The 66,049-nt window shown below is 44.2% G+C and overlaps 2 protein-coding genes across 2 annotated transcripts; one reads left to right on the forward strand and one right to left on the reverse strand.

Moving 5' to 3' along the window:
- The first annotated feature begins 11,553 nt into the window (after positions 1-11,553).
- On the forward strand, positions 11,554-30,898 carry OVOL2 (ovo like zinc finger 2). Its single transcript, XM_066595779.1, has 4 exons — positions 11,554-11,822; positions 14,493-14,746; positions 24,585-24,771; positions 30,461-30,898. The coding sequence occupies exons 1-4, from the start codon at positions 11,723-11,725 to the stop codon at positions 30,769-30,771; spliced, it is 852 nt and encodes a 283-aa protein (XP_066451876.1). The 5' UTR covers positions 11,554-11,722; the 3' UTR covers positions 30,772-30,898.
- Positions 30,899-37,006: 6,108 nt separating this feature from the next.
- Positions 37,007-43,482, reverse strand: MGME1 (mitochondrial genome maintenance exonuclease 1). Its single transcript, XM_066595780.1, has 4 exons — positions 42,824-43,482; positions 42,424-42,646; positions 39,975-40,107; positions 37,007-37,527 (listed from the first exon to the last, which is right to left on the reverse strand). The coding sequence occupies exons 1-4, from the start codon at positions 43,365-43,367 to the stop codon at positions 37,384-37,386; spliced, it is 1,044 nt and encodes a 347-aa protein (XP_066451877.1). The 5' UTR covers positions 43,368-43,482; the 3' UTR covers positions 37,007-37,383.
- Positions 43,483-66,049: the final 22,567 nt, after the last annotated feature.

Here is a 66,049-nt window from a genome sequence, read left to right on the forward strand (position 1 = left end):
CATATATCATTTGAAAAAAATTTGAAGCATTTTGCGTTGACTCCTGTATTGCATTCCCTCTTCTATGTGAATCAACCTGGTCAGGCTGATTCTCATCCACGCAAGAAGGTGGCTCATTCAATGGAAACATTACAGTTGGCAACCACTGGTGTTAGGAATAAGGATATAGATAAGAGAGTACAATACAAAGACCTTCCCTGTCCCATATCTTTATATCAATATATCCATCGCTCATAAAGCTCTGCCCCCTGATATTGTCCGGCATTATAAGCCCAAAGTTAATTTTAAGAAGGGATCTGCTGTAAATTGAGCAGATTACATATTAGAACACTACGGCCCCGTTCACACAGATGTATTTGCACACGCAATATGCTGATAATAGAACCCATTGATTTCAGTGGGTTCATACACATTTCCATATCTTGCATGCGCATTTCGGCTGTGCAAAAAAAGAACATGTTCTATTCCTCTGCACATTGGTGCATCAAAGGTCCCCATGGAAGTCAACAGGGGGTGCGCAAATGCGCATGGAATATGCAAACGTGTTCATGCAGCAGATACATCGTTGGCTCGTTCAACCGAAAAATCGTTCAGTCATTCACATTCGCTGCATAAGTGAGAATGACCGAACGACTGCTGTTTAAACCGAATGATTAGCGAACGAGCCAATGATGAATTTTATGCCTGCATAACATGGACTATGAACGCAAAGAAAGCAATCGTTGGCTGCGTTTACACTGAATGATTATCGTTCTTTTTCGCTTGTTTGAACGATTTTTTGAATGAATCGTTCCGCGTAAAAGAGCCTTAACTGTACAACGAATGACTTAAACAGGCACCACCCAAACTGTGCATATTCATGGTATTGAACTCTCTTCACTTGGTTTATTGCTTTACTGTTTCACAGTTTTACAGGTAACCTCATAGAACAAATGCAGAACTCCATACTTTAAACATTGTACAGTTAGGCTGGGCACCCATAGTAGGCCATCAGGTTTTTTACACCATAATTCTGGAGGGGGACTCATGCCATAGTTTTCTATGGTTTTCTATAGTTTTCATGCCATCTGGCACAACCGTTTTGATGTTGTATGTCTACTAGAGATGAGCGAACGTGTCCGTTACGGACACATCCGCACCCGGACACCGGCTTTAGCGAACACTGCAGTGTTCGCGCGTAAGTGTCCGGGTGCCGCCGGGGGGCGGGGAGATGCGCGGCGGCGCGGGCGGCAGTAGCGGGGAACAGGGGGGAGCCCTCTCTCTCTCCCTCTCCCCCCCACTCCCCGCCGCACCCCCCCGCGCTGCCACGGCGGCCCCCGAACTTTTTCGCCCGAACACCGAGGTGTTCGCAAAGTTCGGTGTTCGGGCGAAAAAGGGGCGGGGCCGAACGTGTTCGCTCATCTCTAATGTCTACCTGTGCTAGACAGAAAAACATTGCCTGCAGCAGACTATGGACACCGGACTCCAGCACAAGGTGAACAAAAAAGTCATCGGTAATTTGGTTAAGGCATTAAACAAGCGACCAGACAAAAAAACTATATATGTGCACCCAGGCCTCAGCAATAAAATCAGCAGTATGTCTGGAGGAGGAGGGAGGACGCATACAATGAAAAGAACCCCCTGCCTATAGTGAAGTATGGTGGTGGCTTGGTGATACTCTGGGGCTGCTTTGCTTCTTCTGGCACTGGAAACCTGCAGTGTGTGGAGGGCAAAATTAATTCAATCAAGTATCAGGAAATTTTAGGAGATAACGTTATGCCTGCCGTGAGGCAGTGGAAGCTTGGGCTTCATTGGATTTTCCAACAGGATAATGGTCCCAAGAATACCTCAAAGTCCACCAAGGCTTGGTTTCAGAAGTCCTGAAAGATTCTGGAGTGGCCACCATAGTTATCTTACTGGAACCCCATAGAAAGTCTTTAGTGGGGTTTGAAGAAGGTGGTTGCAGCACAGAAACTCAAGCATAGTAGTGAACTAGAGGCCATGGCCCATGAGGAATGGGCCATGATTCCTCAGGAACGCTGTCAGAAGCTGCTGGCTATATACCTATAATGTTGGCAGCAGGTCATGTGTGGCAGCATATGAAGGCCATGTGACTCTGAACTGTGGCGATTCAGGCTCTCTCTAAAAGCAATGCTTCTATGTAAGAAAAAGTAAGTGAACCCTAAATAGTGTGGATTTGGCCATACTTTCACTTGTGGAACAGCTGTTAAATTCAACCCTTGTATTTTATGATAACACTGTGAACTTGTAGCTATTTATTTAAAAAATCCGCTCCACATGGCTTGCACTGTAAGCCCTATGGAATTTCCACAGTGATTCTGCAGCGGATCCTGTCCCTGTGAAGGTGGCCTTAGAACTGTTGAACACAACAGGCAATCTTGAAAAGGACCTACAGAAGACTACAAATTGCAAAAACCTCCATTCATGTGTCCACTATTAGGACGGGTGCATTTGCGCGTGTATTTGCGGCAGCAAAATCTGTGTGATGAATGCGCAGTTAATAGAACCCATAGATATCAATGGGTTCCTTCACGTTTGTTTTTTTCCACACGCATTTCGAACGTTGAAGAAAAACACGACATGCTTTATTTTGGTGCGCAAATGCGCATCAAAGGCCCCCATCTGCGGGGTTAAACGATAACACCTGGGCCTACTAAGTCAGATGACCTGACTACTAAGTAGGCTGCCCCGCCTATTCAAACATGGCGCTGCCGGGACCGCCCCAGTATTAGTGGTCCTAGCAGCGCAAAAAAGTACAGTAAAAAGCGTTGATATGGGCACTACAGCCCATGATCATGTGCCCTGCATAGCACATATACGTCATGCCTTAGTGAGCGTATATGCACTTGTGCCTGTGTGCGGACACCCTTAGGCTGGGTTCACACGGGGCGGATTTTCGTCGAAAATCTCGCGGTTTGGCTGCAGCAAAAACCGCGAGATTTCCGCCGGGAGAACCGCCGCGGTTTAAGCCGCAGCGGCTTTGAAGCGGCCCGGCTGCGCTGTGGCCGGCGCTCCCATAGAGGAGAGCGCGGCCACAGCGAAGAATGGACATGCTGCTTCTTTTGAAACCGCGGCTGCGGCCGCCGCAGCCGCGGTTTCAACCGGATTTACCGCAGCGGATTAGCTGTCCCGTGTGGACGAGATTTCTGAGAAATCTCATCCACATGGCTGGCTAATCCCGGGATTAGCGGCCGTGGGCAGTTTTGCCGCGGGCGGATCTGCTGCGGCAAAACCGCGGCAAATCCGCCCTGTGTGACCCTAGCCTTAGAAACACACTGAACAAGAATAGCATTCATGGAAAGATATCATGAGGGAAGCTGCTGCCGTAGAAAAGAAAAAATATTGCAGCTCATCCCAAATTTGCCTGAGACCACCTAATGGGTAAATGTGTTAAGAAAAAAGTGAAATTTTTTAGCTTAGATACATATTGTTATGTTTAGGGGTAAGAGAACAAAGAACACCAACACCGAAGCCTCATCCAAACTGAAAGGCATGGTGGAGGGAGCGGTGGCTAATTTGCTGCCTCAGGGCCTGGAGGTCTTGTGATCGTTGAACAATGAATTCTACACTGACCTCAAGCTGAAAAGATTCCGCCATAATGGTGGGCACTAAGGCCTCACGTCCACGGGCCTGCATGGTTTTCCCGTACAGAAGCCTGCAGCGGATTCCACCCAGCCCGCAGACATTAGGCCAGAAAATACATTTTACTCACCTGTCTACACGCTGCGGGTCTCTTCTCCATTGCAGACAGATCTTCTTTCTTCTGTCCAGCGGATGTGCTCGGGGCGCCGGCAGCGTGTCGGGCGCATGTGCAGTGCCATGTTTTTTTTAAAACTCCTGCGTCTGACCCACAGGTCCAGACGTTTTTCATTGGCTTCAATGGAAGCTGCGGGAGAACTGCACAAAAATGGGGCATGCCGCTGCTGTTTTCCTGTGCTTGCGATTCGCACGCCGGGGGAAAATGACATCTGCAGGTATTTAATTACCAGTGGGTGCCCAATGATTCCCTATGGGCGGAGATCAAGTATGTGGGTCTCCTTTAACAAATGTATTTTCCTTGTGGACATTGGGCCTAAGTGGTAAGACATGGCTTTATCTAAAGCAGTTGCCTTTCCTGGCTACTACCTGTGTCTCCCAATACTCAGATTCCCCCAGGACTTAGAACCCTTTTACATAGGCGGATAAATCAATAGTATTTCCACATTCAGCGGAAATCTGAACAATTATTTTTTGGTGTGAATGTATGCCCAGACTGAACAACGAACGAGAATTCGTTTACTTCTCATTCGTCGATCAGTTCTACATGCAGAAAACAGAATGACGGATGATTCCGTGTGAACAGGCAGTTGCTCACTTATGAACAACTGCCTGTTTAGGGCGCCTACCCACTGGCGATTTTTTTTCCTGCGATGCTGAATTGCGTTTTGCGTTTTTTCTGAAGAGCAATTAGCATAGAATGTGTTCTTGTCCATTTGGGGTTTTTTTTCGTTTCGTTGCAATTTTTCACATAGGAACTGTCAGTTGCATATGTCTCTTTATTTTTCTCTTAATGCACCCATGATTGTCAATGGAAATTAACGAAAAACGCCGCAAAAAGGCGCGAAAAACACCGCAAAAAAGGCGCGGAGAACGCTCAAAAAACGCTGCGTTTTTCACGTACGAAAATCGGCAACGCCAGTGGGTAGGCGCCCTTACTGTGAATGGGGGCGAGTTACTGGAACAATCCCCAGCCCGCTCTGACTACATTCACTGAGTGATGCTCATTCCTCTGTAAAGGCACAGGAATGATTATCGCTGGGACGAACTGCTGGGCATTTGCGCCTGATAAGTTGTCCTTCTGTGTAAAAGGGCCCTTACAGTAGAGCTGAACAGTGTAACAATTAAACATCACAATAAATATATATGTGAAACAATTATAAACAAAGTTAAAACTCAAATGCAAATAGAGATTCGCTATTGGATAAAAAGTGCAGAAGTTGATGGTAACTGGATTAAAGGGGTAAAGTATTGATGGTCTAGCCTCAGGATAGGTCATCGATAATAAACTGGTGGGGGTCTGCTGAATTACACCCTCACCAATAACCTGTTCTCTGGGCTGGTGTGTTGGTACACTGAGCTGATTTCAGCAGAAAGTAGACAGCTCTGTTCCCAGTGCTGTGGTCAAGCTTGGTACTGCAGGCATTGAAGTGAATAGGAGCTTTGTATCTAATGCCAAACTAGGCCACCGGAGTGGAAATGGAGCTGTATGCTTCCTGCAGTAATCAGCTCAGTGCATGAGTGCAATGGCCTAGAGAACAGTAGATCAGAAGGTGTTCTAGATGGCAGACACCCACCAATCTACTATTGATGGCCTATCCTGAGGATAAACCATATATAGTTTACAACTGGACAACCCCTTTAATTTTAAATCTGAGTGCACCCACACAATTGTATGTGTTAGTCCTTGGTGTTATAGATCCAGCGTATATGTAGTGGCCCAGTACATACTTTCCTGCCCCCCCCCCCCCCTATATAATGTCATACATGTAATATCTTGTTTTGATGCACTGTGCAGAAGTGTCTTGTCATTCTGTTGGTTGTATTGTAGAGCTGCAGTGTGTGATGTGTTAATGTCTGCCTGTAAATGTAACAATTCTTTCCTGTCGCATGGTATGAGAGAAGGTATAAATGTAAGTACTTGAGAGCAGGAAAGGAGTTCCATCTTGGGTTCCTTCTTCTAGGGCTGCTAGAGGAAACACAGAAACACATGAGGGCACCTTCAACCCTTGTGTGTTGAAGATGGAGGAGGAAGAGAGGTTTTTCCCGAATGTGTGTCTTCAGCATGAATTGTAAGTGAGCCCCAGAGAGAGAGTGAGCAAGAGCAGTTGTAAGCAAGTGTGCATCAAGGCCCAGTGCAGAGGTACTGAATTATCTGTTTTACACTCCCAAGCGTCCTGAAGTCTGGGACCTCCTGGGGGAGGTACTCTATAGTCATTATTCACACTGAAGCGTCCGGAAGCCTGAATCCCGCTGAGTGGAGGTACATGTCTTTAATTAAGCATGTATGAGTTGGTCTGAAGTCTGGGTCACTGTGTGGAGGTACTACTGTCAAGTTTATTGAATTGCCTGCACTGTCTCTTCTTCAAAGTGTGCCTTGTATCGCTGAAGGTTTCCAGTAAAGTTATTTCCAGGCCCTGACCGTTCCTAGGGACCTGAGGTACTTAAACCGTCTGTGGCTCATTTATTTTCCCCGCCGATGTTCATGTCGGGGGGGTACTTGGATGGTGGCGACACCCGTGACAAATCCCTCTACACCTGTTACCCTGTTTATTGGGCATCCCCATGCCGGGCGTGTCCGGAAGAGGCCCAGCGCTGCCCTGGCCTTGGCTACGTCTGTCCTCTGGGAAGGAGCGTAGTAAGTGCCGCTGTGACAAGCCAGCATCTTGCCCCCCTCAGCATATGTCATGTGTCCGAGGTCACCACATGGGACGCTGCATATACAGCTCCATAAGGGATTATAGCAAATAAAATTTGGCATCTTCCGGAAGATGCCCAACTTAGTGAAATTCAGGTTGGGCTAATACATCATGTGCATTCCGTCACTATCTCTATTTATATGCTTTTTTAAAATGTCCATTGTGATTGTAATAGATAGGAAAAAAAATCACAGGAAGCGGCCAAATACTTACTGATATACTAATACAAGAGGGTCGGTATGAACACCACATCCCAAACATGCAGACAGCCAGACTGCTATATGGAGGAGTAGACAGCACATGTGCACGGTACTAATGGACAGCCACTCATACACCTTCCTTATATTGATGGGGGCAGCTCCTTAGTACTATTCTTGCACAAAAAGAGGGCATATACAGGGTGTCAGGCCACATAGTACGTGTAGTACATCATGCAGGCTTACAACCTACTAATGACACCATATTTTAATCCAGCGGGCGGCTCTGCACCCCAAAAGTGAACCAAACACTCATTTCCACTGAATAATGAGGAAAAATTCACTCCACGCTCTTCTGAATGGGACAACACTTTCATTAAAGTGTAATCATTAAACCCATATACAGGTTTACATCCTTTATTGGTAGATATGCCACGCATATCGGCACCACAACATGTGCCATTTTCAAGCATTAGATGATCTATACAACAAATATACACATGCATTGCACAGTATACTCACAAATCGGCGTCCGTCACGTGTACCTCGCTAGAGCACCATGACGTGACCGATGCATGGAACGCTACGTGTATTCCATACTTTAAACCAACTTCATTAGTACAGTCCCTTTGGACTGTACTTATTTAACACATTTGTGGTGCAATATTTATTTCACTATGTATACCTAGCAGAAAAAAAATGACATATTAATTCAAAAATCACAGAAGATTGTCATATTTACTGATAGAAAGAAAAGGGCAGGTATAGACACCACATCCCTCAGCAGGCAGTTCATCGGTATTTTGCTCCTGTGCAATGCTCCTCTATATAGCAATCTGCGGATCTGCATGCCAAGGGATGTGATGTCTATAAAGTGGAAGTGATATAGTCTGTATGGTTGCATGTTGTGTATAAAGGATCTATAACATGGAGGACTGACACATATTCCTGCTATATTGAGGATGGGGACACTAACTGACTGACTGTGGTTTATGGAATTACCACCTGGAGCACAACAGAATAAACCTTTTCAGTGACTGATGGTAACTGGATGAAGAATATGATCAAACTGGCAATGGAGACTGGAACTGATGGTATGGTAATTAAATAATGATCAGAGGATTGCTGTCCCTATGCTAGCTCTCTCTACATTTTCCCTAATCTGTAACTGACACTGTCCCTTAACACAAAACACCACTATCCCAAAGTAGTCCGGAGTTGTCCCTGCTCGTGGCCCTTCCTAAAACACTATCCCTGAGACAGACTAGAACCACAATAAGCAATGCTGAAATATGAAACCAAAGTAGAAGAAACAAACAAGGGATCCATAAAATAAGCCACTTGCTAGGAAACACAGACTGGACTAGATATAACCTAGGAAAAAGACCATACTGACTAGAACAAAGCAGAATGGAGTAGAACAAGGTACTTAGAACTAGAACAAGGGATACTGGATTAGACACATACAGTTACTGCTACCAACAGCACCACACTGTTGAAGCCAAGAATAGTCAAAGAGAGGTTACTCAATGAAGAAACATCTCCCTAAACAAAGCTTAGGCTGCTTTAAAATGGAAGGTTGATCCTCTAATACCCATGTGTGAAACTCAACCAGCTATCATTTGTTTTCTTCCACCTCTGCATGATATGACTGTTTCTTGAGTCATAGACAGAGGTTATTGCTATAATACGATATAATATAGCAATAACCTCTGTCCGTGACTCAAGAAGAAGTCCTACCATGCACAGGTGGAAGAAAAGAAATGCACAGGTGGAATCCACAAAAAAATAGAGAATGCTGCAATTTTTTTTTCCGCAAGTGGAAGACCACAGATGCTGTCCGCTCATGTGAGTGGACATGCAGATGCTCTATTGGTTTGAATTTGGGGGAATGCCGTGCATCATCCGTGCGTGAGATGATCGTGGATTCCGTAATTCAAACTATCTTGTGTGCAGGCGGCCAATCCGTTGCGGCAAAGCCGGGCAGGAACGGACATGCGGCGTGGAATTCAATTCCATGGCATGTCAATTCTTTTTTTTCCTGCTGCAGCCCTACTCCTCTCTATACGGAGAGAAAGCCGGAGCAAAATGTTGGTGGCCGAACCGCTCCAAAACCCGCTTCTCATTCATCGTTCAGTTCTACAAGCAGAACACAGAATGACGGATCATTCCGTGTGAACAGGCAGTCGCTCACTTATAAGCAACTGCCTGTTTACTGTGAATGGGGGCGAGTGAGCTGGAACAATCCCCAGCCCGCTCTGACTACATTCATTGAGTGATGCTCATTCCTCTGTAAAGGCACAGGAATGATTACAGTGGAAGCAGACTTCCTATTGTAGCAAAATATCTTTGCATGTAAATGGATTAAAGATGAGCATTTAGATGTTAGATTATTTGGTGGAATCAGGGTGTCTACGGTAACATTTATTAATGATACTCCCAATATAACTGAAAAATTAATCACATTCCATTCCATATACAGAGGCTAGAATCGTGCAGAGATCATTGATTTATTTCAAAAGATATTATACCGAGACATCCATTCCTACAGGACTTGGGTCTTCCTTCAGCAATAGGGGCGACAACTTGTTTTTCCTCTCCTTTGGATATAAGTGTGATTTTAGTGGGAATTTTTGGGGTATATCTGCAAAAATCCTGTTTGAGTGCTACCCTCCGTTTCTTTTTGTACTATATATGTTTCTTCGCCATTTGGGTTGAGAGCTGTCAGCACTCCAGGATTCTGCGGGACCCTCTGTCTGCTGCAATTGATAATTATTTGAGGCTTATATGGATACTACTGTGACACCATCTGGTGCCACACACCTGGTGGGTACTATATGTGCTGTTATAGCACAATCATCCTTCTGGTGCCTAGTGTGGGGCTTATCTTTTAATCTTGCATCCTTCAAGAATGGCATTGCTACATCTGTATAACGAAAAACAAATAGAATGCTTGTCAAACGGAGTCTGATTTACTAATGACAAATTGGATCTGTTACCATGCAGTTTTTGACACCTGTCATGGAACCCCTTAATGTACTGACAATAGTATAGCGAAAAATGCTGTGGGAAAGCTCCCTAATTGAAGCTCAGAAAATTCCGCTGAAATCAATGGAAAGTGAAACTGAACCGTTTTTTTTTGTCAGTTTTAGCCGCTCTTCTAATGTAAAGTAAATTGGGCTAAGCAGCACATGTCAAAAAGACTTGGGTATACTATTAAATCGCTGACTGAACATGAGTCAACAGTGTGATGCAGCAGTGAAAAAGGCAAACAATTCTGGGATGTAATAAGAGAAGCATAGAGTCTAGATCACGTGAGGTAATTATCCCCCTCTACTCCTCCTTGATCAGACCTCATCTGGAATACTGTGTCCAGTTCTGGGCACCACAAGTTAAAAAAAAGACATCAACTAAATGGAGCAAGTTTAGAGATGAGTTACCAAGATGGTGAGCGGTCTGCAAATCATGTCCTATGAGGAACGGTTAAAGGATCTGGGATTGTTTAGCTTGCAAAAAACAAGGCTGAGAGGAGACTTAATAGCTGTCTACAAATATCTGAAGGGCTGTCACAGTGCAGAGGGATCAGCCCTATTCGCATTTGCACAAGGAAAGACTAGAAGCAACGGGATAAAACTGAAAGGGAGGAGATTAGATACTAGAAAAAACTTTCTGACATTAAGACCTTTTTGACACAGGTGTTGCGATTTTTGGCCACCAAATCACGGCTATCTCCAGTGTATATACGCCGCGGCCCGTAATTCTGTGGGCCGGGGGAAGAGATCTTAGTGTTGCCTCCCCCTCCCTTTTGCTGGCTGATAGCTGCAATAGAAGCTCCCATAGAAGCCCATGGGAGCTGCTGGCAAGGGGAGGGAGAGGGACTTTAGCAGCATTTGCTATGCTAAATTCCCTCCCTCTTTCCTTTTCTGGTGGCTTCCATAGGAGTCTATGGGAATGGCCGGCGTATTCACGCAAAAGATGGGACAAGTCCTATCTTTTCCTGGCTGTGTGTGAAAGCAGCTGACTGGAATGTGCACCATATGTTCTAGCTTTTCCAGCCGGACAGTTTTACACGTCTGAACAGATGCATTGAAATGCAATGCTTTAAATGGTAACGATTTACAGACAGTGTTTTGTTGCGGCACAATAGCCACAATAAAACGCTTGTGTCTAAGAGGCCTGAGTGTGATCAATGAGTGGAACAGGTTGCCATGGAAGGTGGTGAGTTCTCCTTCAATGGAAGTGTTCAAACAGAGGCTGGACAGACATCTGTCCGGGATGATTTAGTAAATCCTGTACTGAGCAGGGGGTTGGACCCGATGACCCTGGAGTTCCCTTCCAACTCTACCATTCTATGAAAACAAAAACGCTGATGTGACCAAGCCTTTCATAGTCGTTGGCCTTGCTGGGATCTGTGGTGTTTCTGTTATGTTGTATTTGGTTGGTATAATCTACCAGAACCCTGTGTGCCCTTCAACAGCATCGGGAACAGAACCTACCTGACGCCAAGTGGCACTAATGGGTGATTTGATGGCAGTGTCTATGGTACATGATGAGGACACAGAAGGTTGTAGACAGAAGTCTCTTCTTACTGCCATTACTTATAGTGTATGATTGTCTATAACATGATTACATAATGTTACATTGAATAGACTAGTAGCCACTTCCACACTCCTTCTAGCCACTCTTCAGAAGCCTTCCTCACCTGCCCCTCTCCTACTAGTGCAGCCCACCGCAGGTAATCCCAGTGTCTGCAGGATGAATGGGCTGTGGGGCTTTGTTACATTCCTGCAGACACTCGGCGGCCGCTCCATGAGGAAGGGCAGGGACTGAGCTGCTCCAACCGGTCGGACAGGTAAGCACTTTGTTGACACCGTTATATTTGCAGCACGCATGCGCACTGCCGCAGTTCCTGGTGCGGTTCGCTATTGCTCCCTTTTCTCGGAAGTTTTTGGAGAGTGGATGCAGGTAACGGAGGACACCTGAGCGCCGCCAGAGAGGGGAGTCCGGCACTGCCAGGTGGAGGTGAGACGTGCCCTCCTGCTAGATCTCTCCAGGGATCACCCGATCACCATGCCCAGAGCCTTCCTGGTGAAGAGGAGGACCCCGCCGCCGGTGCTCCGCAGCTGGGACGAGCAGCCCGACGAGGAGAGAGCGGACACCTACATCCCAGGTGAGGGAGAGAGGGACAGAAGACACCCCATATGTACCCCTCATATACATAGTCCTCATATATATACACCCCATATACACCCACCCTCTTCATGGACACATTGTTATAATTCCTGCATTTATAAACTTACTTCTTTTATGCTCTTCTATATGTACTCCCATACACTTCTCTCATCCTACTGCCTTCATACAAATCATATACATATCCCCCTAATCTGTACAGACTTCATACATACACCTCTTATATACTTGCCCCTCCTATACATCTCTAATCTGCATAGCCTTCATACATACACCTCCCTTATACATACCTGTCTAATCCATTCTGCTATCATACATACACCTCTTATATACTTGCCCCTCCTATACATCTCTAATCTGCATAGCCTTCATACATACACCTCCCTTATACATACCTGTCTAATCCATTCTGCTATCATACATACACCTCTTATATACGTGCCCCTCCTATACATCTCTAATCTGCATAGCCTTCATACATACACCTCCCTTATACATACCTGTCTAATTCATTCTGTTATCATACATACACCTCCTATACATCTCTAATCTGCTTGGCTTCATACATACACCTCCCTTATACATACCTGTCTAATCCATTCTGCTATCATACATACACCTCTTATATACGTGCCCCTCCTATACATCTCTAATCTGCATAGCCTTCATACATACACCTCCATTATACATACCTGTCTAATCCATTCTGCTATCATACATACACCTCCTATACATCTCTAATCTGCATAGCCTTCATACATACACCTCCATTATACATACCTGTCTAATCCATTCTGCTATCATACATAGACCCTCTTCATGGACACATTGCAATTCCTAGATTTATAAATTTACTTTCTTTATACTCCATCTATATACACTCACACTTCTCTAATCCATACTGCCTTCATACAGGTCATATACATATGCCTCTAATCTGTGCAGTTTTCATACATGCACCTCTGATATATTTAGCTCTGTTATAACTACCCCTATAATGGGGTCATTCTTCATACACCTCTAATCCAGGCTGCCTTCACACACTTCTCTAATCTCTGCAATATTTATATATACATACCTCTCTAATCCAGAGTTTTCATACAGATACTTCTCATATACCTACCACGTCTCTTCAAATAGCTGTTCAAGCCATGCTGCTATCATACATACACCTTTCGTACATACTTCCCTCATCTGTATAGCCTTCATACATACATTTCTTCTACACACCCATCTAACAATCCATGCTATTTTACAAACCTCTCTCTCTCTTATACACTCCTATATATAATTATATCCTCTACTCTGTATAGCTTCATACACTTCTCTAATCTGCACAGTTTTCATATATACATGCCTCTCTAATCCATACAGCCTTCATACATACACTTCTCATATGCCTATCACATCACTTATACATATTTGTCTAATCCATGCTGATGTAATTTTACTTCTACATTTCTTATATATTATATACCCCTCTATTCTGTACAGCCTTCATACGTGCACCTCCCTTGCACATACTTGTCTAAACCATGCTAGCATACATACACCTCTCATATACATACCCCTCTAATCTATACAGTTTTCAAACATTTTCATACCTCTACTTCTCTTATATATACATCTCTAATCTATACTGCCTTCATACACTTCTCTAATCCACAGTCTTCATATACTTTTCATATACATACCTCTCTGCACATCTATCATATTTCTCTAATCCATACTGTCTTCAGACATAACTATTCATTGACATATCTCTCTAGTTTGTGAAACCTTCATATATACAACCTTCTTTTACATACACCTCTTATACATACCTCTCTAATCCATACAGCCTTCATACATAGAGCTTTCATACATATCTCTCAAATCTCAACAACCTTTAGTTTATACTGCCTTCATACATACTTTTCATATACATCCCGCTGCTCCCATATAAGTATCGATCTCCTCTATACAGCCTTCATACATAGCCCTCCTTCATAAATACTTATAATAATATGTCTATCCATTCTTTCTTCCTCTGTCATGTTCATACACTTCATACAAATACTTGGCAGGTGGTCATCTTTTAAATCCCACTCTATTGTATATGTGACTATATACACTCGTGTTGGACCTGTGTGAGCTCCATTGTGAAGTTTCCAGGACCTGAGCTGTTTGCACAAGTGGCGCAGATGCCATGCTGGGTGATCTTCTAGTGTTTGTCTTTGGGACAATGGGAGCAATTCAAGGCTGCAGGGAATGACTGGTCCAAGGCTGAGGGGGGCTTTGGTTGAGATTGGGGGGCTCATAGACTGAGTTTAGCTCTTATCTGCTCTATGTTTGTCTTTCTTCTCTCGCAATCTAACGGAAAGTCCGTGCCATCACTGCAGCTCCTATGTGTTTGCTTTATGCCATTGACTTGTTAATGAGAGACTTACATTGTGACTACACCCTGAGTACAAACAGTGCAGCCCTCACCTGCCGCCTCCTCCTCCCTCACCTCCTCCCTTTTTAGTGATTGTTGCTCTGGGGAAAAGGGATCAGCTTTACATATTTGCCTTTCATTTAACTTTCGGAAAAAAAAAAAAAAAGCCACACTTTGCCCAGAACCCTCCAGGTGATGCTATCTGCTCACATCCACCCTTGTGTTTGTCTCCAGACAGCATTGACTGCATCTTCAAGTATGAGACTGAAGACAGCCTGAGTAACAGCAGCAGCAATGGAGACCCTGTAGGGGACAGTCCTGAGAGGGGCAGCAGTGACTCCAGCCTCTATAATGGGAGTCAGACCACCCCCAGCAGTGCTGACCAATGTGAAGACGAGCCGTCCCCTGCAGCAAAAGGAAGTAGTAAAGAGAATGCTGAGGAACAAGCTCTGGATCTCAAGAAGTCATCCGTCAGAACCAAAATTAAGGTATTTTTAACTATGTAAAAGCAGACTGCGAGAATATTCGCCGTCCTCTTTGTATCCAAAGCAAGACATTTAGAATTAACTAGATATTTACTGTAAATCAATATCTGAAAATTCTCATATTCGGGCATGTTTGCATTGTGAGATATGTGACATAAAGTAGTAATTATGGGTGGAAGGGCTTGTGCAATCCTAAGGAGTAAAACTAGGGCTACATGGAGATTTTGGGCTGCAACATGTGCTGTGCGACCAAAACAGCTGCGTAGTGTAGCACATCGCACTGCCATTGATGTGAATGGTGTCGTAGTGCGCATTGGGGGTCGCTGCGACCACGGTTAGATTTTTTTGGACTATCATTACGACTGCATTGAGTCCTAGGCAAAGACTTGTGTCTGATAACAGGCAGCAATAGATTGCAGTTAACCAGTTAACTGCAGTAGGATATAGGGTTCTTTCATATGATCAGAAAATGCCTGCCATTCGCACCTAAAGACGCCGCTTAATCTGCTGCTGCACGTTTCCGCTCCATAACCTACATGTATACATGCGGATTTCCATGCAGAAATTTCTGCGTCTTTAGGTGCCGATTCACTTGTGTGAAAGCACCCATGCAGTGCTTAAGATTTATTAGACAGGCCAGGGATTCATGATCTACAATCATTTGTATTGTTGCCTTGTTTGTGGGAAACTTTATTTTTTTTTTTAAAGTTTGAAACTAATTTGCAAACACTAAATTTTGGGGTGGAGGGGAGATCGTACTTCTATTGCTGTGTTTGCAAGATGATGCCACATTGACGGGATGCGGAGCACTTCATGCATGTCTTTTAGGGACTTTAAACGCTAATGTTTTTTGCTTTCCCGTTGTGCTGATCCGTGGTGGGAACAGCAAAGCGGGAAGAAAACCTTCACATTTTCAAGCCCATAGAAATGTATTGAAGCGGAAGGTCCTCAGTTGTATTTTTGTATTTTCCGTATCCATTCTTTTTTTTTTTTTTTTTACACTGGATCAAAAGTGCAGATTCAGTAATGGAATAGAAACGCTATGTTTTCTCCTTAGGTAGAGCACCTAGACGGTGAGTGAGGAGACTCAAAAGGCCATTTATGCTCCTCAGGGTTACCGTATTTTCCGGACTATAAGGCGCACATAAAATGCTGAGAATTTCTCAGAAATAGAAAGTGCGCCTTATAATCCGGTGCGCCTTATATATGAACCCGACAGTAAAGAAAGGGGTTCATACAGGATCCTTTACCTCTATCGTGGGCGGCATACCACAGCACACACCATGCTCCTCCCCCCCCCCCCCCCCGTGCGCCTATGAATTTATTCTTCACTTGGGTTTTTACAGTACAGGTGCTCCCCGACTTGCGAACAGGTTCCGTTCCGGGAGCCCGTTCGCAAGTCCGTTTTGTTCGCAAGTCAAACAAGTAGTAGTATGGAGCGGGATCGCGGGTGGATCCTGCTCCATACAACGTCGGGTGCCGGCTGTTCTTACAGCGGGCACCCGGCGGCAGCAGTTCCGACGAGCCGCGCCGCTTGTCAGAACTGTTAACACTTTAAATACCGCTCTGACAGCGGTATTTAAAGTGTTAACAGTTCTAACGAGCGGCGCGGCTCATCAGAACTGCTGCCGCCGGGTGCCCGCTGTAAGAACAGCCTGCAACCAATGTTCAGGGGGCCCGTACAGCGTCCCACGATGAGATCGCGGGACGCTGTGCGGTTGCTAGGCAGCCGGGGACCTCCTGAAAGGCCCCAGGGCTGTCTATGCAGAGTGCCCATCTAGCGCACGACTTGCTAGGCGCTCTGCATAGACAGCCCTAGGGCCTTTCAGAAGGCCCCTGGCTGCCTAGCAACCGCGATCTGACCGGACAGGCTTCTATCAGGCTTGATAGAAGCCTCTCCGGCCCCTGCACAGCACTAATGTGCTGCGCCTTATAATCCAGTGCGCCTTATATATGAAACAAGATTGCTTATAATGCGCTCATAGAAAGTGCGCCTCATAATCCGGTGCGCCTTATAGTCCGGAAAATACGGTATTACCCAGAGGGGCCTTAATGGCCATGGTCTCTTGAGTCTCCTCTGCTAGTGGATCAAAAGTGCAGATTTCTTCCTAGCAAAGCTAGACTCCTACTGTACACTGCTGATGGGCAAATACCCTGAAACAGCTGTCTGTACATGGAGTCTGTCTTTGCTTTTAATTCCCAGTCATTGTAACAAGACTTGTATAAAGAGTCTAATAGGTGGCACTGTGGAGGTATTATTCCATCTCCCTTATTTGGAAACGGAATACAGATGGATCTTTATTGCATTGTACTCAATGGATGGAAGATATTTCAATTTATTTTTTGGTGGTGGTAGGGGGAGAGGAGGGGTTGGGTGTCTGTGGCAGGAGCAGCTTTTCAGTAAATATGGCTCAGTGATTAGCACTGCAGTCTTGCAATGATAGGGTCCTAGGTTCAAATCTCATTATGGGCCGTTGGTCAGATTTGAACCTGCAACTCTAGCACTGCAAGGTAGCAGTGCTAACAACTGAGCCACCATGCTTGGTCTTTCATTGCTGGAGAAATAGAAAAGCCAAAAAAATAAACACAACAACATAAAAAGCCAATAGAGGCATCACCCCTGGTAAGATTGAAACCTACAACTCCAGCACTGCAAGGTAAGGGCTTATGCACATGGCCGTTGGTGTTTTTATGTGCATCCGCCAGCGCAGTAAAAACACATGAACGGGCGCACAATGCTAACGTTTGTGCGCCCATTCAGACAGCCAGAGCCCGGCGCATATATGCCGAGCTCGCAATGCTGTTGGGTGGGGAAAGACAGTTTAGCTCTGCTAAACTGTTCTCCCCTTTCCCTCCCCCTCGCCGGCTCTCTGCAAGGGAAGTGGGCGGGAGCTAGTGTGCTAAGCTCCCGCCCCTTGTCGCAGCCAGGACGTCCCCTCCCATTGCAAACAGTCACGCTGCTAAATTCCCTCCTACCTCCCTTTTCCGGCAACTGTCATAGGCTCCCGTAGGATTCTATGCAGCCCTCGCATAAACACGGCCGATATATGCCTGTGTGAATCTAGCCTAGCAGTACAGAGGACTGAGCCACCACATTTTGTAACACTGGGGTCCTTAGTTCACGTCTGACCATAGACAACATTTACATGGAAGCTGTATGTTTGCACTGTGTTTATTCTCTTTCGTTTGAAGCATGGTGGCCCAGTCCTTAACACAGCTGCCTTGCGGTGCTGGAGTTGTAGGTTCCAATCCGACCAAGGGTGATGGCTCTATCAGTTTTTATGTTCTTTGTGTTTAGTCTTTTTTCTCTTTTTCTCTGGCAATGAAAAAACAAGTGTGGTGGCTCAGTTGTTGGCACTGCTGCCTTGCAGTGCCAAAGTTGTAGTTTCAAATCTGACCAAGAATGATGGCTGTATGGAGTTTATCAAAGTTGATGTTGTCCTTGATGAGATTTGAACCTAGGACCCCAGCAAGGCAAGGCAACAGTGCTAACCACTGAGCCACATCCATTGAAGAGGCGCCACCATGCTGAAAAATGGATGTAAGCAGTTTCCATTTCACCTCGGATTTCTGTTTTCCATTCCACTCGAAAAAACACTAGTGTGAACCTTTTCTGCTGTTCATCCTAGGAGCAACAAAGAAAACTGGAAAGTGCTGGAACCATACAGCAACGGTCGGACCCCACTAGTGATGGGGGTCCGTTCAGCTATAATATGCAATAATGTTTTATTAGCAATCCGGAAGATACTGGACCAATCGACCAATGGAAATGTTCCATTAGTTGTACAGGGACTGTATAAAATATTTTCTTGGATACTTGACAGTTGTTGAGGGATCAGGTAGATGGGAAGCGTCATGTGCACCAATGCAGATTTTCAACAGCAGCAATCTTCTACTTTGCCGATATCATGTAGTGGATGCAAGCTTATATTTATGGCTTTCAAGGTTTTCGTTTGCAGTCCTCTAATAGGAAACTTCATTGTTCACTTTCAGTAGTTAAAAAAATCTGTCTTGGCCATGTGATGGACACAGAGGTACGTATGTGTGCAAAACCGCAGTAGTTAGTGGATAAATGCATACACCGCGTGGCACGTTATGGCCAATGTAAATGCACTTTGTTTATCCGCTGGAAGTAAAGAATGACGATTCATCATCTTCAATAATAACAAACAGAAACCTTTAGGCTGGGCTCACACAAACATGAGTGATGGCGTGCCGCGCCAAGTCTATCCCTATACTCTATCTTCACGTTTATGCGTGCCAACATAGTACATGCCGTGACTTTTATGTGCAAAAAAACGCCCACAGATGTGAGTGAACCAATGCAAAGCAATGGGCTGTTAAAATCAAGTGTTGCGCGCAGGAAAAGTGAGTGCGCAATGGCAATATATGATGGTATAGTCTATAGAGAGATATGAAATGCACTCCATTCCTGACTCTGCTTTTAAGAGTGCAGCATGGTATGGAATTTTTATCTTGAGATTCTCTACAGGTCTTTAAAAAAAATTGCACCAAACATGATTTTGGCATTTTTGCAGCAAAAACTCCAGCATGAAGAGGTTTGCTGTAGGCCAACAGGGAACACACTGGGGGAGATTTATTAAGACTGACGCTTCATATGCCAGTCGTAATATCATCCCCGCGCCTAATATGTGGAGCACGTTTATTCATATGTTCTATGCGCCATACAAATAGCTAGAGTAGGTTTCCGCCATAATTTGTGCTACTTTCTGCCTCAGTGTAGAGTTCTGTATATGGGAAACTGGACTAATAATTCGTAAAAAAAAAAAAATTGAAAATACTTTTTGGATTTAAATGTACAAACCGCGGGTAATTGGTATTAGTTCTTTAATTATGGCTAGTGCTTTTACAGGTAATGATACGTTAAAGGGGCGTTCTCATCTCAGGTTTTCATAAGCACGATGGTCAACCACTGCTATGGCTACTGGCGACCTGGCCCGGAGCCTATAGAACGAACCAAGCGCTTATTGCACCACTGCTTCCGTAGATCTTACTAAACTGAACGAGAGCTATGAAAATGGCGCAGTGTACTCCACCGTTTTCATAGCTCCTATTAACTTCAATGGGAGCTACAGAAACAGCACTGCACTAAGCACATAGTTCTTTCCGACTACAAGTCAGAAGAGAGCTGCCGGGTTTTCTCATCTCGGGCCTTGAAGAATACCCCTTTTATATGCAATTTTTAACATATAATACGCAGTTGTAGCTTTTGGATAAGGGTTCTTTTAGACAAATCGATTTTCGTTTGAGCGAGTGATGTCACCGCTAGCTCATTTACACTCGTGCATCCCGTTTATACAGCAGATACAATGTTGGCTCGTTTAAACGAGAAATCGTTCAATCGTTCGCATTCACTGTATAAGTGACTCAGAAGGACCGAATGAGCGCTGTTTAAACCGTACGATAGGCAGACGAGCCAGCGATTATTTTTATGCCTGCAGAAAATGAATGATGAGCGAAAACTATTGTTCGTTAGCGCGTTTAGACCAAATGATCATAGCTAAAAGCAACTTAGGGCTAGTTCATACGAGCTGCACTAAAAAATTGTGACAAACTCTGCCGAAAATAGGATGAACGAAAAACAGCTGTGATCAAGTCACAGCAATTTTTCACGATTTTATCAAACGGTTGGTGACTGTGAAAAAACGCCTCAGCCCCGAAATCCCTCGGTTGGCAGAAGGCTTTTAAATGCCTCAACCAGAGGCACCTGTCAGTGTTAAGCAGCGCTCGCCACTGCTATACTCCCTCCCCTTCCCTTTTTCGGATGGCTCCCATTGGAGTCTATGGAGCCTCCTGCGTTGGTCCGTCTAAAGATAGGACATGTCCTACCTTTTAGTGCAAGAAATTTCGCTGTTGAAATAACACGCTTATATCCCAATTTTTGCGGTGCTTTTTGACGCATCCAAAAATCGTTTGTCTGAAAGAAACCATAGGAAATTATTGGTTCTAATGGACGCAATTTATTTATTTTTTTTGTGACGCGCCTGTGAAATAACGCTTGTGTGACAGAGGCCTGGGACTGAAGAGCACAATGATGCGGCTGTATTATACAAGGTGCGGTTGGTTGGCGGTCACATCTGAGTGGGCACATGTCCTTAGGGGAATTGCTTTGGATTGTAGTTTTGCGTCGGGGTCTTTGATCAGTGACAGACGAAGTTTTCTTTCTAATTACAGATAAATTACAAGGAAGTATCGTATGGTCTGCGCCTCCCAGTGAGGCTTCTTGTTATTTCCTCAGCAATCAATGATATTAACAAAATCGCTGAACTAAGGAATCTATAGCGGGACAGAGACAAAAGATAGCTGTTGGCCAAACAAACCCGTCAGCCCCGACAGCTCAGTAAACATTTGCTCAGCGCTGCTGAATATATATATTTTTTTTCAATATGGAGATACGCACTTGTGAAGACGACAGCACTGCCTATTATGGGGGGGATTGGATCAGGGAGGTTGAAATCTGACCTGAGATAAGAGGGGGTTTCTGTCTACCTTAAGGGTGTATTCACACGGGCAAGTGTAGTGTAGATCAGTGAAAATCACGCTCATTTAGCAGCGATTTCCTTTTCTTTTCCAGGCATTTATTATGCGTTTGACATTGAAAATTAACAATTTGCGTCGATATACGTGCATTTAAAAAAAAATGCATGCGATTCCAATAGTTAGAACGGTAAAAAAGTGCATCGCAATGGCGTGGCATGGCATGCAAGTGCAATGTGGTTTAAATTTTTTTGCATTTACTGCCATGGCAGCTATTTTTGAACAAGAATCACAATTTTTCTATCTCTGACTGCAAGAAAAATCACTCCTATAAATTAACTCATTAAAAGTAATGGGTTCTTTACATTACAAGTTTTGTCCTTCTTGCAATCAGACAGAACTCGCATGGATGAATACATCCTCAAGTGAACCTTTCATGTAAAAACGCATAAAAAAACCACTCTTGGTAATGTGCTGTGTATTACTGTGCCACCCAGGAGATGCTGAACAGATTATTACAGTTTTGTGGGAAGATACTAATTCTAACTTGTATTATAGTTACATCCCTGCCCATTTGAGTCTTAGGGGTCCAGTGGGTGGTCCTAGTCAGTGCATACAGAGGAGATAGCTGTCAATCACTGATAAGACCGCCCAGTGGACTCCTGAACTCGGTGTGAGCAAGAAGTGAAAATTAATAAAGTACAAGTCAAGGTGCATTCACACCTTGTTTTGGTCTTCGAGTCTGGTCTCCGCCTTAATCACCAAAACTTCAAATGGAACCATAGACCTTAGCTGGTGAAATGGAGACCAAAGTTGCGACCTTTGAACTCCGCTTGTCAAGATGTCCATTCATTTCAGTTAATTTTGGAAATAGGATAGTGTAGTAGACTATGCTATCCTGTCCTGCAAAAATGCTGTCAATGAACGAAAACCTACTAAAACGGCGACCAAAGTTTGCAACTTTGATCTCCGTTTCAGTAGTGACAGCCTATAATTTTGTCAGAATGCTGTATTTGGTATTGTAGATGGAACCTCCGGATGGAAACCATAGATAGGTTCATTGATGCATTGTGATCTTAGGGCCTATTTATGCTTCATGTCCATGGGCGGAACGGATTCCACATGCTGGAACCCGTAGTGGAATCCGCCCCTGCCTGTGTCACAGGACAACTCGGGTTCTCTACTAACCCGTCTGGGTCTTCATTTTCTTCTCTGCGGGCGTGCTACAATAGAACCCGTCCGTGCGGGACCCGCAGCAAAATGGAGCATGCTGTGATTTGTTTTCCAAACCAGAAGGTCCACAAATCAAATCCGCATGCTTTAATTTAGCTGCAGACGCCCATGTCTCCCTAAGGGCGGCTGGAATTGCGGATCGTCCGTAAATCAAATCCGCCCGTGGACATGAGGACTTAGAGCAAGCATTTTTATATTTGCATAAATGAGTAGATCAGGCAAGGAACGAAAGTTTGCCTACTTTTCAGTTGATCTTTTGCCAATTCAATGGGTGGAATATCGGGAAAAGCAATGTTCATGCCTGATAATTGGCCTGTGTAAATGTACCCTAATCAGTCACTGATGAGAAAACGTGTGCACATGAACAACCAGTGACGTAATACTAGATTATAGCAGAAGGCTGGTCAGATTGTATCAGCTTGGCCGCAGGTCACTAATGTAATGGGTGGAGAGCGAGCGTCAGATGGGACATGAAGAGAGAACATGTAGCTGTGCCTGCAGGAAGTGACTTTCAATAGCTCCATCAAGATAGAGAAAGGTCTTAAAGCTCTCTTACCTGGACCAATGATCATACGAACGTTGCTTCCTGATTTTTGCAGCGTGTAAACATCCCAGACATCCTACGGTTTATGTGCACATAAAAGTGAGAGAGAGCGGGGCTATGGCGGATTAACCCATAGCAGCGGGAGAGAGAGAGCGGGGCTATGGCGGATTAACCCATAGCAGCGGGAGAGAGAGAGCGGGGCTATGGGTTAATCCCCCATAGCCCCGCTCTCTATCTCCCTGCTATGGGAAAATCACGAAGCCCTACGGGGCTTCTTCTCTCTCTCCTCCTGGAGCAGCTGCCTGTTCAGGTGATTTTTAGCACAGTATAGGCGCAATTTTTTTCACACACCTATACTGCGCTAAAATGAAACTCGACTGAATGAGGCTTAAGGCTGCATTCACATGGGCGAGCCCAATATCAAGCCGAGCAACTCTGCCTGATATCGCACTTGCCAACGTGCATTTTTCATGCCAAAGTGAGGTGTTTTACCTTAAAAAAAAAAATATCTTATCACTTTGATGAAATTGCGATCCTCCGATGCGAGTTTTACGTGCGTCATGTGTTTCCACTGATTTCAATGGGAAACATCGCTTCGTACTCACTTGAACATCGTACAGCATGTGAGTGCCATGCGATGTCTTTTAACATTCCATTAAAAACAATGGGTGAGTTGTTTCGAGGGAGCGCCAAAAGATAATTTCAAAACAGCCAATTTCACTGTTTAAAATCTGCAGCATTTCCGGTATGGTGGTTGCATAAAAACAATCGTTATGCATATGGACATCATACTGGCCCCACCCGTTCTAATAGGGTACATTTAATGCTAACGTCTGTCAGAATAAAGGGACAATAATTAGGAAATCCAGTTTTCAAGAAAGTGACGCTCTAGTCAGATGCAAACTTTGACCAAGGCCTGGAGGGGGTACAGAGTAATATTACCTGCAGCTACCCCTTTGCAGCTTTCTCCCCTGGATCTGCTGGTTCCTGGACACTCTTCGGCCTTTGATGGTGGCATTGTTCCTTTGAGGCACACTCACTCTGAATTGGTGATCTGAAATACTTCATGCTGCTTTCTAATTGGCCAGTGCTGCACATGTGAGCAACGCTGGCCAATCAGAGCTACATGTAGTATCTCAGACTACTTATGTACAACCAGTACAGAGTGTACAATGAGGGTAGATAGAGAACTGGTGTGGTCATCTTGGAAGAAGGGCCCTGAGAGCAGCAGAAAGAGAAAGCCATGTCCTGGATTGGAAAAAAACACCCCTTTAAGAGCACCGAAGACTTTCCAAAAAATATATATTTTTTTTACATGAACATGGGTGTTTAGCGCTGCTAACGCTTCATATTTATCAAAGTCTAAAGATGGTATTTTGACTTGTCAGAGTAGAAACATGTAGAACAGGTCAGACCTGGCCTAAAGCTTCTACGTAGTTGTGGAGGTATTTACTCTGTGAAGAATATGCCTCAAACCTCGCACACGCTAATGTTGATACATGTGCCATGTTGTGTCTCTCTGGGTGTATTTGTTCTAACCGTGAGATGTATCATTCATTTTCTTAGGTCACCAATGGGACACTCAGCGAAGAAATTTATAGCTGTGACATCTGTGCTAAAGGCTTCCGTTTGCAGCGCATGCTCAATCGGCACCTCAAGTGTCATAACCAGGTTAAAAGACACCTCTGTACATTCTGCGGTAAAGGATTCAATGATACGTTCGATCTGAAAAGACACGTGAGGACTCATACAGGTACGCGTGCTTTACTTTACTGTGTCTGCTGCCCTCTGCAGGTCACCATAGGAAAACGTGTAAAAAAAACAACTAATAAATGAATTGAACTAGGGTCTAATGCACACGGCAGACTGTGCGGTGGTTGCATACAGGATTCCTATGGCTGCAGGTGCCATGCTGACTCCACGTGGACTCATTCTCTTCTTAAAGCAGTGTAGAATAACAAATTTTTGTTGGATTTCATATGTGAATTTTGGGTGCAGAACGGCCCCTTAGGCTTTTGTGAAGTTAAGGTTTGGACATCAATGGGGGAAACGGCATTATTAATTACATATAAAAACTAGACTGAAAGCTTTTTCTAGAAGCTGCACTAGGAACACTTCCTACAACCCAACCACAATGCAAAGTGAATGACTTCCTAACCAAACACTTGAGGTGTTTGCCTACAGAATATTGCACCACTCAGCTGTTATGTCAGACGATGGGGGATTATGAATCTCCATTTACACAGAGATAGTGGGGCTTTGAAACTACAAATGCATATCATTGGTGTTTTCATAGCACTTTTTCACTGTGACCTTGATATAAATTACGTTTAAAGCTGTTGTCTGGTTTAGAAAATCCATTTTCATATACCCCATTAAGAAATTGTGAGATAATAGAGGGCAGGGGTCCTCTGTTCAGGATCCTCCTATCTTGACCAGAGTGGAGAACAGTTACAAAAACTGTTCTGGAGGACCCATCGTGTGCTGCATTACACAGAGAACCTATTGATTTGAATAGATACCATGTAATACTACTTTTTTCCTGTGGTGGCGCTATAGGGAAACTGAACACTTACTACTTCACAAATTACAGCTGATCGCTGGGAGTCGCTTTGTGATCAGCATATTGTCACGGTATCCTTCTAACCAGTACGGATTGTCTAATGTGATGAATACTTTAAATTGAGACAGTTTTGTGAACACTTCTAATTTTCTATTTTTTTGTGGGGGGGAAAAAAACCTAGTTGGACATTACGGGGTTACAATCAGAGGGAGCACCATCCTTGCCTTGTAAGATGTGCATTACTTACTCTGACTTTGCCGGCCTCACATGACCGGATTTCAATTGCGGAATCCACGATCATTACCGTGAGGACAATCCACGGTATTCCGCACCCATCAAAAAATAGAGCATTTGCATATACAAACAGATGAACAGGTAGCGATTGTGATTTCCATGAGCGGATTTAAAATCTCAGCATGTTCTATTTTTCTACGTAATCCTTACGGACAGCTTCCATTGAAGTCAATGGAAGCAGTATGACCCACGGTCCAGCCGCAATTGTCATCACCTTGCATCGTGCGGAATAAAACAAATATTTAAAAAAATCTGTAGTGTGCATGACCAACAGAGAGCGTCCGCGGTCATCAGCAATACAGAAAAGCGAAGGCATGCGTAGTTGCCAGCCAGGGTCATAGCCGGATTCCACTGCAGGCTCCCGCATATGGAATCCGGATCACCGATGTGAAACCGGCCTTTGAAAGAACCCGCTTTGATTATGTCATACTGTACAGGGTGATACTAAAAGAATGGTGCAAAAGTAAATCTAAATTCTTCATACAACATCCAGAATGACCTGAAAAGATAGAACTCTTCACGTTTGTAATGCACCTTACAAATGTTCAACACGGGCGCCATTGGTGGCATTAGATGACCCAACACAACACATCTGCAGTGAAATCGATAGCAGAGAATATGCCGGGACACACATGGGCAGAACCGGACTATTGATTTGACATCTGCCGTGTCGCCAAGGGAGCCCACATTAAGCATCTATAACAGAGGTACTCCACAGGTAGACTGGGGTCTGAATGTGGACCTCAGCCTCCAACTGTCCGGACCTCTGTTGTCCAGACCAGAACAAAGAACCGCTGCCAGGTCCCTTTTCCCCTCAACTAAATCCTTTCAAGTGTGATGGCTGGTCATACTGACAGGACCTGACTCTGTAGCGTAGCTTCACTCCTCCTCCTGCGCTGGACTCTTAGTGATCTTGAGAACAGGAGCCGCTGGTTATTTTTACCCCTCATTACCTGACCCTGATAGACCTTCACCTGATGGCAGAGTACCCCTGACCTACAAGGTACATTAAATACTTGAAGAGTTTTTTTAACTTTTCATGTGATTCTCGCAAAAATCGCGAAGAACAAACTCCTGATTCATTTTTAACATTAGGAAGTCCCATTGACATATTAAAAAACGCAAGTGGATAGGAGCCCTAAGAATAAGTCATTTTTACTTTTGCACCTTTTTTTTTTTTTTTTATCGCCTTGTACTATAATCCCAGATAACAGGAAAGCACCATATTATATGTGTGTGATATCAGTCATTAAGTTAATAGGTGCAGTTCATTCTCCACCCAGAAGATAAAATTATGATTCATGTACATTGTTTTCATTGGACATGCCCAAGACCGATGGTCGATTCAATGTAGTGCAATTGAAACCATGCACTTTTTTTACATCTACAAATACCAACGTTCTTAAAATAGGGAAAAATGAAGTGCAATTGTGTTTTTGTCTTTGTTTCAATTCACGCCACTTAAAAGGTTTTCAGTACAGTACATACCCTGTTTCCCTGAAAATAAGACATAGCATGATTTTTCAGGCTTTTTGAGGATGCTTGAAATATAAGCCCTACTCCAAAATTAAGCCCTGCTAACAGTTAATTAAAAAGGTCACTTTAAATAGCATCCAGGCAGCTATTCATGTAAAAAAGTTAAACCTTATTGAACAAAAATTAATATAAGACACAGTCTTATTTTCAGGGAAACACGGCAGTAAATTAAATATTAGCATTAAAAATATATAACTAGTCCCACAATAAACAAGCCTTCATACAACAATAAATAAAAATGTTGTGGCTCTTGGGCTGACCTGAAAAACTATATTTTACAAGCTTTTAGAACTTGGTAGAGGGCAAAGGATTTGGTTAAGTGAATCACTCCTCTAAACACAGTTCAGACAAGTCAGTGAGTAATTTAGCTGATTTTCCCCAAATGTGGCCTATTCAATTAGTCAGCAGTGGAACCCATGAGTCACAGCCTGACGGGGATCAATAGACTGCACCTAGATTCTTGGTTTCTAATAAATTGCAGGGGGAGGGGATGAACCGACTTCAAGGCAAAAAATACCCTAGAAGATAAAGGTGATACTGATATACACTGGCATGCCAAAAGTCATTGACAGGAACTAATATTATGGAGGACTCCCTCTAGCCAGCGCAGTGCAGCAACTCAACATGGCATCGATTCCACAAGTAGATGGAAGACGTCTGGAGGGAAGTTGATCCGTACCACAGCTCTGTGATACTTGTAGGTGCAGGATCTCTGGTGGACCTCTCCGCCTCATCCAATAAATGCTTGATTGGGCTCATGTCAGGCGAACATGCAGGTCAGACCGTTCATAAGAACTGTTCAGAATACTCCTCGAACCAATTCTGAACTTGGGCCCGATGGCACAGTGAACTATCCTTCTGGAATATCCCATCATTGTAAGGGTACATTAAGTCCATTAAGGGCTGCAAATGGTCACCAAGCAGTGAAACATAGCTGCCATAGGTCAATGATGTGTTTAGGTGGACCCAACCCATGTCATGAGAACACAACCCACCCCAATATGAAACCACCACCAGCCTGCACAGTGCCTTCCTGACAACTGGGGTCCATGGCTTCATAGTGTCTGCTCCGCACACGAACCCTACTATTAGTCTGAAACAATTGGTACCGTAACTCATCGGACCACGTTTCATTTTGCTAGACCTCTGTGGTCCAGTAAGCAACCGCACAAGCCCAGCTGAGGCACTGTGGTGTCAACAGAGGCACTCTGGGGGGTCCTGTGCTCCCATATCCCATGGAAGCTAAATAATGCTGCACTGATCTGCAGGATATACATGTGGGACCTCCTGCTTTGGATGTGATTTCTGTTCACACGGACAAATCTAATCAGACGTTGGTTGCAATCATTAAGCACCCCAGGTGGTAGTGCCTTCTATGATATATTTCCGATACACACATGATTTTTGTGGATCAAGGAATGTTACATATCCACAAATCTTTGGAAATGGAGTATCTAATTCGTCTGGCAGCTTACTGTATTATCGCACCTCGTACAAACTTTAATAATTCACATCGCCTTACCATGAGCATGCTGACCAGTGTTCAACCTCACACACAAGGTAACACCTCAGAACTTATACAGCTGTGGGCATTCCCAAACTGTCACCTGAGCCAACAACGCATCATAATCAATTTATATACTGCTATCCCATGACTTTTGGCATGTCAGTGTATTAAAAATGATTATAGATTTGTGGTGCCATGTTATAATAAAGAGAATATATTCCCTACATTGTTTTTACTAATAAAAAGCAGATGGTGAAAGATTTTCCATTTTTATTTTCCATGCAAGCTTATGGAGGCTGTTGCCTTGTCTGAGCTGCAGCAGTTAACAGCATTAAGGCTGGGTTCGCACAGGGCGTATTCCCGCCGGAAATCCCGCGGTTTGGCCGCAGCAAAAACCGCGAGATTTACTCCGGGAGAACCGCCGCGGAGAAAGCTGCGGCGGCTTTGAAGCAGCTTGGCCGCTCGCTTTTCCGTTGCGGCCGGCGCTCCCATAGAGGAGAGCACGGCCACGACGAAAGTAAACAATAAACAGACATGCTGCATCTTTTGAAACCGCGGCTGCGGCCGCCGCAGCCGCGGTTTCAGCCGGACTTACCGCAGCGGATTGACCGTCCCGTGTGGACGAGATTTCTGAGAAATCTCGTCCACATGGCTGGCTAATCCCGAGATTAGCGGCCGCGGGCGGTTTTGCCGCGGCTGAATTCCACGCGGCAAATCCGCCCTGTGTGAACCCAGCCTAATGGGGCTTTGCCACTAGGATGGAACCCCATCCCTTAGCTGGGCCCTGCGTAAAATAAAAAACGAGTATATACTCGCCTCTTCTGGAGTCCTGAGACACAGCTTACAGTCACTGACAGTATTTTACAGTGACTTCTGGTTAGTCCGACAGCAGAAGCATGTGACTGTTGCAGCCAATCAGAGGCCTTAGTGGCACATGCCCCAAACTTTTGGCAGGACCACGTGCTTCTGCCGTCCGACTACCCAGAAGTCACTGCCGAATACCGGTGGCGACTGTCAACTGCGTCCCAGTGAATATACTCTCCTTTTTTTTATTTTACACAAGGCCCAACTGAAGGACATTGTTTTGTCCTAATAACAAATCCCCTTTAAGAGGTATGATTTTCAGCAACCTCGTGAGCTATAGACACAATGGACAGGAGGGGACATATTTACTTCTATGGAAGCGTGTTCTAGGCATGCTATGATTTGAAATTGTTGTACAGGGAGGAGGAGGAGGTGAGCTGTGACCATAACCTACTGGATCCTGTATTACCTAGATAGAGGTGTCGCCTTTCATTTTAATTCTGGTTGTGATGATAAATGTGATGACTGCTGAAAATTTTTCTCTGCAGAACAGGAAGTGTTGGTCTGTTAGGCTCAGTGGTCAGTGTGAAAACGGCAAGACTTCCAGATTTTTTTTTTTTTAACAAAAATGGGAAATCAAACCTTAAAAAGAACATAATTCTATACAATAGGTCATTTTCAGATGACAAATACCCTTTATGCAATTATTAACCATTTTATTTTAAATTTTCCTTACAGGTATACGTCCGTATAAATGCGACATCTGCAACAAAGCATTTACTCAGCGCTGCTCCTTGGAATCGCATCTGAAGAAAATTCACGGGGTGCAGCAGGGCTATGCGTATAAGCAGAGGAGAGACAAGCTCTTTGTGTGTGAAGAATGCGGCTATACTGGACCCTCCCAGGAGGACTTATATTTGCACGTTTACAACACTCACCCCGGCAGCGCCTTCCTGAAGAAGACCACAAAAAAACTGGCAGCTCTTCTACAAGACAAAATTACATCTGTGCTCCAAGGAAGTCCCAAACCAGAGGAAGAGGTGGAGTGAGAAGCACATGAACTTTTTATACAGATTTTTACAATTTATATGAACTTTATATATTTTTACCATTTTTTTATTTTTTAATGAGGAAAACCTACACTGTAATACCACAAATTTATCATAGATGGGGGGGGGGGGGAAAGGAAACTACTGACTTTTAGCTTAAAAACTAATTACGGAAAACAGGTGACCTTCATAGCAATAATTTAATGCCCTGCTTTTGGTACTGGGACAAGAACAATGTGTATATATGATATTAGGTGTACATATCCATTGTCTTTTGTAGCAACAATTGTAAAAAAAACAAACAATATTTACTTATGATTTTTTAATATTGTACTTTCATCTGTTTTATATATATATAATGGGTGCTGGTGCCTTTTAATAAATGTAAGGTTTACATTTTGTGTGTCCTGATTTTTTTCAAGACTTGCATTATTGTATGCAAATTTATAGCATGATGCATTTCTCTCAACCAAATTAAAGGGGTTTTCCAGGCAAAAAGTATTGATGACCTATCCTCAGGATACGTCATTAATGGTAAATCGCTGAGGACTCGCTGCACGAGATCTCCTGTGATCACATGACCCTGCGTGACATAGGAGTCGGGAGAGGAAATGGCCTTGCTGGCTTCATTCCCATTGAGATCAATGAGAGCGTAAGCGGTTATTACACTTATGCATCCGTCCCCAGTGTCACAGGCGGAAGTGCCGGAAGTATAATAGCTGCCTCAGCTCCCATTCATTTCATTGCGAGTGGAGCCAGCTAGGCTATTTTCTCTCCCGAGTCCTATGACTGGACCATGTCTGACCTGCTGCACTGACAATGGGCCAGATGATCCCCGGGGATCCCCATGTGGTGGGTTCCTGGTGATTAACTATTCATGACTTATCCTGAGGATAGGTCATCAATAGTTTTTGCCTGGAAAAAACTCTTAACCAACACTGCAGCCCGGCCTGAGGGGGTTTCTTTGGGATTGCAGCTGCAACATCTAAAACACTTTCGCTGTATGTGTTGTAACCATTTTCAATGCAAATAGTTAAATACGCATGAAACCTGTGGATTTGCAGTAAGAAGTCCGAAGTGGATATGACCCATCTGATACCCTAAAAGCTGTACCAATTTTTGATTGTGTCATCGTGCAGCTTTAGCAGGTAAAAATCTTGGACAACTTAGAGTTATGGACTTTGGCATTCTCACTTTGCCTCAGCACCTAAGCCCAGAGACTGTTTGGCTTCCACCGAACCCTGATCACACGATCTAGATGAAGCCGTCCAATCAAATGAAATCAGTTATATATAAGAACACAGACCCTCAATGTTGGCTTAAAATATCCCGAATACTGTATAGCTATTTGAAGAGGACCCGTCACCTCTCCTGTTTTAGTAGATGTAATTCCTATGAAATAACCATTCTGGAGCATCTTTTGGCATGAACTGCTCCTATTGTTCTTCTTGGACTTACTTGACAGAAGGTATGTGTGTCTGCTGTCTGGCACTGTGAGCGCTGATTGTCAGACTGTGTAGGGACACATCACCCAAATGGTGAAACCCAATCCTCAATTTATTCATCTATTACGTGGAGGAATAACATGGGCACGACGCAACGGTTAATTCTAAAAGATGCCCCATAACTTATTTTATGAAGAATAGATTTAAAACAGGCATGTCAGGAAAGGTGCCAGGTCCTCTTTGAAGGGGCTGGCCTCCATCCACCGGTATGAGGACCCAGTTGTGCTAAGACAACATTCCCCAAACCATTACTCCACCTCCACTAACCCAAAGTTTTGACACTTGACAGGAGGACTTTAATTATTCTTGCTGCTTGTGCCAAATTCTGATCGATCCATCAGCATAGTGACACAGATATCTGCATATATCTGACCAGGCCAGGTTTCACTTCTCTGGGATCCAATTTTTGTGCTTTTTTTGCCCACTGGAGGTCATATATTTCTGTTTCTTATATGGCAATGGCACTCGAGCTGGCTGACTGCTGTTATAGCCCATCTGCACGAAGGAGCAGGTTAGCGAGTTGTGCATTTGAACACAGTTGGAGTAACAACATTTTATGTGGCTGCAATTTACTTGACTGCCTACTACCTGCGTGTCAGATCGATTCTTGCCATCTTCCATCGATAAATCGTTTACAGCCAATGGATCCCTTTTGTCAGATCCAACCATTCTCAATAAGAGAAAACCTCACAAGGTTGCCAGTTTTTGAAATCCTGGCCCCATCTAGTCTAGCATCAATGACCAGGCCTCATTGGAAGTCACTCGGAGCGCTTCATTTCCCCCACTCTAATGTAGATTCAAACAAAGTGATCACATTAAACTTGCCGACTTGATTTTATGATGCACTTTAGGGATGTGTCTAATCTCCATATAAGGACACTGCATTCATGGAAGAGCAGGTGTCTCTAAGTGTCAGTTCAGTGTATATGCCTTTATGGCACACAGTGGGTATAGAATAACAGTACCGCTGACAAATTCAACTTTAGGGTACTACTTTGGGCAGCACATGGTCTCCTGGACCATTAATCCAAGAATAGTCTCGGTATACTGGTAGCTTAAAGGAACCGGTCAGAGGCACAATAATGTGGTATGAGAGGGACAGGCAGACATGTAATTGATACATACCGTTAGGTTAAGGTCAGGCTAGGTGGCGTTCTTGCATGAATGGAGAGACAAGCAGCAATAAGGAAAAATGGTTAAGATAATAGCCGAGGGAAGGACACAAGAAGACGGGAAAGCTGGGTGAACAGGCACAGGTAAAAAACAAAGAGCCAATCCAAAACTTTAGCACCTTTGCAGAACATTATGGAACCTATTGCTCAGTTACCCTCCGATGGGGTTGGGTGCCTATTGAGCCCGGGAACCATCAGGATTGGTAGGGGATGGAAAAGCTGGGTGTGTGTGATGACACTTTAAGAGGCTGGCTGACTGTGAACACCCTAAAAGACGCACAGACATCAATTTTGCAAATACACATGTAAATGCGCTTACACCTGTGACACCGGCCTTTAGCCTGTCACACGACTTTATGTGCGCATGCAATACGCAGTGAATAGAACTTATTGATTAAAATGGGTCCGTTCACATGTGCAGATTTTGTGCATGCATTTCGATCATGCAAAAAAAAATAAACCACACAGTGTGCTTTATTTTCCTGCACATTCGTGCAGGAAAAGAGCATGTATGGAGCCAATTACACTATTTGCCCATTTCAATGAATGGCAGCATGGTTGAATATCATTTTTTGCATATAAAAAGTATAGTAAAACATATGTGCACACAAATCTGCAGTGCCCATTGTGTAAGTGCCCGCGCCCATGCACTTATGCCTGTGTGACAGCGGCCTTAAAGAAAACATTACTTTACATTGCTTCATAAAATGGTTTAACTGTAAGTCTACCTGATTAACATTTCAGGGCAACAGAAGGCATAAAGCAATGAGACAGTTCCTTGAATTACAGAATCAGGACTAATAAAAAAAAACAATTTTGTACAAAAATAATTCAAAATTTATTCCAGAAAATTATGCACAATGGTGAACCGCAACCCCGCTCCCCCCCATGATACAACGCTATCTCAACAGTACCATTAATATCTTTATTACTACTTACAAAAACACAATGCTTCATTTATTAGTCTTGCATAAAGATAAAAGCTTGGACATTTCATAGTCTTTCCCACTGAATGTTTTAAGGCACATGAATTAGATCCCAAGATCGATGGCTCCCCATTCATGCGCTGGCTGGGTTCCCACAGCGATATGCAAGTTGTACCCGAGAAACTCTGGTGCAATTTGCATGGGACAGCACACATTCTCCACGCACGCTGCAGATCCGATGCTCCTCCGTGAAAACGGACAAGAATAGGACGTGCAGACATTGTTATCTATGGGTTCTGTGAAAAATCATTCATGTGAATCACTTGGACTATTATGGGCCGTGTGCGATCCGTTGAGTACATGACCCAAGAATACAGCCATGTGGAGGTCCGGGTGCGGAGATCCTCAAATCGCTAGAAGTGTAGGTCAGCCCTTCTGATGGCGCTGCTTAGGAGAAATACTGACAGTAAACGCTAATTTACTAAATACTAAGACTACTGTGTAACACTGTGTAAAAATATATTAAAGCAGTTTTTCCATCATGGATCTTAAAAGGGAAGTATAAAAGGAAAGTCATGATTATGGATCCAGTCTCGCCTTTGGATATGAAAAGCGGATTGAGCGCTGAACTGCACATGTTCTGCAGTGCAAAGATCCGCAGCATTTGGTGTGAATTTTGACACGTATTTTAGTGGGGATCCGCAGTGTATCCAACTGGTTGTGTGGAATCCACACCAAACTTTGCAGCAAATGATGCAGATTTTTCCAATGCAGAAAATCCAGAGCAAATGACGTGTGAACACACTCTTAAAGGGAACCCATCACATCCTCTCATCAGCAGTGCAGGCGGCATACTTGTACTGCTCTGTTCCCTTTGACTCCAACGTTTTTCTTCTAGGCCTTCCCCATTCACCCACATGGGCTCTTGGTACGGGCAGAGCTAAGCAGTTTTCTTCTGGCAAGTGGGCGGTCTTCATTACCCACTGTCAATCAAAATTGACATCATCCAATGACTCAGAGTAGTGAGGAAGGGAAGACTAGTGCTAGGCTAAGTATGTAACGGCAGCTGATGCGAGTGTAGTCAGCAGGGATGCAGAAGTATAAGCAAGCAGCCGGCCCTGCTGATCAGAGGTCAGGACAGGTCAACTTTAAAGGCACCATCAAAACTACACTGTGTTCTTTGTGACTTATGCTCTCTCCTATAGAAACCCATATAAAAACTAGGTTAAAAATTTCTTAAACTACTTTGAGAAAGCTTTCCTTTCAACCCGTGTCAGGACAAGGTTTCTACTATATACAAATCGATATAATGCACACGTCTGAATAAGGAAGCAGTCTAACCGGGAGGTTTACTGCAAATACACCTTATATGCAGACATATATGGTGCCCATAGGTTCTTAAGAAAAAAAATATACTGTGTGACATGTCATGTTCTTCTTTTAATGGGATGCCTGTGTATGGATACACTTGAAGTACGTGCTGTTAGGCTATGCCAAACAGACAAGGATAGTATGAATGCCACCCAAACCGAATGGGTTAAAGATGTTTGACGCACTCATCAAGTTATGGATCGCGAACTGTACCATAAACAAAAGGGTACTGTAAGGAACGAGATTTACTCCAACACGTCTTGATATTTTAACAGGTTTTAACTAGTGATGAGCGAGCATTGCCCTTAGCGAGTACCTGCCCGCTCGAAATACAAGGTTCGGGTGCCGGCGTCGCGCAGGGAACTGTGGGGAGGAACGGAGGGGAGATCTCTCTCTCCCTCTCTCCCCCCCCCCCCAAATGCTGACTGCTGCTACTCACCGCCCTCCTGCGCCGGCACCCAAACCTTGTCTCTCGAGCGGGCAGGTACTCGCTAAGGACAATGCTCGCTCAAGCCATTACCCTTAGCAAGTATGCACGCTCATCTCTAGTTTTAACCCTTGCCTGGCTAAAGCTGGTGTACGACACCAATGCTCCCATTCCTTAAACTAGAAAAACATTCATAGTGAGAAAAGTTACATCTTGAGGGAGAACAATAAAACAAAGCGTATCCTGTGGATATTTTGTAAATGCCTGTAATGGGAGAGGAGTGTCCCCTCTTTCTAGCCATCAGTGCTTGGAATACTTAAAGGGGTTGTCCCGCGCCGAAACTTTTTTTTTTTTTTCAATTGCCCCCCTGTTCGGCGCGAGACAAACCCGATGCAGGGGTTAAACAAGAAAACCGCACAGTGCTTACCTGAATCCCCGCGCTCCGGTGACTTCTTACTTACCTGCTGAAGATGGCCGCCGGGATCTTCTCCCTCGGTGGACCGCAGGGCTTCTGTGCGGTCCATTGCCGATTCCAGCCTCCTGATTGGCTGGAATCGGCACGTGACGGGGCGGAGCTACAAGGAGCCGCTCTCCGGCATGAGCGGCCCCATTCACAAAAGGAGAAGACCGGACTGCGCAAGCGCGTCTAATCTGGCGATTACACGCTGAAAATTAGACGGCACCATGGAGACGGGGACGCCAGCAACGGAACAGGTAAGTGAATAACTTCTGTATGGCTCATATTTAATGCACAATGTACATTACAAAGTGCATTAATATGGCTATACAGAAGTGTATAGACCCACTTGCTTTCGCGGGACAACCCCTTTAATCTACTGCTCAGTTGACTGACCTTCCATGTGTACGCACAAATATCAGTCATAATAAAAATATAATACTTTATCACGCTAGTGAACAGGACTGCGCTCAGCGTGTAGGGACAAACTTACAGTCACCTAAAAGCACGGCTACTTTAACATACAAAAATATGTTCCCACCCCCATAGGATTACAAGATAATATTAATGGGTTTTAAATCAATCATTACGGCATCCATGGAGTCCCAGAATTAATGTAATTAACAGGTAATGCCTGGCATTGTGGGCAGTGTCTTTTTTATAAAACAGTTTTCATGCCCTATAGGAGAATTTGGAAGATTCTCATTCATAAATGCAACATTCTTCCAACCGGTCCACAACTCTTACAGCTCGGTTACGGCTTCTCCTTTTTCTCTTTGTATTCTTCGAGGCGTAGAAGCCATTTATCCCAGTAGTGTAAACACATTTCAGAGTCCATAAAATGGGCATGAGCAGGTGAGCCGTCTTTATAGGCAATGACTATAAGTCCGCAATCAACCTGTAAAACAAGAGAACTCATCTAAACACACAGGCATACAATAAAAAAAAATCACGATCAGTCCCAGGTCTAAAACCCGCATTTAGACTGAACGATTTTCGTTCGAATGAGTGAAACTGAACAATAATTGTTCAGTTTAAATGTGAGCCAATGCCTGAATGACAAACAAGAATAGCATGGGTCATGAATAGTAGATCAGCAGGGTCTGTTGACCAGGACCTCCCCCAGTCAGCGATATATTGAGGCCAGCACGTATGTGCACTGAGCAGATTTCTGCAGAAAGCAGACAGCTCTGTCCTTACTGCAGTGGTCAGGCTTGGTATTGCAGGCCAAACTCCCTTAGAAATAAATCTCACTGCAGCCATCTCTCTCTCTTCCCCAAGGCTTTATTTACCCAACAGTGACTTTCTTTTCTGCTGCGTTTACTGCTGAGAGAGGAGGTGTCCTGTACTCCATGACTTCCTTCAACATTGTAGAGTGGTGTAAAACATACTCTGTGGATGGTAGGCAGGAAAGTCATCAGTAACTTCTCCTGGTTGCCCTCACTGTAAAGCTGGGTTCCCACGGGACAAAAAAATCCCACAGCTTGGCCGCACCGAAAAGCCATGAGATTTCCGCGGGAGAGCCGCAGCTTCAAGACCTGCGGCATATCGCCACGGGTTTTGGAGTGGTTCGGCTGCCGGCATTCCGTTGCGGCTTTCTCTGCAGCGGAAAAAAAACCCCAAAACAATTGACATGCTGCAACTGTCAATTCCACGCTGCATTGCTGATTCCGCCCGGCTTTGCTGCAATGGATTGGCCGCCCCGTGTGGACAAGATTTTCGCAAAATATCATCCACATGGCTGGCTAACCCCGGGATTAGGAGCCGCGGGCGGATTTGCCGCACACAGATTCCACACGCAACTTCCACTGCAAATCCGTCCCATGTGAATCCAGCCTAATATTTTAAGGTTTCTAATGATAAAAAACAGAACTCCAAAAACACAATGGGAGGACATTCATAAAACCTTTTATGCCACTTTCTGGTGAAAAAAAAGATGCATATTTTTGCACAAGTAAGGATTTGTGCAAAACTTTATGACTTTTTGCTATTAACCACTAAAAAAAAAAAGGGGATGTCACTTGTAGGGAGGTGCATTTATGTAGAATTTACGCCAGCAACTGGCGTAAATCATACCGGAAATGAACACTAAATTGGATCTGGCATACATATGTGAACGGAGGATCTAAAATGTGCATAATACATGAAGATCATTGTGCGCCGGTGGAAATACTGTTAAGACCGATGTCTGAAATGCCTGCCCTAATAAATTTCCTTTTATGTTTTAGGCTCATTTCTTGGCCTGATGCGTGTCGATTGGTTACTGTTTCATTTTCTTTCGGGCTGAAAATCCAATTATGTGGACCAACGCTCATAATTACAACTGTTCATCCCCATAGACCAGCTGTACATTTTCCTGTTCACAAGGGAATCGGTAAATATTTTTATGTTCGCTGAAACTCAATGATCAGCTGACAAACAAATCTTCACTCGTTTGTCAGCTGATCGTTGGATCTTTTACACGGCCTGATTGTTAGTTTAAACCAATAACAGGCCTGTGTAAATGGACTGTTAGGTCTAATTCACGCAAGTGAGGTTTGGATCAAAGTTCTGTCACAGTAGCCGAGTAAACTAAGGCAGAACTCGGATCCGTTAAAATCAATGAGACGATTCAGACAAGGAATTTTTTTTTTTTTACAGACTGATGTGGTAAGAGGAATAATAGCATCTCTTTTACGGAAGACAGTAGGAATGCAACATCCACTGTCCTGCACATCAGGCAGCACAAGGAAGGGGTGTCTGCTGTGCAGTCCAATGCAATGTTTGCCCGAAAATCTAAGGCACAACTCACACACGGCCATCTGAATGCAGTCTTAGGCCTCCTGCAGACGGCCGGGTCGAATCTGGCTGCGAGAATTCTCGCCGCGGGACCCGACCCGAGCCACGCAGCTCTGGCTCTTTCATAGAACATGCTGCGGTTTGTTTGCCGCGCAAGATTTCGCGTGGACGAACCGCAGCCGTCTGCATAGGAGTGCATTTGCTAACGCAATCCTATGGCAGCTTCCAAGGGCGGAAATTCCGCGGGAAATCCCGCCCGTCTGCAGGCGGCCTTAAGAGTTGCTTTGTAGGCAGTTATCTGATGTTCAAAGGTTACCCTACATTTTAACTTAATTAAGATCAAATATTTCTTCAATTTGTGTTTGCTTACAAAACCTAAACAAACATGTGAGATATGCTAAACAACAAGAGGTTTCCAATCTTATAGATAAAACACGTCTGACTTCCCAATATAGAGCTGACACACACACACACACACACACACACACACACACACACGTTTGACTAAAGAGAAGCATTATTTGGTGACGCCGATATACAGTAATAGAGAAAGTCCAACTCACTTACCTGAAAGTTATAATTATTGTCGTGATTTATGGCTCCCATATATGCGGCTACCTGCAGTGGATTATCAAACGTGTTCTTTAAGTTTGGTTTCTGCTTTTCAGAGGTTTTCCAGTCTATTACACACAACTTCTCTCTGCAAATCAAAAAAAGTTGTGAGTAAAAATAAAATAAAAATGCCTAGAGGAACCGGGGGTCAGCAGTCAGTCTCTGTGTGGCTGGGTCCACATGGGGGCCAATATGAGTCGGGATGCCCGCAGTGGGCATTCCACTGCAGATGGGCAGTCACATAGTATGTTAGGCTGAATGAAGACAAATGTCCATCTAGTTCAGTGGAAGGTCAGGCTCCAAACCTGCGGATTTTGAAGTGAGTTTTATTGCATAGTTGTGTGTGGAACTCATCCCCTCAACTGACATGCTGCAGAATTTAATTCCGCATCGCATGTCGCCCTGTGTAAATGGCCGTTAGAGCGCCATAAATTTATAGGGCTATTTTGGCAAGAGACAGGGAGCCAGGTGCTATATTTTTCATACTCATCCGCTACCTGGTTCCTGCCTACAAAGTCTGCACACCGGCTGACAATCTGATTCTTTTTAGAGTCCTCTTCATGCAGTCTCCTATACAAGTTTATGGGAGTGGACTCCCTGTCACTTGGCCTAACAGCACCATAAGCTTGTGTATGGTACTTTAGGTAGGTGACAGGACCCCTTTAAAAATAAATAAATGAAAAAAAAATATCTATCTCCTATAGGCCGCTTGCACACGGGCGGAAATCCCGCGGCAGGATTTCCGCCGCTCAAAGCCTGCATAGGAGTGCATTACAATACGCACTCCTATGCAGACGGACACGGTTTGGCTGCGAGAAATGTCGCGCGGCAAACAAACCGCGGCATGTCCTATTTTTGTGCGGGGCTCGCAGATACGTCACTCACCCGGCCGCCGGCTCCGGTCTGCGCATACGCCGGCTGCCCGGCAGCCGGCACATGAAAGAGCCGGGGCCGCCGGGCGCGGGTGAGTACGCGCTCGTCTCTGCAGGCGCTCGGGTCCCGCAGCGAGAATTCTAGCCGCCGGATCCGACCCGCTCGTCTGCAGGCGGCCATAACGTGTGGATGAGCAGTGGGAGTGTCAAACAAATGAGCGACTCTGATACGGTGTGAAATCAGCAATGGTCCTTTTACACTAGCAGATAATCTGGCGGTGCCACTGACCACTGATCGACATGTCGGTCAGCACTCGTTCCTCTATGTACATGGGCAAATATCTGTTCTGTGGGAACAATCAATCGTTAACACGATCTTTTCGTCCCCATACAGCGGTCACATCCATCCGTTTACAAGAGAAGATGCACAGCCGGCCAGCGTGCAATTTTATGCTCACCTAAACAACACAATCAGCTGAAGAACGACTGTTTGCTCATTCATCAGTTGATCGTTCCTCCTTTTAACATAGCCCGGTAAAGCAGCCAGTATAAAAAGACTTTAAAAATTATTAAATATAATTTATTTTTTGTATCTGTATCAGAATTGTAACCCCTTAATGACCAGGGTGCTTTGGTTCTAAAAAGGACCAGACACTTTTTTTTACCCATGTGCTGCGTTTTTTTCTCCTGTGATATATAGGGCTATTTTTTTTTCCCTAAATTTTTTCACTGACTTTTCCCCCCCGTTTTTTACTTTTATAAGGGGTAAAAAAAGAAGAAAAAAAAAAAGTGTTTTTTTTTAAATCTTATAGTTTATATTTAAAATTAGTATATTTACACTAAAATAAAGTACGTTTTGATATATAATTTGCATAGTATTGGATTACAGGACGCATGCGGCGACGATTTAGGTTGGCGTCAGCATCGGGTTATTTTCATGTATATATTTACATTTTTTTCTGTAATTTTTTTTTTTTACTTGTTTTTGTAACATTTTTTTTTACCATCTATGTCCCCCATGACATCATACAAGATCTCTTTGGGGTCATTTACATTGTCTTTTTTTTTCTCGCTTTCAAATTTCACACTTTCTCACTGTAGTTGGGGCATCCATAGGAATTCAAGTTACAGGTGAAAACATCCCCCTGTACTGACAATAGTCATTAACAGAGCTGATCAGAGGCTGCTAAGACTCATCAACTCTGCTGTGCTAGGGACCACCCAGCGGTCGTGTGTAGTTGGGTCGAATAATGGAAGTCACACTTTCGCTTTTCTCTATAGTACATAGCGCTCATTGAGCACTATGTGGCCTGGAAAGGAGAGGGCAGAAGCTTTAATCCTGCTCCGTACGTCTATCGGCAGGAGTTAAAGCCCAGGACCAAGCGCCATAAATTTACCGCGCTTGGTCCTTAATGGGTGAAGCCCTGGGCCACAAGTTTTAAAACCCAGAAGACATTGGGGAATTTTATGTCGGCTTTAGATAACGCTCCATGCAAAAAAAAAAAGAGAACACACACATGCAGATTTCTCACCGATATTTGGCCACACAGTCTACAAAGCCCAAGTACTGCAGCTCCGAATGGACAACGGCGCTTTCGAGAGTCTTGACTCCTACAACATGAGACAGAACGTGTTCTGCGCTGTTCATGTATCCAACCAGTTCTTCAGCATCATCTGGTTTCTGGGTGTATTGTTCCTCAGATAACAGCAAGTCCTCTAGCTGCGCATGGAAGCGCTTTCCCTGTGAGAACAGAGCTTGAAAGGAGATGAACAAATAATTAGAATCTATACTGAAGATACAAAGAAACCAAAAAGTGGCTTAATTCCCATACAGCACAGTAAACATCACTTCAACACTATGCCTGATCTAGTAAAACGAATCGGCTTCACTACCCATAGTAGTAACATATATATGCATGCATGTATGTATACCTGCTGTGTACTCTATGAAGCCTTCCTCCCCTAACTCCATGATCATCCTCTGCTTCCACCTCTCCAAATAAAATGCCTGCTCCATCGGCATGGTCTGCTGAAGGATTCGGGTGACACTTGGCAGTCTACCATTGGCCATCTGATTCTTGCCCGGTAGGCCGATTTTCACTGGGATGTTGGGATCCGTCTTCTCCACAGACAAAAGGACCTTATTGGGATTGTTTAATGGAATGTGGTTCTGAGGGACTTTTGAGTCAGATTCCTGCGCTGGTACCTTCGACCTCACTACTTTACCATACAAGAAATGGTCTTCTTCAAATAGACTGTCTGGAGTTTGAGAACCGGCCTTGGAGGTGGTTACCGTCCGCAATAAATCTGCATATTTTCCCTGGTCAACATCTTCATAACCGTTTACTTTTTTCTTCCTGCTGAAGAAACTACAGGATGTGGACAAGAAAGTCGTCAAGTTCAGCTGATGGGGCAGGACGTCTACTACTCTTTTGCAATTTATACCCAGCAGCCGAAGAGGTTTCATTGTGAACATCAATAAAGATGTGCTGAAGAAAGAGGCTCAATTACCTGGAAAAAAAGGAACAGAAAGTTACAAAAACATAAATTGGTGTTGGCGAGTCTCCATGGATTGGCACAAAACTTGAAGAATAGGACAAAGTAGAGCTCATCCAAATAATGACTGTGAACTGCCCCAGAGTTGTAGAGAACTTTATTATAGTTGTATTGGGCCTAACTATACCTTTTATGCCTTTGATTTCTTATGTACAGATATTTTTTTTTTTCTGTTGGATTCTGGAAAATGCTCCATCAGACAACGTGCTAAAGAGGCGTTGTCACATCCCATAACCAGAGGGACAGGCTGCCTACCCTACCGATTCAGCCGACGGCTTCATTCTTCTTCTATCCTCCGCCGCCCACAATAGCTCCGGTTACTTTCTGTACCCAACACTAGTTTACCCCAACCGTAGTCAGAGGATGTGACGGCTTCTCATTAAGGTAAACATTGCTTATAAAGGTATGGATCTTCAGTATTTGCTGTTGTATGACTCCAACATATGGTGGCTCAGTAAGGGCCATGTCTATCATTCCTTACAGCACAAACCAAGTGACGCCCGCTGATCTCCACAAACCTTCTAGCCATCCTAGATTACGACCAACCTCCTGGGTAAAGACGACAGCAGAAATTTGATGACGCTAAATAAAATTTACTAAACACATCGAAATGTACATCTTCAACTTTCAAAAAGTCATTATGGAAGTGGTAGATCTGCAGCCCGTGCGGGCGGTGCACAGCGATATGTACATCTGATCCAGCACCAAGAAGGGGTCAAGATGGCTGCAACTACTCAACTCGGAGAGTAGGGATATCGCAAAGAACCTTTCCTTATGGCTCACATGGCCGTATTCTGACGGCGTAACCCCTTGGCAACATCTGGGGATTGCATGCAGCATTACAAGATGCGATACGGCGGGCATGGGGGCTCTGGAGGCTACTTGTGTGTAGTGGCCTATGCCAAGGGTGGAACCACTTTTAGGGCCTCAGGTGACAAGACCGTTCATCTAATCACCACAACTCTATCTGTCTGACATGTAACTGCATGCCGAGTTTTGCAGCAAAACTCCTTTTTTCCCCGCAAAGAGCCTAATATACCGTAATTGTACTTCAGTAACCGTAGTAACATCTGACTAAGGCCGCAGGTCCACAGGTGGGTCAGATTCCGCGTGTAGGAGCCCATAGCAGAATCCAACCCTGGCTGCCGCGGCGTCCTCGCGTACCTCCAATAGTCTTTCTTTCCTGTGCTACGGATGGTCCACACGGCTCGCCGTCGGACATGCGCAATATAGTGTTTTTTAAAAAAAAATCTCCTGCTCTTCAGTGACCGCTATGGGTGCGCCGCGGATCATACGGTGTCCACGGACTTCAATGGAAGCCATCTGCATGGAATCCGCGCTAAAATGCAGCGATTTGTCTTCCGCATGCGGAATCTGGAAAACAAGTTTGCACGTGTTAAATGAGGTGCGACGGCCATGCTTTCCTATGGGAGACTTCCACGTAAGCGTCTGGCGCAGAATCCGCAAGTCAAATCCGCCCGTGGACATTGGGCCTCAAAGATCAAAAACCACTGAAGCAGGGAAGTTTGCGAAAACCCACGCACGTTTTTTTCCTGAACACTTCGTCACGTACGCCCCGCCAGCATGCTCTACTTTCCTGCGCAAATGTGCAAAGTCCCTATAGAAGTCAATGGGGATGTGCAGATGTGCACGCAATACGCTATATAGATGCGTGATGCGCTGCGGAATGGCGCAGGAAGAGAACACATCTGGAACGCAGACTCATTAGCCATGTAAATGACCGGGAACAATGGTGTGTAATTTTTGTGCGCGCAAAACCCAGTAAAATATATACCGAAGCGCACGCAAAAAAAGCAACGCGCGTTCCAGAAAGACAGTGGTCTCATGAAGCCGGCCTAACACTAGTGTCTTCATCACAACAAGTCTATATATCTGTCAGCGTGATTTAACTTACGGTAATAATAAGCTTATAATATCCAGTAACACGGCTGCTGCTTACAAGGCTGCATTATTACCTATGGAGTCCATGAGCGGGGTTCCCATATACAAATAACCAGCTGGGTCTCCCCCCTCCAGACTTCCTCACCCCCTGCAGAGTCTCCCATATCCCAACAGCCGCACCCCACACTTACCCGCCCTATACAGAAGCCGAAAGCCGCTAAACACATTCCCAGTCATCGGCCATTGCTTTGCCTACAACGTCATTTTGGGAAATGTAGTTCTAGTGTTAGTAGATAGTGCGCGAGTCTGCCTCGGAAAGACTACATTACCCATAATGCAAGGCTGCGCGCTGTGCTGCGGCTCGCCGTGTGTAGCGCGGGAGTTGTGTAAGGGCTGTGACTGTGGTGCACAGCGCAGTGTGTGAGGAGGTCCCGCCTGCTGCCATGTCTGACATATTAGTAGTACCGTTTTGTATTAAAGTGATTTTAAAGTGCCTGTATAGTCTGTCTTCACACTCCATAAGGTCCTGTTAAAATTTGGACCCACAACTCTTGATGTTGGGGGCCCCTTCTGTACACTTGCCAGTTCTGAGGGGATAATGGCCCCCCCGCCTGATGATGGGTGAGGCGGGTGCTCATGTTATAAAGTAATAATGGAGCTCAAGGATGTGTTGTCAGGTTATAATACACGAGTATTGGGGGAGTCTGACCTCTAGGACCACCAATCCTGAGCCTGTGCCATGTCACCTTCCATGTTTGCCACTCCAGCCACCAGGCTGTGTTGGTAATTACAGCTGACTCCATTTCTTTGCAGTCAGAGGCGTAGCTAAGGGCTCTTCACAGACATGTGGTAACAGCATATCACACGTGCGTAATTTGCTGTTCCAATCTGCCATCAGCTCCCATGATGCTGCTCACACACATTACACTTGCAAGAAAAATCGTGGCATGTTGGCATGTACTACGAGTGCATACACTCTATGCTGCATGCTGCCTCACACGTGGCACACAGTGAATTACGCACATGTGAAGCTGCCCTAACTGTTGGGGGATGCCAACTGTTGGGATGCCTGCGGTTTCAGAGGGTCTCACGTGGCCCAGTCCAGCTGGCAGTGCTTAAACCACCATGGGGTTCTTCAGGCGGCTCCAAATGGCATCAGTCCAGTTCACATTTGTAGTAGCCGCAATGTGCGCCGCACTGAGGGGTTCTGATGCTTTTCAGCAGCCTTGCCGGCTAGGACATTGTGAACATTGTACGACAAAGGGCAATTTGCTGGGATCCTGAGGGTGTCTATGCTATATTACGGACAGTGCCAGGCTCTGGGTAGGGGGATCCCAATTCTTGACAGCCCCTGGGGTGAGTGATCCGGTACTATTGTACCTTGTCACCACCAGGAAGCTAGGGGTTTGACAGGGCCAGCATGAAGGAACGCCCTTGTCACACCCCTAGCTCCCGATTGGCTCAATTCCTGAAGGTCCTAGCAGCAGTGACAGTTTTGATTTTTGCCTGGGTGGGAGAGTTAGGGTTACAGTTAGTTTTCCTGTTAGGCTTACAGAGTTAATACTCTAAGCCTAACAGGAAAACAAACCCTAACCCTCCAGGCCTGGCAAAAAACAAAACACACGCTGCAGCAATGAGGTTCCCCGAAGCAGCCGTCCACCTTCAATCTCACCTGCCCAACCGGTAGCCACCACCTCCACTCACTGTGTGATTTTCGTGGTGCTGGAGGAATCCTCCTGCAGTGAGGCAGTGCCTCCGCTCCCTCACTGCTCCGGCTCTGCTGGCGGTGTGTTTCCTGCCGTCACTGCTCCCAGGCTTGCCGCTGTCATCACCAACCAAGTGCTGTGTCCGCTGCCTCTGGATCTCCAGCCGCCGCTGCTCTGGAGAGAAGGGAGACGGACAGCGGGGAGCAGGGGGCAGTGACAGCAGCAGCAGGGAGGTAACATCAGAGCCGAGGAAGACTGAGGGAACACACTTACAGCGGGGAGGCAGCTTTGCAGCCAATCACGAATAGGGGGAGTCACCGGCCTGTTAATCTTGTCTCCACCACTACTTCCGGTGGTGACAGCATACAATAGTACCGGGTGATCTTGGGCACTGAGACTCCAGGTTAGCTAGTACTGGGCATGCAGAGGATGAAATAACACCTCTGCAGGCATCAGAAATTCCCGTAAAGGCTCCTGTATGCTTTGAATTCAGTTTTATTTGTTTTTTCACATTACTTTCTTTCTGGGGCATTATAGCTATTTAAGGTGCACAATGCTGGGCAGTTATTACTGTGTGGAGCACTTACTATCTGGGGTACAAAAGATGGCACTTTTGTTGTGTTGTGTACTACCACCGGTATCATCTGGGGCACTGTTTGGCACTATTATTTTTAGGATACTGTCTATCTGGTCTTATAACTTTTAGGGGTGCTGCATTCATGGTGCTATTTTTTTGGGAAGTAATTAAAGTTATGACACCATTCTTTCTTAAGCACAGTAATAGGGGGCACCAGTCAGCAGGTACCGAACAAGGGATTGATGGGAGAGCAGCAGACTCAGAATAAGGAGTAGCAGTAGGATTAAGAGTTTCTGAAGATACGTACTACGTGAGGATTCTGTAAAAGTGAAGACTCAAAGATGTCTTTGTTGCAAATTTGGTAGAGACAAGTCATGACTGGCAGTAATCATCATGGTGGTCCGGACCGGATGGAAAAGTAGACATAAAAGGTATAACTCCAGTTATAGAGGACGCCACCTGTGAGTCACTTGAGTATTTCTGTACTGTAATCACTTCTATGGTCTGCAGAACACCTGTGTAGAAGTGCTATCTACCACTAAATGGTCATTGCATGGTGATATTGTTGGTCTTTGTATAACTACTCTGATTAGGATGCTCTTCTAGGGTTGCAAACTTGTTACCTGGGTTGGGGTTCACTCAGGATGTTTCAACGCCCCGGCTTCTTGTAGTGAAAAAGTGTACAGAACTGAGAGCATGCTATGTATTTTCTGCCCTTTTAATTGGTTGCAGACTATCCCCGCAGACAGTAGTAACACTGATTATTGTTTTTTTTTTAGTTATTTGAATTATACTTCTCACTGGAGGACAAGAAAAGCGCAGCGGACGACACCAAGGTGGAGGCATTTCCAGTTATACCCTGTGTTCTTTCGGTTATTCGGCTTCTACAGTCTCTGAGCAATGTGAGTGTCTCTGAGGGGAAGAAAGGTTGGGGGTCACTACTCAACATAATAGTGACACACCTCTGCGTGCCTCTGATCTGAAGTTGTAGAGTTCAATAATACGCAGACTGTTTTTGAATCAAATAGTTTTTATTGGGTTTTAAAACATGCATGTAGAATCACTTTGCTTTCTCTTAAAGGGGTTGTCCCGCGAAACAAAGTGGGGGTATACACTTCTGTATGGCCATATTAATGCACTTTGTAATGTACATTGTGCATTAATTATGAGCCATACAGAAGTTATTCACTTACCTGTTCCGTTGCTAGCGTCCTCGTCTCCATGGTGCCGTCTAATTTTCAGCGTCTAATCGCCCGATTAGACGCGCTTGCGCAGTCCGGTCTTCTTCTTTTCTGAATGGGGCCGCTCGTGCCGGAGAGCGGCTCCTCGTAGCTCCGCCCCGTCACGTGCCGATTCCAGCCAATCAGGAGGCTGGAATCGGCAATGGACCGCACAGAAGACCTGCGGTCCACCGAGGGTGAAGATCCCGGCGGCCATCTTCACAAGGTAAGTAAGAAGTCACCGGAGCGCGGGGATTCAGGTAAGCACTATCCGTTTTTTTTTTTAACCCCTGCATCGGGTTTGTCTCGCGCCGAACGGGGGGGCTATTGAAAAAAAAAAAAAACCCGTTTCGGCGCGGGACAACCCCTTTAATACATTTGTAGATATGAGTAAAAGAGTTACATTTGTTTTAGACTCAAATTTACATACAAATGATATAAATCCATCTAAACATGGATCGTACAGAGAGCTTGTTTGAATTTCTTTATATACACATATACACACATACATACACATATACATACATACACACATATACACATACATACACATACATACATATACACATACATACACACACATACACATACATACACATACATACATATACACATATACACATACATACACATACATACACATACATACATATACACATACATACACATACATACACACATATACACATACACATACATACATACACATATATACACATACACATATATATATATATAGATATATATATACACACACACACATACATACATATATACACATACATACACATATACATACATATACACATAAACACATACATACACACACATACACATACATATATACATATATATATACATATACATACACATACATACACACATATACACATACATACATACACATATATACACATATACATACATATACATACATACATACACACATATATATATATACATACACACACATACATACATATACACATATATACACATACATATACATACATACATACATATATACACACATATACACACATACATACATACGCACATACACATACACACACCGAACCATATCCAATAGGTATTAGTAAATTATTGTGACTACATGAAAGTTCTTATAGATTTTTAAAATCAACTTAAAACTATATCAAACTGATAACATAAAATGTTGCCAAGGTTTCCATTGGGTATTAAAATTACTTAGGGTATTATTAGATTTAGCATACATTTTTTCATATATATAGTGGTCACGCAGACTGTTTTTTCAGAAAGCACAGACACTTTATTGTATCCATACATATGTGTTCAGTTGGAATTGTTTCCAAAAGACTGAACCAACAACAAAAGGAAACACTCTCCTATACAATCCACACAAAACCATTCATTCGTTATCTAAGAACAAACTGATTGGTTATATTTCACTACAGTATTACACGGGCGCAGTATACTCTACAATTGCTGTCTCATCTCCTGACCTAAACTAGGCATACTTTTATCGTCCTTTTCACAACACCCCAACAGTTTACATATTACTGACTAGAGGTATAAATGTGAGGTTCTTGGCGCACATTTTATTCCAATTGTGCGAGCCCATCTGCCACGTCACGGCGACCTCATTCAGATGGGTCCCTACACTAAGACTAGATTTGTAGAAGAGGAGATACTCAGACGTGGCATGTGTCACTTCTCCATGTGGCTCATGTCATCCTCTGTCAGAGCACAGAATCACATTGTCCTCTATATGCATCAATATGATGCAGAACCTTCTAATAAGTGATCTAGTTTGCAGTTGTTACACTGCACTCATTGTATCTATACACTTCTAGGTGGCTTTTATTCTACATTATGTGCGTCATTCCAGCAGGAGCCTTGCTGTATGCTACCTTATATGATAACACCAATGGACAGATAATACTGATGTGAGTGACTATACAGGTAAAGTATCACACTGCAATGGTAAAGCGATCCCTGAGAATATATAACTAGCTGCTAGATAACCCATCACTAGAGCTGCTCTAACCTGTTATCCTCATCTATGGTCAGGAGCATCTTTACACTGTGCGCCCCCTGCAGGCCAGATCCAGAGATCAGCGCTCAGGGTTCTGTAGGGTCACAGTGAGGATATAAGAAGGTCAGAGCGCATGTAGTAATCAGCTATGTATCTGCTATAAAAATGCTACTTACATATAACCAGAGAATCCCTATAAAGCCGACCAATTACACTGGAGATCTCCTGTTCTACATATACAGTGTTAGTATAGGGACCCATCTGAATAAGGAGCCCTGGAGGGCCCGATGGGAAGAGCAATGTCATTTACATCCTGCTCTGCTTATTTAGTGACAATACTGAGTGTAATTGGAAGGCTTTGTCCATTGCAGCTTGTCTTGTATTCTGCTTCTTCTGTACGGTCAGTCACATCAGGGTCAGAACTTATCACATAATACAGTCACATGAATATTAACAGGATTCAATAAGAAGCTGATACTGAAGATACTACTATAATCTCAAGCAATTAACAATACATTATGCTTTATTATATATCCTGTGTACATAAATACAATGACATTCACATTACATTAATTACATTGAAGTACATCACGTATACACATACAGTATGTATATTTATGCCTGTATGGATATTATATGAATATTACCAATGCAAACGATATGTGCATAAAATATATAACCTGAATACATTTGTGGGCATCAATCATATTTACCGATATTGATGTGCTAATGTAATACACAGAAACATTAACAGGATAAAGAAATATATCACAAACACATATAAATTACAGAATTAAAAGTACACAGATGCGTATGCATATATCGATATATATATATATTCACAGTCTTCAGATGTGAAGGCAGCCTAACTCATGGGAGAGATGCTTTTGTTATTATTATACTGTATACATATAATATACATGGACATCAGTACATCCAAACTTTATATAAGAATAAACAGGCATAACACCAAAAAGTAAAGTACAAATATCATGTGTATAATCACTGTGTGCACATTATGTGTAGATTATGTATAAATATATATAAAACATGGGGACATTTATAATATGTACAGACATTGCAATATTAATAATAAATACACAAACACTATATACAAAAATATGTTATGTACATTGCATATATTACCAACATGCATATAAATTACATATGTGGACATTGCAGAATATATATACACTATTATATACATACAGATGCTGACACTATATACAAACAGAACATATGAGTATTCACGATAGGTTGTAACGCTAATGATTAACATATGTTTACGCCTTAAGCTGTAGGTTACTGACCTGTTACTATTCAGACATGTGATTTCTAAGACACAAAAAGAGCAAAACTACCAGCAGACAACTTGTACTACAGTTTACACCCGTGCCCACAGCCATGATGGTTAAAAAAAACATTTTCTTACCTGTACGGAGCAGTTGCGGATCTTCTCCGTCCATGGCTGAATCTTCTTTCTTCTGCACTGCGGATGTTCTCCGCGGTGGCCAATGTGCGTGCGCATGCGCGGTGTATTTTAAAAAAATAGATAGGACGGCTTCTATTGACTTTAATGGAAGCCGTCAGTGCGAGATCCACAGAAAAATGGAGCATGCTGCGATTTTTTTCCTGGGCATGCGATCCGCATGCCAGGAAAAGATGACGTCCGCATGCTTTTAATTATTTTGCGGATGCTAATGCATCCCTATGGGCGGATTGATTTGCGGATCTCCCATGCGGGTGTCGCAAATCAAATCTGCCTGTGGATATTGGGCCTAAAGAATGCGAGCGGGGTTGTAGCTCGCCTTCTTATCAACGGGAGGAGTGAAATTGCTCTCAGAAGAAGGCAGAAAAGAGTTTTCCAATGAGAATGAAGCGTGGGGGTAAATAGAAGAACATTGCACATACAAGCATATAATATGAAACACATTAACTATTTAGCTACTGCTTATACTAGCAGGGTGCTATATCTTGCCCAGTCTAGGAGACTTAATACATATGTCCCCTTATCCATTGTAAGTATTTAGCTGCTGCTTATACTAGCAGGGTGCTATATCTTGTCCAGGCTAGGAGACTTAATACATATGTCCCCTTATCCATTGTAAGTATTTAGCTGCTGCTTATACTAGCAGGGTGCTATATCTTGCCCAGTCTAGGAAACTTAATACATATGTCCCCTTATCGCTTTTAAATATTTAGCTGCTGCTTATACTAGCAGGGTGCTATATCTTGTCCCGGCTAGGAGACTTAATACATATGTCCCCTTATCCATTGTAAGTATTTAGCTGCTGCTTATACTAGCAGGGTGCTATATCTTGCCCAGTCTAGGAGACTTAATACATATGTCCCCTTATCCATTGTAAGTATTTAGCTGCTGCTTATACTAGCAGGGTGCTATATCTTGCCCAGTCTAGGAGACTTAATACATACAGTATGTCCCCTTATCGCTTTTAAATATTTAGCTGCTGCTTATACTAGCAGGGTGCTATACCTTTCCCAGGCTAGGAGACTTAAAACATATGTCCCCTTATTCATTTTAACTATGTAGCTGCTGCTTATACTAGCAGGGTGCTAAATAATAAATATATGCTTTGTATTATGCTCTCAGGGATTTATATCATTATGTGGGGATCTTTTTTATGTAATGTGTTTTTAAACTTGTGTGTATTTTTGTGTTTTTCACATTATTATACTTACCTGGCTTCCCATGATCACTATTATGAGGGTCTTATGGAACTCATCTTGTCCTTAGGCTACGGCCATGTTCTCTTGGCGTCACTTGCTGTCGGCTCTATATCAACAAGATAATTTGGTATTTGTGTAAAAAATCTTTGCACTCATAGGAGGATGAACCAGGAATAAAATGGTGGCTGGTATACAATGTAAATGACATTACACTGACGCCTACCTGGAGTTAGTGGTAGTATATTGTCAGTTATATTGCATACCAGCTACCACTTTATTCATTGCTCACCCTCCTCCTATGAGCGCAGAGATGTTTTGCACCTATATATTTTTTGTATAAAACTCTTTCTTGGAGTTTTGGCCGATCTGCGGCTCTCCATCCCATCTATCTGGATGCAGCTCTCCATCCCATCTATCTGGATGCGGCTCTCCATCCCATCTATCTGGATGCGGCTCTCCATCCCACCTATCTGGATGCGGCTCTCCATCCCATCTATCTGGATGCGGCTCTCCATCCCATCTATCTGGATGCGGCTCTCCATCCCATCTATCTGGATGCGGCTCTCCATCCCATCTATCTGGATGCGGCTCTCCATCCCATCTATCTGGACGCGGCTCTCCATCCCATGTATCTGGATGCGGCTCTCCATCCCATCTATCTGGATGCGGCTCTCCATCCCATGTATCTGGATGCGGCTCTCCATCCCATCTATCTGGATGCGGCTCTCCATCCCATCTATCTGGATGCGGCTCTCCATCCCATCTATCTGGATGCGGCTCTCCATCCCATCTATCTGGATGCGGCTCTCCATCCCATCTATCTGGATGCGGCTCTCCATCCCATCTATCTGGATGCGGCTCTCCATCCCATCTATCTGGACGCGGCTCTCCATCCCATCTATCTGGACGCGGCTCTCCATCCCATCTATCTGGATGCGACTCTCCATCCCATCTATCTGGATGCGGCTCTCCATCCCATCTATCTGGATGCGGCTCTCCATCCCATCTATCTGGATGCGGCTCTCCATCCCATCTATCTGGATGCGGCTCTCCATCTCATCTATCTGGATGCGGCTCTCCATCTCATCTATCTGGATGCGGCTCTCCATCCCATCTATCTGGATGCGGCTCTCCATCCCATCTATCTGAATGCGGCTCTCCATCTCATCTATCTGGATGCGGCTCTCCATCCCATCTATCTGGATGCGGCTCTCCATCTCATCTATCTGGATGCGGCTCTCCATCTCATCTATCTGGATGCGGCTCCAGCATAGGAGGTTCTCTACTGACAGAGGGATTACAGGGGTAACACTTGGTCCATCAGCCCAGCTCGCTCACCCTGGCGGATTTGCACAACATATTTTGTGCACAAATTTTGCATGAATAATACTCAGCAAATAGGGCCCATTGATTTCCATTTCATGCAATGTGCGATCGCGTGAAAAATCCGCAGCATGACCTTTATTGGTGTCATTTGTGCACTGCAAGAGCCTATTGAAATCAATGCATTCAACATTTTTGTGCGCAAACATGTGGCAAATACATGGCGAAGCCGGCAATATAAGCGGCATCAGTGCAATTCAGTCACACAAACACGCAGCGTATTTGTGTGGCTGAAATGCCCTTACGCCCGTGTGAATGAGCCCTAAACACAGGGCAACTATAGATCTTCTAGTAGAGCGTCCAGTATAGTTCTCCATCATATGTCTACTAGTACTGAATGGGGAGAAGAACATCACCCACCAATAACTGACTGCACACAACTGACAACTTTCAAATCAACGACCAGCAATCCTATTGGTGGTCGCCTACTGACGTTACTATGGCAACAGGAACAACTCACGATTTATAAGGAAATACTTCTATGAAATCAGATGGCATTTCTTACAGTTTTATATGTAGATTACATTGACTACCTAAAGGTACACACAACTATCTATACTTGATACATACATTTGAGATATATATATATATGTGTATTTTTCACAGGGGCAGTAGTCTATTTGTAATTAAATCAGCGCTTCACAGTCTAGACTATTCTAAAAGAGTAATATTTTATTGATAGTTTATTAAAAACATGTAGCAGAATAGGGCACACCTAACAAACAGGTGTTAGGTGTGCCCTATTGCGCTACAGGTTTTTAATAAATTATCAATAAAATATTACTCTTTTAGACTAGTCTAGACTGTGAAGGGCTGATATATATATGTACATTTACTATCTGTATGATTGTTATTATGACACCTATTTTCCATATAGAGTAAAAAATATCAGATAATTTGTAGTTGTGAGTTCAAATAAAGTATATTACTAAATTTATATCCTGTATATAATTTCATGTAACGATAGAGCACAGTGCACCTCCTCCCCCTCCATGCAGACTCTAGTCTCCTGTTCCCATCTACTTACTGTATTGTTGGATGATGAAGCGATGTATCATTTCTTCTGGCCTCAGATGTGTCTCCACCTCTTCAGAGTCAGTGCTGTTGCTCAGCTGGCAGAGAGAGTGATGACATACCACTTATGGCAGATGTCTTGGTTACGATGAGGTCACAACACTGGAGTTCTACAACTGCTTAAAGTGGTATTACAGTAATATAAAGTTATTCCTAGGATAGTGCAGAACTATAGTTACAATCATAATTATCCCCCCCCCCTCCTGCAAATGAGGTTTGTCAGATTTACAGACTTTCGGCTGTTTGCAGAAAGCAATCAAATAAAAACAAATTAAATAAATCTACACGACTGATATAAAAGTGGTTTCTCCAAATTGTCTGAGAAGTATTCAGCCCCTCCGTGACGAGCGTCTTCAGGCTGTATTTACACCAGCGGTAATAATTCGGGGGTTCTGTGTTGTTGCGCGGTGCGCAGAACCTGCGTGTTTGGGGCACCGATTATTTTCATTGGATTCGTTGTAATCAGCGATGTTTCACTCGTACCAATACAGTGAGGGTGAAAAATCACAGTTTTTCCTATTTTTTGGGTGATTTGTCTGCAAGGATCGCCCATTATTCTGTAGGGGAGACAAAAATACTACATCACACTCGTATGCAAATGCAGTTTTCATGCTAGTTCGCAGTGTTTTTTCCATTTTAACTATCGAAGGCACGTGCAATTCTTTGCATAAGTGAAAAAGATGCTCAGCGATGCAAATCTCGCTTTTTTTAAAAGGGGAAGCGCATTGCAGAATCCTGAAGACCTTCGGTTTACAAGTGTGATATAGGCTGATTTATCTCACTTGCCTGTGTAAATACAACCTGTCAGCTAAATGATCTGCGTGAGCATGTGACATCACCGCTGGTTGTTCGCGCAGAACATTTAGACAGGAAGATCATCACATTGTATGGTAAACACTGAGCCAGCTGGGGGGGTAAGACTCAGCGAGAAGGAAGCAAACAACAAGGATTATTATACTGGTTAAAGCTGAGTGAAAAACTAAAAGTAAACTAACAGTGCACGATGGCTGCGCATTTAGATGCAACGAATATGGCACATTTTCTTTCATTTGAACTAATTTTGCGCGATAACATGCCTGTGAAATTGGAACATTAATACTTAGTAGAGCAGCGTCTGGCTGCAAGTTATATCTCTAGGAGAATTACAGGCAAAGTGTAAAATCCCACTGCAAGTGTTAAATGGTTTCACCAGGAAAATAGCCGCTAAATAACCTGTCACTAGACCTGTTTTAACCTTTTTGCTCCCCTCATCTATGGTCAGGAGCATCTTTACACGGTGCGCCCCCTGCAGGCCAGATCCAGAGATCAGCGCTCAGGGTTCTGTAGGGTCACAGTGAGGATATAAGAAGGTTAGAGTGCATGTAGTGATCAGCTATGTATCTGCTATATAAATGCTACTTACATATAACCAGAGAATCCCTATAAAGCCGACCAATTACACTGGAGATCTCCTGTTCTACATATACAGTGTCAGTATAGGGACCCATCTGAATAAGGAGCCCTGGAGGGCCCGATGGGAAGAGAAATGTCATTTACATCCTGCTCTGCTTATTTAGTGACAATACTGAGTGTAATTGGAAGGCTTTGTCCATTGCAGCTTGTCCTGTATTCTGCTTCTTCTGTACAGTCAGTCACATCAGGGTCAGAACTATGTATTTATTACTTTTGCGTATTTATGTTGATACTACAGTGATTTCTTACATCAACAGTAATTAAGGCTTACACTAAATAAATTAATGTCTTATTAAACAATTAAATATATATATATATATATTTTTTTTAACCGTGTTTCCCCGAAAATAAGACAGTGTTTAACCCCTTCCCGCTCCTGGACGTACCTGGTACGTCATGGCAGCCTGGTACTTCCCGCAACATGACGTACCTGGTACGTCCTGGAGATAGCACGGGATCACATAAGATCCCGCGCTATCCCGCAGCGGGAGCCGGCTGTCAGTCACAGCCGGCGTCCCGCTCCAACAGCGGGGGGGCATCGGAGATGCGCCCGCCGCTGTTAACCCCTTCCCTGCCGCGATCTAAGTAGATCGCGGCAGGGAAAGAGTTCACAGAGGGATCGCGATCCCTGTGTGTCTCCGGCCGGAACTCGCGATGTTATCGCGAGAGCCCGGCCTGTCACCATGGCAACAGGACGCCAGACACTGGCGTCCTGTATTGCCTGTGCCTATAATCGCTGTACAAGCGATAAGGCATGGCAGAGCAGTAGCTTTGCCATGCCTTATGACAGCGATCATAGGCACAGTGATGTAAGTCCCTCAGAGGGACTCAAATAGTATAAAAAAAAGAAAAGAAAAGTGTAAAAAAAAGAAAAATGTAAAAAAAAAAATGTAAAAAAACCCTTTTTTATGCTTTTTCTAATATTAGCATAAAAAAAGGGAAAAAAAACTAAAACCCCACATATTGGATATTGACGCGTCCGTAACGACGTGTACAAAAAGTTGAACACGCTTTTTATTTTGTACGACAAAAAGCGTAAAAAAAACCGCTAAAAAACAGAGGCAAAATGCTAATTTTTAGCATTTTGCCTCACAAAAAATGCAATAAAAGTGATCAAAAAAGCCGTACATTTCCCAAAATGGTACCAATAAAAACTACAGCTCGTCTCGCAAAAAATAAGCCCTTAAAGAGCTCTGTACGTAGAAAAATAAAAAAGTTACATGACTTTGAATGCAGCTATAGAGAAAAAAAAAAGATTTCCAAAAAAAGGGTGTTTTATTGCAAAAAAGTGTAAAAACCTAAAAAAAATATAACAATTTTGGTATCGTTGTTACCGTACCGACCCGCAGAAAAAATTTAGTGTGTCATTTATGCTGCATGATTAACGCTGTAAAAAAAAAAAAAAAATCTATGGCAGAATTGATGCGTTTTCTCTCCCTGTTATCATTAAAAAAAAAAAAAAAAATTTTACGATATTGTCTATATACCCAAAAGTGGCACCGATAAAAACTACAGATCGCCACACAAAAAACAAGCCCTTATACGGCCGCGTCCACGGAAAAATAAAAAAGTTATGGCTTTTGAAAAATGGAGATGGAAAAATACCAAAAAATCGCTTGGTCCTCAACGCCAAAATAGGCCATGTCATTAAGGGGTTAATATTAATTTTTGTTCAAAAAGGTTTAACTTTTTTACATGTATAGCTGCCTGGACACTATTTAAATTGACTTTTTTCAGCCTCCGGACAGGAAAGATGAGGAAGTGGACTGGAGTGAGTGTTGTAGACAACTCGAAGCAGAAGCAATGAAAGAGCATATGCGAGGCTCATTCTCAGAGGTCAAGATGGCCTGAAAACTTTTAATGGCACGCAGCAGCACAATCAAAGGCAAAAATGGGAAGGAACTGAATGACCAACAGAGTATCAAGGATAGGCGGAGGGAATACTCAGAGGAACTATATGCCTGCAACCACATACCTGGACCATTGCATGAGGTGGAGCCTGTGGACTTGGAGCCCTCCATTATGGAGTCAGAGGTAGTTATGGCAATGAAACAACTAGCCAAAAATAAAGCACCCGGCATAGATAATATACTGGCAGAGCTATTGCTGCCAGTACCAGTGAAAACCATCACAGCACTGTGCCAGGCAATATGGGCATCCACACAATGGCCACAGGACTGAAAAAGATCTGTCTTCATTCCTCTACCAAAGAAAGGTGACTCCCAGAATTGCTTCAACTACCGAACAATAGCCCTCATTAAACATGCGAGCAAGATCCTTCTCAAAATTATACAGGAAAGACTGGGATCAGTAGTTGAAGTGCCACTCCCTGATGCACAGGCAGGATTCCGATGAGGACATGGCACCAGCGACCATATTGCAAACCTGTGACGGACCGTGGAAGAAGTTGGGAAATCCCAAAAGAATATCCACATGTGCTTCATCAACTACATCAAGGCCTTTGACTGCGTCGACCATGACAAGTTATGGCTGGCCCTACAAGAGCTGGGCGTATCAGCATGTGTAGTCAAGCTAATGAAATCATTATATACCAATCATGAAGTCACTGTGAGAACAAACTATAGGGACAGAGATTGGCTTGGGATCGGCAAAGGCATCCGACAGGGCTGCATCCTCTCACCCTTCTTGTTTAACCTATATGAGGAAGTGATCATGCAGAAAATAGACCTAGACGAATTGGAAATCGGGGGGAACATAGGTGGAAGAAACATCAACAATCTCCGTTACGCAGATGACAGAACTCTGCTTGCAGAAACAGAAGCAGGTCTGAAGCAGCTGATATGTAAGATTAAAACTGAAAGTGAAAAAATGGGCCTTTACCTGAATTTACAGAAGACTAAAAAATTCAAATCAAAATTGACAATAAGGTCATAGAAAGTGTGCGGGACTTCAACTTCCTTGGCCCAAAAATTGACCAGGCTGGAGAATCTATGCCAGAGATAAAACATAGGATAGCATTGGGGCGAAGCGTGATGCTAAACATGGCCAAACTCTGGAAAAGTAGGGATATCGATATAGCAACTAAACACGGGATAGTGCAAACCACAGTATTCCCCATAGCCATGTATGGATGTGAAAGCTGGACTGCGAAGGAAGCTGATAGAAGGAGGATTGATGTGCTTGAGCTGCGGTGCTGGTGAAAGCTGCTGCGTATACCCTGGACAGTGAGAGTAACAAGCAGAGAAGTCCTGAATCATATAAGACCCGATATATGATTGGGGGGCAAGATGACCAGACTTAGTCTCATGTATTTTGGCCATGTAATGTGAACAGAGTCGCTAGAAAAATGTATATTGCTTGGACCGATCAGTGGCAAAAGAAGACCTGGTGCCAAAGGACACGATGGCTGATACTGTCAAAGCTGATACTGGCATGGATATCACACAACTGAAAGAAGCAGTGCAAAACCGAAAAACATAGAGGGAGACCAGGATGATATTCTGGGACATTACAGGAACACAGCAGGAACTTTTTTTTCAGTTTTTGTTTTTCTTTACACTGACACTACACTACATACACTGACTAAACTAAAGGCCCGTTTACACATAAAGACTGTCCCTCAAAATTTGCTCAAACAAAAGTGTGTGATAATCGTTATATCTAAACACGAACCATCGTCCACCTTTCGTTTGTCACTCAATTTCAGCCTGCATAAAAATCATTGGAGGCTCGCTCACTTCTCGTTAGGATAAACACTCCCTGCTCAGTGTTTTACATAGGAATGTGAAACACTGAGCAAGAAGTTTGCAATACTCTGCACAAGCGCGAACTGCGAATGAATTAGCAGTGACATCACACGCTCATGCGCTCATTCAAACGAGAATCAGCTCGTGTAAAAGGGGCATTACAGCCACTTCCATATGGTAGACGTCGTACCAGCTGTAACGGAAGGGAAGTGACGTCAGACTCCAGTAGCAGCGCGCCGAGGCAGAAGCAGGAGGGGGGGGGGGGGGGCAGAAGGGGACACCAGAGCGGCGCAGGAGCCTATACCAGCGCCCAGAGGCCACCAGGAGTCCGAGGGAGCGCCGGCAGGAGGATTGTCCGAGGTAGCGCCGGCAGGAGGATTGTCCGCTGCAGAAGCAGAGCGAAGCAGCAGGTCCCGGAACGACAGGAGGGCAGAGAGCGCAGCCGCCGGGAGAGCAGGTGACGTCACCAGAACTGCGGATGAGCTGCAACAGGAGCCGATGAGTATCTTCTGTGTGTGTGTGAATCTAAGTGTGTGTCTTCTGTGTATCTAGTGTGTCCTAGTTGTGTCTTCTGTGTGCCTAGTGTGGGTGTGTGAATCTAAGTGTGTGTGTCTGTGGGTCTAACTGTTTGTGAGGGAAAAAAAAGAGCCGGCAGCAGGTGAGCGGCAGCGTGTGAGCGGCTGTGCAGAGGCAGCAGCGTGTAGGCAGTTGCGCAGAGGCGGCAGCGTGTGAGCGGTTGTGCAGAGGCGGCTGCGTGTGAGCGGTTGCGCAGAGGAGGCAGTGTGTGAGTGGAGTGTGAACAAGTCTATCTTCACTATTTCCACAAGTAAATTGTAGATGCCCATTAGGATGAGCTCCATGCCTGGCAATGTCATCCAGTGTGCTACTTGTGCAATGTATGCGGTCCTTGATCAGCCGATCGAGGGTGCATACTGTTGCGCAAGATGCGTGCACGTCGCACATTTAGAAGCCCAAATCCTGGATCTAAATGGGCAACTGGCAACACTGAGAGCCATTGACATCATGGAAAGGAGTTTGGTGCTCACTGAGCAGGCACTCGCTGGGGTAGAGGCAGGGGCGGATGGTAGTACGGAAGAGCAGGGGGAGCAGGCAGTAAGCTGGGTGACAGAAAGAAGGAGGGCTAGAGGGAAGTGAACCAGGGAGGCTGGTCCTGAACTGGCACAACCCAACAAGTTTGCAAAGTTGGCAGATGGGGGGGCTGCCATTACAGAGCCAGCACCGCTGCAGCACGACATGCCCTCTGAACGCCAGGGAGATGACTGCTCCAGTGAGAGGGGGCGGGGAGCGTAGGGCAGGCTAGACAGGTCCTAGTGGTGGGGGACTCAATTATAAGGGGGACAGATAGGGCAATCTGCCATAAAGACCTGGATCATCGAACGGTGTGCTGTCTTCCTGGCGCTCGAGTTTGACACATCGCGGATCGGATTGACAGTTTACTGGGAGGGGCTGGTGAGGATCCAGTGGTCATGGTGCACGTTGGCACCAATGAACAAATTAGAGGTCAATGGAGGGCCCTCAAAAATGATTTCAGGGACCTAGGGTCAAAGCTTAGGGCGAAAACCTCCAGGGTAGTTTTCTCGGAAATACTACCTGCACCTAAGGCCACACTAGAAAGGCAGCAGGATCTTAGGGAGGTAAACAAGTGGCTTCGAAGTTGGTGTAAGAAGAAGGGATTTGGGTTCCTGGAGAACTGGGCTGACTTTGCTGTCAGCTACAGGCTCTACCATAGGGACGGACTGCATCGTAATGGGGAGGGTGCAACTGTGCTGGGGGAGAAGATGGCTAGAAGGCTGGAGGAGTGTTTAAATTAGGGACTGGGGGGATGGCAAAAAGAGAAATAGTGGGGTAGCCAGTGTAGCTAGCGACCCGGGTCTAAGCAAGGGGAATGGGGGTCGAGCAGGGGATGGGGTTAGTACAGTTAGGACTGTTAGATCAGCCATTAGTACGAATAGCAACAAAACAAATTTAAAGAACAAAAAAACTGTATAAATTGTATGACCACGAATGCACAAAGTCTGATCGGTAAAGTGGGTGAGCTTGAAGTAGGAATAACTGATGAAAACTATGATATAGTCGGAATAACGGAAACCTGGCTTGATGATAAGTGCGATTGGGCGGCGAATTTACAGGGGTACAATTTCTTCAGAAGAGACCAAAGGAACCAGAAAGGGGGAGGGGTATGTCTGTATGGGAAATCGTACTTAAAGCCGAGACTACGGGAGGATATAGGAGTAGGAGAACAACAGGTAGAATCTCTGTGGGTTGAAATAAAGGGAGAAAAAAATAAAATCTTGATAGGGGTTTTCTATAGACCACCAAAAGCAACAGAAGAAACTGAAACCTTACTATTAAGGCAGATAGAAGAGGTGTCAAACCACAGCGAAGTAATTATTATGGGGGACTTTAATTATCCAGATATAACATGGGAGAACGAAACCTGCAAATCTCATAGGGGTGACACGTTCTTGAGAACAAGTAAAGACAATCAATTACCTGAACCAACTTGTGCAGGAAAAAACAAGAGGGAGGGCCACTCTGGACCTAGTACTAACTAACAAACCGGACCGAATAAAGGGGGTACAGGTTGAGGAGCACTTGTGGAACAGTGACCACAATATAATCAACTTCCAGCTGGCATTCAATAAGAAGCCTTATCAGGGAGCGACAAACAAACTAAACTTTGGTAAAGCAAAGTTTGATCAGCTTAGAACTAGTTAATATAATTAATGCAACGGAGGACAATGTGCGGCTACAAACGGACATGGATAAGCTGGGGGCTTGGGCAGAAAAATGGCAAATGAAGTTCAATGTTGAAAAATGTAAGACTATGCACATGGGCAGGAGAAACGGATGTCACAAATATTCACTTAATGGGGTACCACTAGGGAAAAGTGATATGGAAAAGGATCTGGGGGTATTAGTGGATAATAGACTAAACTGGAGTAACCAATGCCAGTCAGCTGCTGCAAAGGCAAATAAAGTCTTGGGGTGCATTAAAAGAGGTATAGGGGCGAAGGACGAGAACATTATCCTTCCATTATATAGGTACTTGATGAAGGCCAGACCCTTAACTGGCCGAAACGCGTCTACCATCATTGTAAGTAAATAAACAAGTGAAACGGATCGCCCTTTGCCGCAAGACTTTGTTATATGCTTTCTGGGATCGGAGGCGTCTACCCAAGGAGAACAAGGGAATAACTCCTCACCAGCATGGATTCATGAAGGGTCGATCACGTCAGACCAATCTGATCAGCTTCTACGATGAAGTAAGCTCTAGGCTGGACCTGGGAGAATCTATTGGTCTCGTATATCTGGACTTCTCTAAAGCATTTGACACCGTGCCACATAATAGGCTAATATACAAAATGAGACAGCTCGGACTGTGCGAAAACGTGTGTAATTGGGTAAAGAATTGGCTCAATGATAGAAAGCAGAGGGTGGTAATAAATGGTTCATACTCCGATTGAGCCACAGTCATTAGTGGGGTGCCATAGGGCTCAGTATTAGGCTCTATTCTGTTCAATATATTTATCAACGACCTGATAGAGGGACTGCACAGCAAAATATCAATATTTGCAGATGACACAAAATTATACAATATAATCAATGCAATGGAGGACAATGTATGGCTACAAACGGACCTAGATAAACTGGGGGCTTGGGCAGAAAAATGGCAAATGAAGTTCAATGTTGAAAAATGTAAGGTTATGCACATGGGCAGGAGAAACGGATGTTACCTATATACAATAAATGGGGTACTGCTAGGGAAAAGTGATATGGAAAAAGACCTGGGGGTACTAGTGGATTGTAGACTAAACTGGAGTAACCAATGCCAGTCAGCTGCTGCAAAGGCAAATAAAGTCTTGGGGTGCATTAAAAGAGGTATAGGGTGAGGGACGAGAACATTATCCTCCCATTATATAAGGCACTAGTCAGGCCCCACATGGAATACAGCGCACAGTTCTGGTCACCGGTGCTCAGGAAAGATGTTACAGTGCTTGAGGGGGTACAAAGAAGAGCAACTAAACTAATACATGGAATGAAGGGACTGGAATACCCAGAGAGGCTATCAAAATTGGGATTATTTACCCTAGAAAAAAGACGGCTAAGGGGTGATCAAATAACCATGTATAAGTACATGAGGGGACAACACATGGATCTCTCCCATGATCTGTTTATACCCAGGACTACGACAGTAACAAGAGGGCATCCGCTACGTTTAGAGGAAAGCAGGTTTCATCACCAACATAGAAAGGGGTTCTTTACTGTAAGAGCAGTGAGACTGTGGAACTCTCTGCCTGAGGAAGTGGTAATGGCAAAATCTATAGAGGAGTTTAAAAGGGGACTTGATGTCTTTCCAGAGAGGAAGGATATTATAGATCATAAATATTAGGTTAATTGTTAATCCGGGTATACAGGCAGGTAGGAACTATAAGGGGTTGATCCAGGGATTAGTCTGATTGCCATTAGGGAGTCGGAAGGAATTTTTCCCCCAACAGGGCTAATTGGCTCCTGCCTTTTGGGGTTTTTTGCCTTCCTCTGGATCAATAACACAGGAGGATAGACAGGCTGGACTAGATGGACATTGTCTTCATTCGGCCTTACGAACTATGTTACTATGTTACACTACACTGACAGACAACACTGATCACATTTTGCTAACTACACTAACTTATTAACGTCCAATAGTTGCTGTACAGCACTCGTATTCATTTCAATGGGGCTGTTCATACAAGCGTTTTCGGCCCTGCGACACCCATTGAAATGAATGGGCAGCAGTTTCGGTGCTGCCGAAAACGCAACACAACTTGGTACTGCGTATTTGGCAGTGCTAACGCCCTAGCTACACTGCTCG

Source organism: Eleutherodactylus coqui, chromosome 3, assembly GCF_035609145.1.
Source record: "Eleutherodactylus coqui strain aEleCoq1 chromosome 3, aEleCoq1.hap1, whole genome shotgun sequence".
Classification (NCBI taxonomy): Eukaryota; Metazoa; Chordata; class Amphibia; order Anura; family Eleutherodactylidae; genus Eleutherodactylus; species Eleutherodactylus coqui.

Excerpts from the sequence above, each read along its gene's own strand:
- OVOL2 (XM_066595779.1), top strand. The coding sequence starts at position 11,723 with ATGCCCAGAGCCTTCCTGGTGAAGAGGAGGACCCCGCCGCCGGTGCTC. Across the intron at positions 11,823-14,492 it reads AGCGGACACCTACATCCCAG|ACAGCATTGACTGCATCTTC; the intron begins GTGAGGGAGAGA and ends GTTTGTCTCCAG. Across the intron at positions 14,747-24,584 it reads CCGTCAGAACCAAAATTAAG|GTCACCAATGGGACACTCAG; the intron begins GTATTTTTAACT and ends TCATTTTCTTAG.
- MGME1 (XM_066595780.1), bottom strand. The coding sequence starts at position 43,367 with ATGTTCACAATGAAACCTCTTCGGCTGCTGGGTATAAATTGCAAAAGA. Across the intron at positions 42,647-42,823 it reads CTTCATAGAGTACACAGCAG|CTCTGTTCTCACAGGGAAAG; the intron begins GTATACATACAT and ends TCTCCTTTCAAG. Across the intron at positions 40,108-42,423 it reads GACTGTGTGGCCAAATATCG|AGAGAAGTTGTGTGTAATAG; the intron begins GTGAGAAATCTG and ends TTTGATTTGCAG.